This window comes from Gymnoscopelus braueri (assembly GCF_963280865.1).
Source record: "Gymnoscopelus braueri genome assembly, chromosome: 8".
Lineage (NCBI taxonomy): Eukaryota > Metazoa > Chordata > Actinopteri > Myctophiformes > Myctophidae > Gymnoscopelus > Gymnoscopelus braueri.
In genome coordinates this window covers 36,907,272-36,979,360 of record NC_137609.1, presented here as the reverse complement: position 1 = coordinate 36,979,360, position 72,089 = coordinate 36,907,272, and the positions used below count along the sequence as shown (strand labels likewise).

Below are 72,089 nucleotides of genomic sequence, written 5' to 3'. Positions count from 1 at the left end.
TTTCTCAAAGAGAAGTATGCAGCTTGCCACGCCTAGGGATAGATAAGAAAGAGGATGTTAGTTTTGTTCAGTATTTGGAACCACACAAGGCCTAAAAAAAAGTTTTTTGTTTACCTAAAACCGGTCCAAGCCAATAGACAAAACTGTAATCCAGGAACGTGTTGCCACTGCATGGAAACTGGATGGAGAACGCCAAGATTGGGTTGAAAACGGCACCTGAAATATTACCTCCTGCACACAAGAAAAAATACAAAACATTAAAAACATGACAAACATATCAACTACTAGCTTCACCATGTCTAGCACAGCTCCATTTGGGTGAATGTAGCAGAGTAGCTGAGCCTGAAGCCCATAAGCCTAACATCTCCCCCCTGGCCAAAGGGGATTCCCTCTTGTCGTAGCGGTAGATGTTTCCCTTCATGGGAGACCCGGGTTCGAATTTCAGATGTTACAGTACACCTACCTAAGCAAATGCCTGAGCACATACCTAAGCAACATTTTACTTAAGGTCATCTTCTCCCTCTATTATAGTCTAAAAATATAAGCTGGGTACTACTCCTGTTTAAGACTAACAAAGCAAATTCATCCAATTCACCCAAGACCGGAAAACATCTGTCATTTTAGATTTGAACCCCTTTAACCATTATTTTATACTTTGGCTATTCAAAAATAGCAGATATACAAGCTCATAGCGCGGCACTTGAGCACCACTGATATAGAAAGAATACTGTATTCAGAATACTGTTGGGATGTAGAAGACATTCGTAGAATCTGCCTCAGGTCTTAATGGGTTAACAGCAGATCAAGATGAATAAGCCAACCAGTGCAGCCCACGTTCCTATGAATGTCTACTTATTAGCATGCATGTTCAAAATCTACATAACAGTGCAACTTTTCTCACATTTAGAAAATGACCCTTGACATTAATCCATCATCATAATTTGATGGCTAAAACGTAAACATGCCAGAGTAAACTGAATGGCACCCCAATATACAGTGGTGTAAAGTAACTAAGTATGTACTCAAGTACTGTACTTTTCTCAAATTTTGAGGTATTTTTTCTTTACTGGAGTATTTCCAATTTTCAATACTTTTACTTCTACTCCACTACCTCTCAGAGACACATATTGTACTTTTTACTCACTACAATTATTTGAAAACTTGAATTACTAGTTGCTTTGTAGATTTTGATTATTATAACACATACATTAACCACTTCAGCCCTATCTACAGTGACACATTGTGTGCTTGTAGATCTGCCATTTTCAAAATATTTATTTTGTATACATTTGAAAACAGCCAATCACTGAAATTGGACATTCTGCATAATGAGTACTTTCAACTTTTGGTACTTTAAGTACATTTTGACACTGGCCTTTTGCCTGTAACAAATTATTTTTTATATCGTGCTACTTTTAACTCAAGTAAAATATCTGCTACTTCTTCCTTCTTATGCTCTACGACATTGGTTCTCAAAGTGGGGTCCGGGGACCCACAGGGGTCCTTGGGGGGTACCAGGGGGTCCCCAGCAAAATTTGTTAAGATAGAGTCACAATCATTTGAACCACTTTAACCATGGTTCAAATGCAGATCTATATATATATTTTTTTTAGATGGGGGGTCCGCAGCCAAATACATATCATTTTGGGGGTGCTTGACATGAAAAAGTGTGAGAACCACTGCTCCACGACGAACCTAAGTAGACCAGAGAGGTGATCGCAGCAGCCACCGCGTGGACCCTCAACTTCTCGTGCAGCTTGTGGAGGTGCAGCACCGCAGCCTGCATTGCGAAGGAGCAGGCCAGCTCCACGGCCAGGGCCTCCATCACACTGCCCCCGAAGGGGTTGAAGCACCTGAACCCGAAGCGTTCGTGTTTAACGTGCAGGTCGGACATCCCCAGGGTCCAGACGGCGGCGGCGAAGAGCTGCGCCGCGATCGCCCCTACAAACTGACATAATATCAGGAGAAACGCGCGTTTGCCGCTGGATCGCCCGCGGTAAGCGAGTTCCAGAGCTCCGATGGGATTGCACAATGCATCTTGGAAAGTTAGTATGTGAATCACCGTAATTACGTAAGTTAAAGTCAACCCGATGTGAGGCTCGATCCTCGCGACTTCGCCCAGGATCTTGAGCTCGTGGGTGCACGCACACAGTTGGAAGGTTGACGCTATTTCCAGCAAGTAAATCCAGTAATGCTGCTTCTGAGACACGAGTCTGGCTGCTGTCCTACGTGTCGCCTCGCTGAGAAGCACGATCGCACCCAGCAGAGCTATGGAAATGCCCAAGTCTGTCATTGTTGTCCCGTCTAGAGAGAGCCGAGGACCGTCTCCCCTGGTTCACTGTCTCGGTGTGCTTTCTTTGACGCTTCAGCCGGAGTTCACTTTGGTCCCTTTAAAGTCCAACAGCAGTTACACTTCCACACCGCTCACTCACTGCACAAACTACTGACTGCACTGCAGGCGGAAGCTGCTGGAATCTTTAGAATGTAACAGTAGATGGCGCTATATTCACAAACTGAAGTAATGTTTTAGAGCACTGGTTTCTAAACTTTTTTGCTCGAGACTCAATTTTTTATTTTTTTTTAATCATTGAATTTGTATCTAATCCATGAAACATTCTGAAATGATAATAATTAAAAACAAAAGTTAGGAAACACAAAATCAAGGGATATTTAACGACCCAGTGTTTGGGAACCAGTGTTTTAGAGGCTGGCCTGGCAACATTAGTTAGTGTGATATAAATCTGCAAGCTTTACTTTTGTAAGTTTTTCTTTTTTTCCGTTTTAGATGTACCTATACTTATAAAGCACTATGTAAAGCCTCTTTGAGTAGGCTATGCTTAGAAAAGCACTGCAGTATATCCTAAGTAATTTATTATAATGATTAGGCTATTATAACCCCAAATTAAGCAGAGAACATTTTAACTATCACGGAACGGTCATGATACTTCACAACAATCTTCATTATTTGAGTGGCAGGAGTTAGATATAATTAGGTTCAGAGACTTGTATGTTCAGAGCCTGTATGAGAGACTGATTCCCTCATCTTGGTAAATTGTAACGTTTTGATAGCCCATAATGGGGGGGCTCATGCCATTACTTTGTGAATGGGTCCATTTGTGACATTCTGTCATAGTCTGGTCTGTGACAAGTGGCTTTCTGAAGTTTAAGCACCCTAATGAAGGTTGACTCTTGAAGATGTTCTCTGGCTCCACCTTGTGGAGTTGTCCAACTGCTGCCAGTTACTACTTCTACTGGACTTGTGCTTGGTAGATATAGGATAGGCTGCATTTATCAGGAATAATGTTTTTTTTTAAACACATCAGGTTATAGAATGGTTTTCTCATACTTGTAAAGTATTTCAGTATTGCGTGGACCTAGGGCTCACTCCCTCCCACATGAATCCTTTACACAAGAGATATGCTTGGCTAGCAACTCCCCACAGCTGGACTGAATATTCAGCACCACTCCAACAATGTGTTCTGTGGGGACCTTTACAGCAAATAATTCAAATGTTTGTTTTTATCCTCCTGATTTTCATACCAGTCTAAATAAAATAACCTAAACTAACCCTAAAAACAACAAAATACTTAAGTATCATACAAATTCAATGTATTGGTCCAGTAAACAACACCTCGTCTTGCAAAAGTTAGTTCACCTTTAGAAAACCTAGTCTACAGTACAAAATACTGGGTTTACACACACAGAATAATACAAAAATCACCAGGTGTCGCTGTGTTCTCTTAACTTGAACAAAGTTGCTGCTTTTTGCAGATTAGTTGGCACCAACATAGTGGCTGAGGTGCTCAGACCAGTCTCTAAACTACTCAGTTCTCAGCCCTGTTAGAATGTTCTATCTAACTTTATTTGAACCAAGGAGGTTTAAACTCACAGCAGGGGTCTTTAGTCAACCACTCTTCACATGAATGTACTAATTCTAACTCAGCTACAGCTGTCTAACAGCTGAGCTGAATGGTCATTGCCATTTGTATTTGTGTACCTATGTTTGTGTCGCTCTTATCTTTAGTACATACCTTATATGACTATTTAGAATAGCATCTTTGGTAAATGGTCTACTATAAGAACTGTGTTAGATAGGTGTTCAAGAGGCTTCTGCCCCGAGGGGCTGTTCGCCAGGCCAGGAGGCCTGGCTATACTGATCTGTGTATGCTGTTTGCTCTGCTGAAATCTTCCTAATAAATGGTCTAAACTTCACCTGAATGGAATATAATATTTCTATAACAGTTGTTATATTTAGTTACGTTTCCCAAAGGTAAGCATTCAGTTTGGGTGAATAGACAAAACAGGTTGGCTTTCACAAAATGGCAATTTATTCACAGTTCACAGCTAAATAAAAACACTCAAAGCCAAGTGCACTTGGCATTAAACAAACGCCATGAACACCACACAGTACAGGGGCAGCAATCAATTAAGTGCAAATCTGCAGTATAACCATTAACCAAGTATATTTCTGTCTCAGGCTATAGCCTAATTAAACCTCTTGGTTTGGACAGGTTTTGATTTTCTTTTAAAGCCACATAGGCTATAGTACTACTGTATCTAATACAGCACAAAGAAGAATAAAAACATAGCAGCATAAACTATAAAAACAAAATGTATAAAGAACAGCGGTTCGACAGTAAGGCACAATCCTATTAACAGGTGATCAGGGAATGCCCACTACCTGCACCGGTTCCCAGTCCCACGGATTACACATGCAATGTGTATCAAGAATAAGGCTGTTTGAAGTGAAGCAGTCCTTCCTGGTGTCCGTTGTCATGGCTGACAGTGAGGTGAGGTGGGTGCACCCCACCTCATTGGCCTCTGCAGTTCATTGGGGCGACTTGTATCGCAATACACGGCGGCACTTCCGTCTTCCGCAGGGAACCTGTCACTCAAAGTGACTACTGGCCAATCACAGCGCTCACAGTGCGTTGACTACTGGCCAATCACAGTGCGTCTTTTCCGGGACTTGTCAGTGCAATGGTTCTCAAGCAGTGGTCCGGGAACCACCAGTGGTCCTTGGGGGGGTTCCAGGTGGTACCCAGCTAAATGATGGAGTTGATAACCAAATGGACCCTTATAGATCTTGAGTATAACATTTCACACTGTCAAGAGTCAAATTGTTAAACATCTGCATTACTTACTAAACAAGTACACAATTAGAGAACGTAAACAATTGTTATTTTGACAACATCTTATCGAACGATAACATATTCTACGTTTTGGGTGTGAGAGGCTAAAGCTTATCAAACGGTGTTCCGTGACTCAAATGCTGAATAAATAATGGACCTTGATATGAAAAAGGACCATGTCTCTTATTTGAATTTCACAAATAGAGTGTGGAGTTTGCCAAGTTCCAACTAACTAGATGCTGCGCACAGCTGCTGCCTCTTAAAGGGTTAAAAGCTGGGTTACAAAATGACCCGCCCCCACCTGCCTCTGATTGGCCTACCGAACTTCCGCGTGTGTGACGCACACGGCAGCCCTGCGGAAGCAGGAAGCGCGCCCGAGATACAGACGCTTCAGAGCCCAATGAGGCGTCTACCTTTATATGTCTATGGGTGCACCCCAGTCGCTCAGGGTGCAGTCTCTCTTGTGTTGACGCCATCTTCCGGTCCTGGCTGCTTTCTGCTGCTTCAGACGAGTTCAGTTTGTGTGACCCTCTGTATCCGGCAGACGCTCATCCTGTCAAAAAAGACCTCACGCTGAAAAGCAAAAATGAATGAACTAATTAATTACTTGATTAATCAACCGCATAACCAATTTAATATCCAGACACCTCGGCACAGGCACCAAAAGACTACTAAACACACTTACAAGGAGCTGTGGTGCAGTCTATCCATTAGGTGGCTCATGGACACAAATGGATGCTGCCGAACCTGGTCGGGTTCGATCCGTTTGAGGTCCACAAACTGATCTTCTGCTCTCGGGTCTTTGCCCTTCAACTCTGTGGACAGGTGGATCTATAAATAGAAAGAAAACAACATTATCCCATATCACTTTACTGGTCCATAGTTCTACACTGTAAATGTGTTAATTGAACTCTGAAAGTGTACACATATAACCAAGTGGACCCATAAGGTAGATTAGAAATTAAGAGTTAGTTTCAAGACAACCTTGAGAAAAGTACTCATCCAAGTGCTAAATTATGAATATGAATGTAAAGCTAGGGAGCATAAATTGTACACCCTGGTCTCTTCTGGACTGGACCATTGCCGCCACCGGTGTCTAAAAAGAATATTTGAATTATGTTTTATATCACATTTACAGTAAGACTGTATTTTAAGAATATTGTATGAGCGCAGAAGTGTGTACCTTACCTTCAACCTCCAGAGACCCATCCATCCATCTTCAACCGCTTATCCCAACGTAGTGGCACTCAACCGGAGGCTCGTGAGTATCCTCACACCCGCCTGAGACACACCCTGAGCAACTAAATAAAACCACAACAAATGCATGCAAACTATGCAGTGAATAATAATAATAATAATAATGCACCAATCTGGCAGTGCACCCTACCGCGGGTGGAAAGCCCACGTGGCGGTGAAGATATGCACAAGGAACTTCTTCGGGCTGTGCCCGACCGGGCTCTGTGGTTAGCCCGGCCACCAGGTGTTCGCTGTCGAGCCCTTCTTCCGGGCCTGGCAACAGAGGAGGGCCCCAGGCTTCCTTCAGACCGGGTCCATCTCTTCTTTGCAAGTCCATGGGGTGTTGTCTTTGTTTGGCCCCTCCCCCTGAACCAATTTGCAATGGGAGAGCAGGGAGACCCTACCAGGAGCACTAGGCTCCAGACAACACAGCTCCCAGGTTCATTGGGGCACACAAACCTCTCCACCACGATAGTTGATGGTTCCTTGGAGAGTCTTGTCAAATACAAGTGGGTCTTGGATGAAGCACAGCATAGGGTTCTGGTGGCAGTCCAGGAGTCTGTGAAATCTCATCTAGAAACAACACAATGTCAAGTCATTCATAAGGTTTAATCCATGAACTTTCAAATTACATTTGCATAGGAAAGCTCAATAAAATGAATTATACGGAGTAGAATGTATTAACCACTTAAACCCTATATACACTTTGTTGTACATCAAGGTTCAAGGCGTTATATTGTCATTCCAAGTATAGAACAAAATGTGTTACTCAGGTCCTGGTCATGGCAGAATAAATGAAAAAGAATACAACTGAATTACATCACAACCTCTAAATAATACCAAACATATAGTGCAAATAAAAGCAAGTGCACTTACCCACTAACATAGCAAATGATCAAATAATGATAATAACCAATCCACAAGCTCTGCTATTTTCGCCAAATGTTCACCTAATTTCACTGAATTGCAGAATGTTTGCCTAATATGACATTTAAAGAAAGGGAGACTAGGGTTCATGTGGTTAACTCCAGTTGTGAGCTTATGTTTCTGTACTTACCATGTTTTGTATTCACACCATCCAGGATACAGTGCAGTGCCAAGAAAGGGTTCTGCAGCTACACATCCCAGAGACCACATGTCAATGGCCTCAGTGAAGGAGAGCCCCAAAACGATCTCTGGAGACCTGAGAGAAGAGGAACACGTCACACATGAAATATCTAATCTGAAGTCTGTCAATGATCCTAATGCATGTTATTAACCACTTAAACCCTATAAACTTCATTGACCCGGTTCCCCTTTTTTCCCTTTCTACACAAAATCACTTCTCACAATGTGTTGTGTTGCAATGTGTTGTGAGCTTGTAGATCTGCCATTTTTGCTGAATAGTAACCTCCTATAACCTAGGAGGAGTGACAGGATCAGAAATTACTACATTTATTAGAAGATCAGCCCAGGTTAGAAGGTTTGGAGATACAACAAGAGAGGCGAGGTTGAGATGGTTTAACTTTGGACATGTGCAGAGGAGGGATGAGAAACATTGAGAAAAGGATGCTGAATATGGAGCTGCCAGGTAAGAGGCGAAGAGTAAGGCCAAAGGAGGTGAGAGAGGACATGCAGGTGGCTGGAGTGACAGGAAGACGCAGAGAACAGAAGCAGATGGAAACGGATGATCCCGTGGCAACCCAGATGGGAATGGGAAGTAGCCGAAAGAAGAAGTTTGGCTACAACATGCCCAGAATAGGGATGCAAGGATATGGTAGCAGTATTTATAGACTGTCAAATGCATCTATTATTGTGGATTTGTCTGCCTCCCATTCAAGCTCAGTCAATGCTAGTCAGACACTTTTCACATAAATGTGCTAATTCTTACTAGACTACGGAACAGCTGTCCAGCTTAACAGGTGACATCCCCCACAGACTGCTACTCCTACCCTGTCAGCATAATCTGTCTATAGTACATGCCCTCTATGGAAGACTTCTGTAACCATTTGTGTCTTTTATCTTTAGCACATATTCTTGTAAGACCGTAAGAATAGCATCTCTGGTAGAGTGAACACTAGATTGGTGCTCAAGAGGCTTGCCCCCTGCTCCTTATGATCTGTAATGCTGTTGGTCTGCTGAATCATCCTAATAAATGGTCAACATTTCACTCTGACTGGATATTCATATTTTCCATTATAGGATTCATGTGGTTAATAATAAACATGTATGCAGCATCTTTTAAAAAAAAGAAGAGCTGAACAGGAAAATATGATACAATACTGCGATAAAATGAAACATTAACTCACCTGTACCAGCATGTCTACATATAGGTGCCACACTTGACTTCAGAGGTGCTACACGCATAGCACAAGACATGACCTTCACCCTGAAGGGCTAACAATGGTCCACCAACATGATGTTGTCAGGCTTCAGGTCTGTATGGATGATTGCAGCTCTCTTAAGCATCTGGAATGCTGTGGCCACCTGCAACAGAGGGGTTCTCAAACTTTTCCATGCCAAGGACCCCCAATATAGCCATAGCCTCTGGCTACGCACAGATTACAAAATGGCAAAAAAGAAAATAGCAGGTCTCCTTTTTTTATTACCCTGGCAGCCCCCACTTTGAAAACCTGTGACGTAGGAAAACAATTGCAGTATGTGGTTCTCGTTAGTCAGCTCGTGGTTCTCGTTAGTCAGCAAAGACTAAGTTAAGTTCCATCAATATTACAGTACAAACTACAAACAGAGTACTAATAGTAGAACATACCTGCTGAACAATCGGCCATATCTCCACTAGGGACAATGGCTAGGGGTGGGACATGAAGTCACAGAGACTCATACAGCCTTCAGAAAGCCTAACAGTAAAGTCTACTGAAGAGGAAGAAGTGGAAGCAACATGCATATTTGCATTTCTGGATCAAAGCAGCACTGTAGACCTGCAGCTTGAGGCGTTCCACTATGAACACCAGGTTCATTTTCTTAGTTCCCTCTCCAGATGTAAGGACACACCAAAAAGATCACATTAGTTTACATGGCACACCAGTAATTCAAATGTGATTAAATACATAATTATGTCTTATGCCATAGTTGATCTTTAATAATAAGAATCATCATCGCATTATATTCTGATTATTGGAAGAGTGGATAGAGAAACTACTAGCCTGACACTCAGCCTGAATTTTCATTTCGTTTCACTAGGCAAAGGATTCAGGGGGTGGAGCCAGGCTAAGAAACTACAGCTAAATTTGAAATGCATGCATAATGCATAGCAGCCACCTTGTTTGTACACAGATGAAACGGATGAACTTGATGGCACTCTAAATATAAACTGTGCCTGTAACCATTGGTAACCCACTTTCAAAAAGAAAAAGCCTAATTTCATGCTGTTGGTAAAACGCTGGAAATTAAATTAGGCTACTGACATCGATGTTAAGGCATTCACACATTCATGTCGATGAAAAGGTGAACATAAACGTAAACATTGCCATAGCAACCGCCTTATTTATGCATGCTTTTGGCAAATATACTAGGCCTACGATATTGTTTCCATCTTTCGTAACAGTTTAATAAAAGCAATAACGCCATATGGCCACATGATACACCAATATCGCAGCTAAAAGCTTGATTTATGTAGCCATCACCACGAAGGGCGTTTCTCAAAGTAAAAGTATCAATACTGCAATGTAGAAATAATGTTACAAGTAAAAGCCCGGAATTCAAAATTTACTTCAGTAAAAGTACAAAAGTTAGTACAATAGTAGAATAAAAAGTGGAATATTTGGCTCCGAGATGTAGTGGAGTAGAAGTAAAAACACTTGAAAATTGTAGGCCTACATATAAGTACAGTACATAGTATGTAGGCTACTTACGTTACTTTACAGTTTACACCGCTGGTGTTTCAGTGGTGGCTCACACAGCTGCATGCCCTAGAGTCACACGGATATGAGTTTGAATTCAACTTCGCAACTTCAGCAATTCTCGCAAGGCTCGAGCCTCTTCTTCCACCTGCCTAGCCTAACCAATACAAAAACTAAACCATCAACTTGTCTTTAACAGCCACATATCTGCACAAACAAACATAAAACGAAGAGACGAACACTACTGAATTCTGTGTAGAAAAATCTACATTTGAGTCCCTACATTTGAGTTTGACCGACTTGATTATATAGCTGACTGTTGTTAATGAATGATAATGAGATTCAGCTGACTAACTAACTAGTAGCAAATCTTGTAATTTGGGCTGGGATAGGCAGATGGCACTGGGCTAACCTCGCGTCACCAGTCTTTCCACCTCGGAGGAAAAGCACTGGGCTGAGTAGCCTCTTGCCAATCAGCTGTTCTTAACTGATTTCAGCTGGCCTTTTTCACACTAGAATTAATTATAGGCAGTGGTGGAAGAAGTAGCCTACTCAGATATTTTATTTAGAAGTCTGGAATTCCAAATTTACAAGAGAAAAGTTGCCTACAAAAGTATTGGTATCAAAATGTACTTAAAGTACCAAAAGTAGAAAGTACTCATTATGCAGAAGGTCCCATTTCACAAGTTTTCAAATGTATAAAAATCTTTTGAAAATAGCCGATCTACAAGCTCACAATGCATAGCATGACGACGCATTGTGAGCTTAATCGGTTATTTTCAAATGACCTAAATGTAGGCTGATGTGGTTACTGTATGTTTTGTAATAATGATGAAAATCTACAAAGTAACTAGTAACTAAAGTGTTCAAATAATTGTAGGGGACTAAAAGTACAATATTTGCCTAATTGCCTTTGAGATGAAGTAAAAGTACAGAAAATTGGAAATACTTCAGTAAAGTAAAAATCACACCCTTTGTGAAGTGGGCGGTGTCTTGCTAGCACAATACTGAATGGAGTCAACCAATCATGTACAAAAAATAAATACATTTATTGAAACACTCTTTATGATGGAAGAAACCATAACTTTAAAAAAACAAATTTATGTTTTTTTTAAAGTTATGGTTTCTTATATAGGGCTATGCACATGTGTCATGTGACACTGGCCAATCACAGTCCTGAATAGACTGTGATTGGCCAATCACGGTGCAGGGTTAGGCGGGGTACATTTTTGGCCAATCACAGCGCAGGATTTGTTGTACAAATATCCAAACCTCACTTATAGGGGCGGTTTCACCGCCCAAAAAAGACCTCAAAATTGTACTCAAGTACAGTAGGCCTACTTGAGTAAATGTACTTAGTACTTTACACCACTGGTAATGTTTTTTGACAGTGTGCTGAAATTTGTTGACAGTGTGGCGCGCTTGCGATTGTTGAGAGTAGCATGCTTTCCGTTTGTTGACAGTGTGACGTATCAACTTCAAGTTCAATGCCAATGGTTGCTAGGAACTAAGTGACGTTGTTGTTGAGTTGCGTCTCAATCACGTGACGTCAGAGCTCATCACGTCAGAGTGTACGAGTGTACAGTATAAAAGCAGCGGGATTTTCAAATGACAGCAGAAGTTCTCACAGCAGCTGAACGTCAAACTCGGAGCAGAGCAGAGGTTTAATATTAAGCCGTTATTAATAATAATAATAATATCTCTTCCCATAGTGGAAATATTTAGTTAAAAATGTGTGGCTTTTCTGAACGTGACGGTGCCTGGCTAGCTGTGCAGCAGCTCAGCGCAACCTATGGCATTAAAATCAACTGGAAGGAAAGAAAATGGACCAAAAAGTCAACATCTACCAACAACAAGGTGAGTCTGTGGATATTAAACAAACCTAGCACACATTGTTATTTATTGGAATGTGTCATTTTGTCATGAAAAATGATGATCACAAATCAGAATGGTTTATGGCACTGGTTCTCAAACTTTTTAGTTTCAAGGACCCCCCAGTTTGATATGCATTAGGCCACGGACCCCCATTTGATACAACTTTCTAATTCTCAGACTGCAATCTATACTATAAAATCCTAACTCTGAGAGTGAACGAAATGGTTCCATTCGTAAACTTTCAGAGTTTCAGTCCACAAGGAACCCTGGGGCTCCCCGCACCCCAGTTTGAGAACCACTGGTTTATGGAATTCATCTTTTTGAGTTGCTCGGAAACAGCTGTGGAAGCTGTGGAATGTGATGCAATAGTTTACTCAGAATTATTTCGATGCAATAGTCAAATTAACTTGAATGTCATTTGTCTTATGAAATCTGAAATGCAATGTATTTTTTCCTCCCCCAGGTGAAGGTTTTTGGAGTACCACTGGAGAGCGTACCTCAGTGTAATACTAAACATGGGGATGTACCAAAGTAAGTAGAGAAAGCTTGTTTAAAAAGCCAGCAAATAATGTCAGTTAATGTTCCTGTTCAAACAGGTTTTTTGGGGGCTAAATTTCATTTCATGTGTCTGCTTTCTCAGGTTTCTTGTTGATGCATGTACTATGCTGCTGGAGCACGTAGACACAACGGGTCTGTTCAGAATGGCAGGTTCCATTGCTTGTCAGAAAGCACTCAGGGTGAGTGATGGCTTTATTGGCTTATAAATGACCTTGCTTTCATTTGGAGACCTTGACCCCAGGAGAGGTCTAAAGGCAAACATTGTTTCAGTTCAAAACAAGCATTTCTGTGGATTGACACTTAGGCCTGTAACCTAATCGCAAATTATTGAGATGATCACAACTAAGTTATTAAATTGTTATTTGTCATATCTGCCCAGTGGATTGGCTTGTGGATTGGCCTAAAAGCCAAACAGAAATGTAAATGTCTTCAATGCCAAAAACAAACAATTATTTTTATCGAATTAATCGGCAAGTAAAATGTCATTATCGTGAGAGCGCTAGTGACACTGTGGAAGTATAAATGAAGTCTTAACACAACTTGTTTGCATTGTTCCATCAGGCCAAGCTGGATGCGGGCGAGGAGGAGTGTCTGTCCATGGCGGATCCCTTTGACGTGACCGGCCTGGTGAGCCAGTTCTTCAGGGAGCTGCCGAAACCTGTGCTGCCCACAGTGATGCATGAGGCCTTACTCCAGGCCCAGCAGCTGACCAGCGAGGCGGACCGCACCGCCGCCACATTGCTGGTGTCCTGCGTACTGCCTGACAGAAACCTCAGCGTACTGCACTACCTTTTTGACTTCCTCCACCAAGTGTCCAAGAGGTAAGTGTGTTCCGACAGCTTTTATTTTTTAAATGAATGAGCAAAGAGCCAAAACTTGGTGAACTGAAGACAAATGTAGTATATGGAACTGGACTCCTTACATGACTTGTTCACACCTGGTCTGACCCAATTGCCAGAGTTGCATATATTGACTTTTTGTTATACCTTAATATTCTTCCAGATTTTGCAATGTTTTTCTTTTATGTGAGATCAATACACCAAGTCAAATTCCCTGGCCAATAAATGGAGTCCGATTTTAATTGTACTCTGTGATTGCTGTTTGTATCTACCATAGGAGTGCAGATAATAGGATGGACAGCAGAAACCTGTCTGTGGTCTTGACTCCTAGCCTCCTTCCCTCTGGAGAGGGAACTAAGAAGATGAACCTGGCATTCATAGTGCAACGCCTCAAGCTGCAGACAGCAGTCATCCAGTGCTTCATAGAGAACGCTCAGGACTTTGGTACTTTCATGTTTACATGATACATCCCTAACACATTTGATTACTAAAATGTAGTTTGATGTGTTGTGTCAACTAATCAATTGATTTTTTGTACTGCTTTGTGTGATAGGTGTGTCACCCCAGAGAGAGGAGAGAACCCTAGGGCAGAGAAAGAAGAGGCTTGAGAGACTTGCAAGTTGGATTCAAACTCAGATCTGTGTGATTCACAGGGCATGCACGCTGTGTGAGCCACCAGGTACTAACTTAAAAAATCTCAGAATTAACAGGCTATTGCACTTGTTTAACATCTAACTAACTAGCAAAAGTGTATTTTCTGGATCTAATGTAGCCTACTTAGTAGATTCCTTCATCTTGATCTTTCATTTCTATGCCACTCAGGAGAGCACCACCAGTTTCTGCACCTAAGACTTCAGCTAGGCTTTCCTGCATAAGGGAAGCAAATCCAAGAGTGAGTATCCATAAAGAACTCAGTCGGCTTTGATAGAATTAGGCTAGTGGTTCAACATAATGCTGCAAATGATCCTAGACTGATGCTACTGTCCTACTCATCTATGTAGGCTCATAGTACTTCAGTACATCTGAAGAGAACCTGCTGATGCACCAGTGTGACATAAGTGCCCTCCGGACCTCATGGAGCGGCGAGACGCCCGACGGAGCCCAGGAGTTCAACAACAGGGGATCCTCCAGGGCAGCTACTCTTCTGAGCCTGCCATCATGGCATCCAAGCCTCCGCTGGGGGTCAGCCTTCCCAAAAAGCTGTGCTCTGCCTCCAGTGCCTGCAGAGCGAGGCCTCCATCACTGAAGTGTACACCCAGAATGGTCCCGCTCTGCTGAAGATCAAGACGGCCTTGAAAGAACCCGGCGGTGAACTGTGACACAGGACCACAACGACACTGTGGGGGGAAACGTACCGAACCCTCTGAGAAGGTATTAATGCCACCGCCAGAGACGAGTTCAGTCAGTAGACACGGAGACACCCGGAATGGCGTCAATTTGTAGTTATATCACCTCCCTTTCACCTCCCTTTCCGAAGAAGGAAGGAGTATGCATTGTGCTTAGGCCTCATTTATGCTTAGTTAGGGTGCATTTAACTGTTTAAATTGGAGCCATTGATTAGTAACAATATGACAGTCAAATGGATTTGATAACCAGTTATTGGACTATAATTATTATCTACCTCTTATGACCAAATAGCTTTATTAAAATACTACTGTAAAAGCTAAATTTGGAACTTATTGGTTAATTACTGCTAATTAACAGTGTTATCAAACCTCTAACATGTAGATCTGTAATACATTGTATTAAATATATTTGAAAATACTTATGGGCTCTCTGCAAATATATTTCAGACTCAAAATATATTTTCTCCCATCTAATTTTCCCAAATCTATAATTTTTGGCCGTTTTTGTCTGGCTGCTACGCGGCCCTCACACCTACGTTGCACCGCCAATCAGACTGATATGCCCATATATGGAGATCTCTGTGTATGTCAGTCCTTGTCCCCTTTATGCCAATATATGGAGATATCTGTATCTGTCAGTCCATGTCCCTTTTATGCCCATATATGGAGATCCCTGATGTCATCAGTATATGCCCATATATGGGCATGCCCCCTTTTGTGCCCATATATGGAGCTGACTGATTTGTTTGCCCTGATGCCATGACGACACATTGAGGTTAGACAACACACTCCATATTTGGTCGTAGCCTTATATGGTTATGGCTGAGTCATGGTGACATGAGCGTGACATCAGAGGTCTGTCCGTCCGCCCGCCGGCCGGACGGACCTCTGATGTCCTCCCTTAAGCCAATTTTGATATAGGATACATTTTTAAACATAAGGGGAACAGAGGTTCATGTCCTTATCTCCCCTCCGTGGTCAAGGGCAATGTTAGATCAGTCCTTGACCAAAACAGAGCTGACGTTTTGGTGACGACCAACGACCTTTACAACTTAACCTTATCCCTCTTTCGTGTAGCTGTTCAAAGATAGTCTACGTTATGAGAAGTTTGTTTATTTTTCTGTATTATTATTCTAGACTGATGACAATACAAATAACATATAACTGCTGGACAACAATACAGTTTTGAGTCAGTATAAAGTCATGTTGTTGTTTTCTTAAAATTTCTTTCATTCCATTTCCTTCAATAAAAAAATAATTAACAAATAAGTATAGATGATATAAAGTACTCCAAAATAGGGTTGAACGATTGGGGGGAAATATCTAATTATGAAAATGTTTTGATCTTGCTGTCTTTTTAAGTAAGTAAGCACAAGAAACGGGATATGACATCTTCATCTACGTTTTTGGACACACCGACTTATTTGCGTATCCCAAAGGTCAAATTAGCGTTCGTGATTTTGGGGGATAAACAATTACCTCAAGAATATACAATTAGTGTAATATCACTTATATGCCGATATCTCATTTGGCTGACCAGTTGTAACACTTTTAAACCCATTTATCAGTAGTTGTTTTTTTCATAGTCACTGCACTTTGGCTTTGTAGGGCAGTACTGTACCAAAGGTGTGATTATCTCACAGACACTCTCAGCACCAAAAACAGAGGATATGTGCGTTTTTCAGACAAATATTGTGATTGTGATTCAATTCATGATTTAATCTTTTTTAGTCAAGCTTTTGTTTACTGTTACAATTTAGGCATTTAGCAGACGCTCTTATCCAGAGCGACTTACAATAAGCAAGGTAAACACAATGCATCAAATGCAGAGAGACAGTGTAGTGCCTCAGTAAACTAGGATCACAGGTAAACCAAGAACCTAGCATCAGTCTAAATTATTTTTTGATATATACCTTTAGACTCTAAAGTAAATTAACAAGCCTAAGTAAGAAACAAAAACATGAGAACAATAGACCACGGTATGTCTGCATGGTCGTCATATCTAGGTCAAGTGCTAAGGGCTGAGGTTGAGTCTGAAGAGGTGACTCTTCAGATTAAGGCGGAAAATTGGCAGTTCTCATGATTGTTCTTTTAGTATACATTTAAGGGTGAAATTTATAGTATACTGTACAGGCTTCATGGACCAAATATTACCTAAACTGTAATAGCAGCATCTTCAATTTTGAAATTACATCAGTGCATGCAATTTTGATAATTTCTCCATAATTGTTCAGCAATTCTTGGAAACATGATTTAACGAGAGAAAAGGAATTTTAAAGGATTGTCAAAAGCTGACACAGTTTAACCACACTAACATGTAGTGTTCACTCTATTCTTCTGTGGTCTATATGATGTACACACTGCTTGGTTAATGGTCTAAAATCGGTCAATTTGCTTCTATTGCAGTAACTGGGTGTGGATGGGCAGATTGGAGAGAAAAGAGGAAGTAAGATGCACTATGATAGACTGACTGTAGAGTAGGGTAAGGGTCATGACATTTTAGGAGAACTTCTCTTTTTTTGCCACAAATTTTCAAAAGTCGAAAAATGGATTTGATAATAATGAAATTACACAACAGAAAACATATTTTGATTAAAAAAAAAGTGGGACATTCGTGCAAGCGAAGTCACTCATGTGTAATATGTTAAGTTACACATCAAGATTGTATTTTATTTTAAATGTTTCTACTGTTTATCCATTTAAGGTCATATCTGTGTCTTCTTAGAGAAAGCAAGTGATTTTGATATTTGAAATGGGAACCAGTCTGTGAGATTCAACATAACATATAGTATCGGAAAACGATAATGATTGGACAGTGATTTAATTGAATGTGATCAAACTGTTTTCAGAGGCCTGTCGTTTCAGGTATACGTTGTTTTGTTCGTGTACGTGTGAGATTAGGTTCAGATTACACTGTTTAGTGTTTAAAGATGGGGTGCCATGATATTTTTCAACCCTAAAACCTGATCATAAGGTATTATTATTATGTAAGGATTAAAAAAAAAAAAAAAAAAGTGTACAGTAAGTGTTAAAATGTTGTTTTTATGTGGACACGCCTCCAGTTCATTAAGTATACCTGGTTCTCACCTTAGCACCTCCTCCACCACCTTAGCACCACCCACCTATCCTAGTCCCTCCTCCTCCTCATGCCCACACCTGTTGTGTTATGATAATGAGGGGGAGGGTATGGCTTTGTGATGTCACTAAAGCACTGTTTCTCTATTGGCACGTTTGACCCTCAAGGTTTCAGCCTCCAGGAAGAAACTCCAAATAGTCAGAGAAGACATAAAACACCATAAAAACACCACCGGGGGGCTTAATGAAGTTCTATCAACCTCATAGACACATGAAAAACTGAAAAAGTGCAAAAACATGGCACCAGCTCTTTAAGGATTTGGGGCTTGGGGATGTCAATACAATTATGTCAATAAAGTGAGTATTTGAATGAGAACCTACTATATGACATGGCCGTGATTGGATTCAGCCAAAGTGATTTTTAGTTGTGACATTGTAATGTGATTCAAATGTTTGTTATCAGGGCGTCCTTGAAAAAGAGAGCTTGCTCTCAATGGGTTTCCCTGAATAAATAAAGGAAAAAGAAAGAAAGAAAAGAAAAGATTGAGTGTCCTATGTTGTTTTTATCTGTCAGAAATGAGGGACGACACTGTCCTTCTTGCTGTCCAACACCTGCCACTTCCTGCAGTGTCTCAAACAATACAGTGGAGACGATGTGAGACACACACAAATATACTGTACGTATACAACATACTGAACACACACAAAGGCAAGCTGTCACACAGACTCATAGGCTCATTTCTTTCGATCACATTTTCTGGAAGAAGAAATCGAGACAAGACCTGACATAACACGACTTGATCACCATTTCACTCAAACACGAGTTACTCAATGATCATGACATTATTTTCAAGTTCATCTGGAGCTTAAACGAAAACAACGGATGGAACATTTCTCTGATGTCACACTGTTGGAAGAAGGAGTCTGCACCTGCATCTTCACTCTCTTGTGAAGTTTCTGTTCCTGTTGTGGGAGAGGATCTTTTCACTTCTGACCAAAAGGGGGCACCACAAATATATATTTCCTACTTAAAGGTAGGGTAAGTGATATTTTTTGGTTAAAACAAAAGTTTTTTTGTTAAAAGGTTAAAGAACTATATTGTGATAGTAATCATTGCTATAGAGTGTTTGTTCAGTAACAGGAGTGTCCCTGTCTCTCCAGCTCATTAATAAACAGAAAATAAATGTTCAGGTAGGTGACAAACTTTCAGCCAATCAGGAGAGAGTACCCATTTATCAGCTTCATTTTTATAGTGTTCCAGTTCCAATTTTGTCAGCTCATTTCTTTTGTCATCACTTCCAACTTCAGTTATTTAATCTTTATCCTGTCTCAGTTCTCTATCCTAATTGGATACAATTGGTAGCCTGACCTGAAAATGCCTTTTCTATTTTATAAAGAGCTGGAGAGACATGGAGACTCCCTTAGAAAATCCCTTACCCTACCTTTAAGTAGAAGTATCAATACTGCAAGGTAGAAATACTCTGTCACAAGCAAAAGTCCGGAATAAAAAATGTACTTGGCAAAAAGTATGAAAGTATTGCTATCAAAATATGTTTAAAGTACAAAAGTAAAAATACTCATTATGCAGAATATAAAAATGTGAAAATATAAAAATGTATACAAATCTTTTGAAAATAGCAGATCTACAAGCTCACATTTTCAAATGGCAGAAATGTATAGGGCTGAAGTGGAGGGTAATGTATGCAATAATAATCAAATCTACAAAGTAACTATAACTAAAGTTTTCAGATAATTGTAGTGGGGTAGGAAGTATAATATTTGCCTCTGAGATGTAGTGGAGTAGAAGTAAAAGTGTTGAAAATTGGAAATACTCCTGTAAAGTAAACGTAGGACTTCAAAATTGTACTTAAGTACAGTACTTGAGTACATGTACTTAGTTATACACCACTGGGGAAACAGTGGTCTCTACATCATCATGGCAACAGGTGGCACTAGTGGATGTCATAGATAGGGTGTCCCAAACATCCTCTCCGTTACAATACAACCAGAGCAGTATACCGACCAGGAACAGCGCACTGCGGCTTCCCCACATTTGGACCTCTACTCTCCTACAGTGGGAAATGTTACTGGGGATCGAGGTAGGCTATAAAATCAAGACAAGAATGCATCACGAATCGATCATAATGGAATCGCATCATTCGGCCGATGTAGCCTACGCTGTTGCAGCGTTTGATTACAAATAGTTTATAACGGCGGCTTGATGTTATTTTTTAACGCCGCCTGTATCGAGGCTTATAGTCTTGCCAGGCATCACCGCGTCTTATTTTTCCGACCAAATAAAGGATGCATTGATCCAGATTTGATGTAGAATGATACAGGTATGCTATGTGATGACGGCGAGGGCTCAGTGAGCTGACTGCCTCGAGAGGACGAGTTGATAGGATGCTAGACTAACGTTAGAATAGGCAGTGGTGTAAAGTAACTAAGTAGGTACATTTACTCAAGTAGGCTACTGTACTTGAGTAAACTTTTTAGGTATTTGCATGTTACTTGAGTATTTCCAATTTCCAATACTTTTACTTCTACTCCACTACATCTCAGAGGCAAAAAAAAATAACTTTTACTCCACTACAATTATTTGAAAACTTTAGTTACTAGTTACTTTGTAGATTTTGATTCTTATTAGAAAACACATACATTAATCACTTCATTATATACTTCGGCTATTTGAAAAAGAGCAGAGCTCTCTACAAGCTCACAACACTCCATTAGCTTATCTGCTATTTTCTAAAGATTTTGTATACATTTTAGAGAAATATAACTTGTGAAACGGGTCATTCTGCATAATGAGTAGGCCTACTTTTACTTTTGTATTTTGTAACAGAGTATTTTTATTTTTTATTAATTTTTTTATTGTGTAATAAAAGTATTGATACTTTTATATAAGTAAACAATATGTGAGTAGTTTTTCCACCACATTTCCGACTGGAAATTGACTCCTAGCCTCAGTCATTGTTTTAATCATCAACATGTCAAAAGGGATTAGGCCTATTTAGCCTATTATTCTAGCATTCTCCGTTTTATTCTCCCTTGAGGAAAATAAAATCTTTATTTTGTGTTCACATAACGTTTTGAATGATATCATTGTCAAAGACCTAATGTATTTTATTGTCACTGTTCTAACAATGGCATCTTTATTTTTAGTTTTCTGTGTTTCACACTTTACTGTATATTAATGAGATGTGAGCAAGAGTATGACTCACTGAGATCAGTCTGTCACTCTCTCTCTTCCCCCTCTCTCACCTCACTCTCTCCCCTTCTGCCCTATATATGTATATATACTGTATGTGTGTGTGTGTGTGTGTGTGTGTGTGTGTGTGTGTGTGTGTGTGTGTGTGTGTGTGTGTGTGTGTGTGTGTGTGTGTGTGTGTGTGTGTGGGGTGCGTGCGTGCGTGCGTGCGTGCGTGCGTGCGTGCGTGCGTGCGTGCGTGCGTGCGTGCGTGTGTATGTGTGTATGTATGTATGTATGTATGTATGTATGTATGTATGCACGCACACACACACACACACACACACACACACACACACACACACACACACACACACACACACACACACACACACACACACACACACACACACACACACACACACACACAGCAGCAATGTTTGCATTTAAAGGTATGTGTCTGCAATTGATCCATCGGTCAATCAATATGTCTATTCTTGCACCATATTCACCATACTGATCTCAATACAAGCTGTGTTTATAAACAAAAATGTGTATACATGTACATGACCATATCGTTTGTACATATCTGCCAAAAGGATGGAACGCAAAAACTTGACAGCTTGTTTCCATTGCTGTCCTTTGAGTGCAAATGAGTTTTTGGGTAGCACAGACATACAGAAAGATATAATCAATAATACATTCACACATACAATTTCAACCTAGACAAGTAAAATAGCAAAGAACAACATGGGTACTGTAAAAGGAACCTGTTACAATAAAATATGATTTACTGTCTTTATGCTTAAATATATTATGGTCATTGTATATTCACGTTTTGTCTATAAAAAACTTGAATCAATCAGTCAATCAATCAATCAACCAATCAGTCAAAATGGTGGTGCTCTCTCCCCCTCTCTCTCAGTATCTCCCATGCCGTGCTGCCTCTTGTGAATGAGTATGAAAGGTGAATATATCTGTTGTGAGTGAGTGTGCGTGTGCGTGTGCGTGTGCGTGTGCGTGTGCGTGTGCGTGTGCGTGTGCGTGTGCGTGAGGCATGGGCATGGCCACATCCTCGACCACACTGTCCGAGGTGAAGTTCGGCCGGTTCCGTGCGGTCCGTGGGCTGCTGCTTCAGCGCTATGAGCATGGGCCCTTGGTGTCGTGCCTGGCCGGTCTGTACGGCTGCCAGTGGCGGCAGTACCAGAGGAACCGTGCCCGGCCCGGTGGCTGCTGCTGTAACAAGGTAAATGTGAGTGAGTGCCATGTTTAACTCAAGCAGCCTACTTCAGTGGCTCTCAAACTTTTCCATTTCAAGGACCCCCACTTTGTTATGCATTATAGGCCACGGATCCCCCCTTAACTCTGTACAAATGGAACCAAATGGACCCGTAAAATGGGTCCATTTGGTTCCATTTGTACACTGTCCATTTGTACACTGTCAGTACACTGTCAGACACTGTACAAACCTTTATATGTCCATTTGGTTCCTAACAATCAATAATTTTGCTGGGGATCCCCTGGAACCCCTACAAGGACCCCTGGTTGTCCCCGGAACCCACTTTGAGAACCACTGGCCTTCTAGGCTACACAAATCAACACAAAAATAGCAGATCTATACAAGCTCCCATGCGTCGCAATGCGATGTGTTGCGAGCTTGTGGATCAGATGTTGTTGTTTTTTCATGAAATCGTGGCTATAGAGTGTTTGTTCAGTAACAGGACTCTCCCTGTCTCTCCAGCTCTTTAGTAAACAGAAAATAATCCAGGACCAATTTAATCCAATCAGGATTGATGACTCATACAGGAGACAGGCTAAACAAGTGAAATTGGAAGTGATGAGGCAAAGTAGTTTGCAGACAAAATTGAAACTGTAACAGTATCAAATTGAAGCTGATAAATGGGTACTCTCTCCTGATTGGCTGAAATTGACAACCCGCCTGCAAATGTATTTTGCTGGTAACTTATTACTCTGACTGAGTAACCTGCGCCCAACCCTGTCAATAACAGGAAATATCGTTGCTGTCGGGCAGAAACCTTGTCTCTCCATATTTCAACTTTTAGTTTTTTCGTAAATTGCCCTACTTCTTACAACAGTGTCACACAAAAGTATGGAAAATAGCAATGTGAGGCGTTGTGAGCTTGTAGATCGGTTATTTTCACTTAACTTACAAAGTTTCCACCCGTCAGCAACAATATATTATTCTGAAATGGGCATTCTTCATAATGACTACTTTTACTTTAGCTACTTTAAGTATATTTTGATGCCAAGATTTTTGTGCTTTGACTAAAGTAAGCTTGTGAATGCAGGACTTTGACAGTCTTTATACACTGTGGTAAGTGCTACTTTTACTTAACTCTGAGTACTTCTTCCATCACTGTCACTGGTACGAGGCCACACCAGTGTTGAATGCAACACATTGCACAAAATAAACATACACGTGCTGCCGTGGGTGATACACTGACACACACACACACACACACACACACACACACACACACACACACACACACACACACACACACACACACACACACACACACACACACACACACACACACACACACACACACACACACACACAAACCATTGCTAGCATATTTTCCACACAATGCTTCATTGAAAGCAGACAGGGAGATCATATGGTTCTGTCTCCATTCCAGTATTTGGAGTTTTAAGAGTATATGTGTTACAGGGAAAATGGCATTCCAGGGAAATTGAAAGGGGTACGCTTGTTTTCATGCCCCTCATGCAATTCTGTAGAATCAACGCTAGAGGGCAATGCAAGCCAGACATGAGCCCCACACCACACACGCACGCATGCACAAACCAGCACGCACACACGCATGCGCGCGTGTACACACACACACACACACACACACACACACACACACACACACACACACACACTCCAGGGGGCGGGCCTGGCGGGCTATGTTAGTGCAGTGAGTGGCACTTGGGGCAAACGCAGTCCCCACACAACATCATTTACGATTCTGTGCCTATCGGTACATAACTCGGACGGCGCTTAAGTCGACTAGCAGACCATCGGCAGGTCGTCGCGGGCACTCGCGCCTGGAGGCGCTCGGGCGCGACTCCTCTGCCTCAAGGTCTGCTAAGTCGGAGCGCCTACCGTCATGGTACAAAACTATACTTTATCAGCGAAAAAAAAGTAGTCCGCGGTTGTTTGAAAAAGTAATGTCCCAAGCTGGAGTCAAACCCCGGCTCCCAGTGGTAGTGGGTGGGGAGTCCAATGATTATCGAAGTGCGCCACTGAGGCTTGTACTAGTGGTGCAAAGTAACAAAGTAGATTTACTCAAGTACAATTTTGAGGTATTCGTACTTTACTTGAGTATTTCTCTCATATTATCCATTTTATTTTCAGCCTTCCCCTAGCGTAGCTTCCTGGTTAGTATGTTGTTGTTGTTGTGGTCGTCGTCCTCGCATCAAAGCCCCGCCTCGCAGCACCGCCCCGTGCCTATAAAACAAGCGCTCCCCTGTCAATTTCCCTGGAATGCCATTTTCCCTGTGACATATGCATCATACCACTTTCCCGGTTTAGCCATTAAGGAGCTTTTGGTTCTTGGAATTCCTCTCTCTCTCCATACGGTTCAACGGTCATTCCTTTAACACAATGGAATGTTACAGGGCAGTAAAATGTATTTCACACATGTTGCGGATTGACTGACTCTGGGAAAATAACTTGCATGTTTTTTTTGTTTTTTTTACTCTCTCATCTATAGGTGGAAGGAACCAGTTTTGCATTGCTCATCGTGTCCTTCTGTCTCACGCTGGTGTTTCTATACTTCTGGGGCGAAGCACAGAATGACTATAATGATTTTGACTGGTGGGTTGTGTGTCTCACGTAACAGCCTAGTTCATGTATATACATGCATATATATATGTGCATGTGCTTATGAATGCATACACTCAAGCATGCATGCACCCACATTACAGGCCTATACACATGCATACACAGACTTGGGCTTATGTGCATGTGTACTAGGATGATACCCTTTGCGAACGATGCCCACTGTGAACGTATTACCCCCCCACCCACCCCCAATACCCATTGTACCTGCAGTCAAAGTACCCGTTGTACTGATTTCCCACATGGCACAACCCTCCCTCGGGACTTCCGCGGACACCAAAGGAACCAAAACACATCAGAAAACAGTGTACCTTCATCATGGTTCACATAATGACTGCGTACCAACAAAGGTCTTTATCCAACCTTGGCCACACGTATTCCAGCCTGCCCTCGATTGGATAAGCTCAGGCAAATGCTTGGATAATAATCTATATTTATAACACGGTGGAATCGGAACTCCCCATTGTAACGCATTGAAGTTTTCCATTGTGTAATCGCAATAATCCACTGCTAAGCTACACATAAAAGGATTTAAAAAAACAAACAAACATGCATTACACATTACACATTACACATTACACATTACACATTACACATTACATTTTTTTTATAGAATTGTGTGTGAATCTAATTATTGCTTAAACAGATAGTCTACGCACGCACGCACGCACGCACGCACGCACGCACGCACGCACGCACGCACGCACGCACGCACGCACGCACGCACGCACGCACGCACGCACGCACGCACGCACGCACGCACGCACGCACGCACGCACGCACGCACGCACGCACGCACGCACGCACGCACGCACGCACAGTGGCAGGTCTGGCACATGGAGGAGGTATAGCATTGTATTGAAAGTCAGTGTCACCTGTCATCCCAACCTCTTGTTTCTCTATTTAAATAACAGTTGTGTCTTTACGATTTCGCCTCTTACACACAGCCAGTCTTTTCACTCATTTACATGTGTTACCCCCTCTCCTTGTCTCCCTCCCCCTCCTCCTGTGAGTCACAGGTTTAACTTTGGGAACCTGGGTTTCTGGTTTCCTTGGTCTGTGGTGCTGCTGGTCATCGCCGCTGCCTTCTTCACCTACGTCACTGTGCTGACGGTCAGTAACATGTGTCATTAATAGGAGTTTGGAGGGAGCAGAGATTCACAATGCTGATTCCTAACTTTGAACATTGATATACTTGCATATCGTCGCCGTCGGGCCGAAACCTTTTATCTCCATGTTTCAAATTAATGCCCTACTTCATCATACAAAAGTAGTGAAAATAGCAGATGTACAAGTTCTCAATGTGTCACATCGCGATGCGTTGTGAGCTTGTAGATCTGCTATTTTCACCATTTTACTTTCTTTGTTCTTTAATAATAAAAAGGAACATATTTTGGACATAGGAGGTTTCCACCCGACAGCAACGATATGTGATCATAATGAGAGAGTACCTAGAGACAGCAGTCAGTGTCTCTCTGCCTCTGGGCCTGGACACTAGTCCTAGATGTTACTGAGATGTCACTTCACTGTCTGTTTATATAAAACATTAAGAAAACATCCTGTCACCCGTGTGTACTGAGAACAAGTGGTTCATCAAACTGTCACTCAAGTTGTCAAACACTTGCGTCACTTAAGTTGTTGTACTGTAGATAAGCTCTGCAATCTCTGACTGGAGTCATAAAGTACTGTACTGTACTGTACTGTACTGTACCCCCAAATTGACACAACTACTACTACTATCCTCCTACGATACTTTACAAATAGTACATTTTATTTGAAATTAGGTGATGCCCAATGAAGAGTAAAATCTTAAGTGAAAGTGAAAAATTGACTAACAGAGGTCAAAACTCCACAAACACATAGTATAAGTATATGACAACTTGTTAACAAGTTGTTGTTAGATGTGTTTTGGCTTGTGGCCTTTATCAGGTCAGGCACGTGCATACATTGGAGCCGACCAGTGCCCGAGCACCTGCCCCATTGCCTTCAGAGGAGAAACTAGTGCCCTTTTTTTATGCCTACATCATTTCTCTCATTTATATCTCTCTTGCCGAGTCACAGTTGCTCTCCAACCTGCTCCCATTCAGTACAAAGGCTTGGCTTAGTTGTTTTGTTTTCCGCCACCTCTTATGTCTGGTTTTAACAGAAACAAGCTAACTGGTGTGCTAAACGCAAAAGTCTTCGGAGTATGGTGGGTGCCGACAGGCACGGACTGGCATGGAAAATCGGCCCTGGCATTTGTGATCTTCACCGGCCCATAGCGGGGGTCGGCCGCGCGCGGAGCGCACGGGCGCCGAAAAATTGCGGTTAATTGGCGAAAAATAGCTTGAACATTTTTTTTTTGGTGGCTTTATTTCAGTTTTAGGGTTGGCCGCGGCCCCAGACTGCCCGGCCATTCTGGCATCTGCCAGAAGTGCCAGACCGTCCAATCCGGGCCTGGGTGCCGACCCAAAGGCACAAAAATAGCAAATTACGTTGTCAGCACTCGCCAGTAGCCTAACACTTTTGGTAACACACAGCAGCAGAAGGAAACATCCCTACACCCCTTCCTCAGCATTTCTTAGAGGTGGTATGAAGTATGGTTTTAGGACATGGCTTGTATGTCTATGGACGTCACACCCAAAAACCCCTACTGTAGGTTCCATTGATACTATAGGGTTTTTTTATGGGTACATCTGTCAAATTTATAATAATAATACCTCAGTTTTATAGTGCCTTTCTAAGCACTCAAAGTCTCTTTACATGGAAAAAAATATAAATAAACTTTATTAGGTAGAAAATAAATTAATTGTGTCTAAAAGTAAAAACGGTAAAAACAAGGGCTGGTGGGGTTTAGCTGGGGAAAGCTATTTTGAAGAGGTGGGTTTTGAAGGCAGATTTTCTTTTTGTGATTTAAAAATAAATACATTGTAAAGGTAAACGACAAAACAGACAACCAAGCAGACTAATAGTTTTGAAGGATGGGAGGGTGGTGCCTCTTTGGATGTGGTTACTTTGTGAGCTTGTAGATCTGCTATTTTCACCGAAGTGATTTGGTGTAGAAGCTAAAAGGAAAAAAAGGGTGGACAAAGTACAGAACTGAGCCTAATCAAGTAACCAAGTATAGAGGGTTTAAGTGGTTAAAATGGGGCAGGTATGAAGCTATGTTTGTAATGTTTTACATGATGACCCAGATGAAGGACACAAGCCGAAACGTGTTGTTCCAGCAATAAAGTTGTTCTAACAGTAAAAGTTGTTCTATATACTACAGTGTTGCTGGAGTTTTGACCTCTTTAGACTTTTCCCCTTCTCCAATGCACCCTGGAAGTAGATAACGTTGTGCCAGAAACCCCTACTCTGTTTCAACAGTTCAATTAACACTCAGGATTTTACTGGGCACTGACTGTTCACCTACAGTTAATGACAGCTTAGTGATACAATTATTCCTACAAGCTTGAGATGAGTGCATACAGTATAGCAGATGTTTTTTGCTTAGTTTTTTTAAAACATATTTTTGGGGCTGTCTTTATTTCACTGCTTGGCACTCAGCATCAAAAGTCGGATTGGGATAAGTCCCTGTGACATACTAGCGTCATGTCCAGGGGCTGTACTTGTACATCAAGCTGCCTCACGCTACGGAAACAGGAGATAGGCTCCTGTCCTATGGGCCTCAGGGCTCGGCAAGGCTTACTTACATTGAGTATGCACAGGCCTGTGGTACAATTGTTCTGCCAGGAGCACAAGGAATGGTTATACTGTCATGTTACAAGGACAAGCTGCACCATAAACAATAGCTATCAGGCCTAGGAGAGACATCTTGGCTCTACGTCATGTAAAATGTACTGACTGTAAGGTTACACATAACCAATCATGATAACATAATATGATTTCGTCCACAAGACCCACCGTCAATGTCATTGTTAACAGAGAATGAGTACATTCACTCCATTGTTTAGGCCGTACCACATCACAGTTCTTACAAAATGGGATGTTATGAAATTAGTATCCGCTGCTAAAGTGTTGTTTGTTTGTTTGTTTGTTTGATTGATTGATTGATTGATTGAATACTTTATTTACAAGTTTGAAAACAAAATGCTAAAAGGATAACACAAAAAGCCCCTAGGGGCCATTTCCATTGTGGTCCATTGTGCTCAATTCATCATGATGATATACAATACATTACATATCAGCAGCAACAATAAAAGCAATAGCCTAGATTATAGATATACAGAAAAAGTGCAGTGGAGGTGAAATTGTATGATTGCGCAACAATGTGAGTTGCTGTCAGCTGTGTTTTAAAATTATGTAGGGAAGCTCATTGTGTATTGTTTAAATGTGTGTGGATGCTATTTAAACACTCTCGCAGCTGAATTCAATGTGATGTGTAAGGATGGTTTTAGTTTGTGGATGTAACTTAACTTTCTGTGTGTATTCTATGCAGCTGCTTGCTGTGTGTTTGCTGTCAGAGGGCCAGAAGCTCTATTTACACTGGAGTCACAAGGTAACACCCACTTGTATTTGTCTTGTATACAAACGACTGTCATGTTAAAAAAAAGTACGGTTGGGCAATATATCAACATTATATCTACATGGTGATTTGAGATCAGATATCGTCTGGGATTTTGAATATCGTAATATTGTGATATGGAATCAGTGTTGTCTTTTCCTTGTTTTAATCACTCAAGCCCTATTATACTACTAGAGGTTTGGGCCGCTACACAGCCCTCACATCTAGAGTTCCGGGCCGCTACGCTGCCCTCACATCTACGTCGCACCACTGATCCGACCGATATGTCTGAGTCATAGTGTCGGGGGCTCAACCAGAGTACCCGTTTTACCTGTCTGTCTGTTAGTCCTTGTCCCTTTTATGCAGTATGCATCAGTATATTTCCATGTATGGGCATATCCATATATGGGCATATCGGTTGGATTGGTGGTTCTGGAAAACCGCCTATCCGAACGACTCGATGGTGGGAGCCGCACTCCCTCGAGCCCTTGCCAATGCGCTCGCTGAGTTTGAAGTTGGTTGGTCTCATATATTCGCATGACCATATATATGGGCATAGCGGTCGCATCTGTGGCTCTGGACAACCAGATCTCCATATGTGCCTACACTGCCTATATATGGGCATATCGGGTTTGTTTATGGCTATGTCTGAGTCATTGTGACGGACTGCGGTGGTCTTCCGGTAGGAGAATTGCAGGTATGCCGTAAGGTTACTGGTGTGAACCTGAATGATATTTGTCACCTGTACCAAGTCAGAGCCAACATTTAGCCTACATTACCTTATCTTACATCTGATCATCAAACTGAAATGGTGAATAGTTCCCCCCATATGTACAGATGAACAGATCCATGTCAATGGCATGGAGGCAGTAGCAGCAGCATTAACCTCACTAACTGTTCTGTTGTCAGATGGGTATACTGGTGACTTTGACTTTCTCCATCGTAGCCACCGCTGTGCTGTCCGACCTCTGGAGTAAAGAGTGGACAACGCTGCTGCTCTCCTTTCAGGTGACTGCCTTCCCCGTTCTTTCTAAAGCCCTGGTTCCTTTGTGCTCACCATAGGCATAAATAGGTAGACGCCTCATTGGCCAGTGGGGCCGCACGTCAACACCACCTCCATGTTACGTAGGCAAGCTTGCCATAACTCCACTGCATTTCTGAGTTGTATACACGTACTGTACCTGAGACTAAAACTTTTTTGTTCGTTTCTGATTCATAACCATTACTGTTATTATCTCTATGAAAGAAGGTGTTTTGGTATGAAAACCCACATTTTCATTTTACCACGTATCCTATATCATAACATAACTACATGTTTGACATTTTCAACAAAACAAACCGCGAAGAATGAGAATTATTTGCCCCACTTATTTTATAGTGGGGCATTAGCATACATGCATTTCTCCACAAAATATGGCGGCCGCGATGCCGCATCGCTCCAATGAACCGCAGTGGCCAATGAGTTATCTACGTTTATACATGTATGGCAGTGGTGTAAAGTACATTTACTTAAGCACTGTAATTAAGTACAATTTGAGGTATTTTTTACTTTACTGGAGTATTTCCAATTCTCTGTTTCTGTTCTATTCCACTACATCTCAGAGGCAAATATTTACTCCACTACAATTATTTGAAAACTTGAGTTACTAGTTACTTTGTAGATTTAGATTATTATTACAAAACATACATTACCCACTTCAGCCCTATACATATCGGCCATTTGAAAATAGCCAATCTACAAGCTCACAATGCGTTGCATCATTGCGACACATTGTGAGGTTGTCTATTTTCAAAAGATTTCTATACATTTTATACATTAGAAAACTTGTGAAATGGGACATTCTGCATAATGAGTACTTTCTATTTTTGGTACTTTAAGTAGGCTACATTTTGTACTTTTACTCACGTACATTTTTAATTCCGGACTTTTACTTGTAACAGAGTATTTCTACATTGCAATATTGATACCTTCACTTAAGTAAAAAGATTTGAGTACTTTTTCCACCACTGATCTATGGTGCTCACCCCTTCTAACCGGTGGGCATTTCTTTGTGTCCTGCGTAGATTACTGCACCATATCTACATGTGGGGGGAGTCCTGTTGATGCTGCTTGTGACATGGCCGCTAGCGTTGCATTTCTTTCGCATGAACAGCAGAGGTGAGGAGTACAATCTGCCTCAGGTGTTTGAAGGCAAACATTGGTAGAACCTTAACAAACTACGGTTCGGGAACCATTTTTGGGTCATGGACACATTTGTATGGGTCACGAGTTAATGTCCCTTATTACATTTACAAAAAAATTGTTATTTCTAAATATTTTCAAAAATGTAAAAAAAAGAAAAGAAAAACAGAAACAAATGATAATTCAAACATTTCTCAAAAGAATTTCAGAAATGAAATTAAAAAAAGTTCTCTAAAAACAAAAAAGAAACGTCTTACTTGTAACATATTACTGAAGTGAACTGTGTCAGTGTTTGACACTATCAGAATCAATAGGACCCTCTGATTAGGTCAGAGTATTACACTGTGTGTGTGTGTGTGTGTGTGTGTGTGTGTGTGTGTGTGTGTGTGTGTGTGTGTGTGTGTGTGTGTGTGTGTGTGTGTGTGTGTGCGTGCGTGCGTGCGTGCGTGCGTGCGTGCGTGCGTGCGTGCGTGCGTGCGTGCGTGCGTGCGTGCGTGCGTGCGTGCGTGCGTGCGTGCGTGCGTGCGTGCGTGCGTGCGTACCAGTTAGGCGGGGCCTAATCCTAGGGGTCTACCTGGTGGTCCTGTTTGCCCTCTACATGGTGCCCCTGGGTATGTACTCCCCCTGCATCAAGAAAGAGGGCACCCTGGGCTCCGCACCAGCCCTCATTGGGCACAGAGGAGCACCCATGGTGAGGAGGAGGCATCAGTGATTCAAATGTTTAATTTTAGAACTTTTTTGTTTAGATTGAATGCCTTTTTATTTACTGTGTGCTCAATGAGGAGAATGGCTGTGATCATCACCGCTGTGTTGTCCCGCTTACAGCTGGCTCCAGAGAACACCCTCATGTCGTTTGAGAAGGCCGTGGAGGCAGGCAGTGGAGGCCTGGAGACGGATGTCACTATTAGGTCAGTAGCTTATAGATGTAACTTATATTTACATGTTCTCCGTAGTCATTAATCACTTAAACCCTATGTTGTTGAGCGGAGTCGTCCCTCTGGGATACTCGTGACTTTTCTGTTTTCGCTCTGTTTTCGCTGAAAATAGGCGTTCAACAAGCTCACAGAATGTGTCGCAAAACAACGCGTTGTAGGCTTGTCAATCTGCTATTTTCTGCGAAGGTTTTCCCAGAGTATGGATGCTTGGGTTTAAGTGGTTAAAATATCATCGAATTAACCTGTATAATTGAGTCAATTTTGGCTAAACATGAACAGCGCGTGGTCATGAACATGTTGAATTCTATTCATTTTATTCTGGGGGACTATTTTCGTCTAGAATTCTCAGATCAATCTGCACGTTAACACAATGTCGATGTCACTCTGACGAAAAAAGAGCAATAGCACAATGTCATTTATTGTGTTGGATTCACCTGCAGTATCTCAGGCAAGTTTCATATTGTGCTAAAATTAATGGAATCCAGTGTCTTCCTCAGAGCTTCCTATTTCAGCAGCTAGAAGTCAGTCCAATGACAGAATGTATAAGATTGAGATCATAGGTTTCTCTCTCCCCTCCAACAGTAAGAAAGATATAGAATTCTGTACAAAATTGAATCTAACAACAACCATTATTTTATGGGGGTCCCTGCCCCTGGCATATTATCTGTTCAAATAGGGGGTCTGTGGCCTATTACATATACATTTGGGGGTCCTTGACATGTATGTTTGAAAACCACTGCCATACACAATACATATGTTCTGGAGAGAGCTGGAGGACACGGAAATACTTGAAATCTTACTCATAGCTTCCCAGAGATGAATTTTACCACATGAACCCTAGCATTACAACGTTAATCGAAACATTTTGTCAAAAATAGCAGATCTACTGTATAAGCTCACAACGCGTCACAGCGCTATGCGTTGTGAGCTTGTAGATGTGCTGTTTTCTGCCAAAAATATTTGGTGTAGAGAAAAAAAAGGGTGGAACCAAGTACAGACCCCTGGGGGACCCCGGTCAACGAAGTACATATAGGATTCAAGCGGTTAATTGATGTCGACCAAAAATATATTACTTGGTCCCCTATTTTCAAATGAGCAAATGTTTCTTGTCATGTGTTTGTCGTAGCTACGACGGGGTGCCGTTCCTGATGCATGATCGGACCCTGCGGCGGACCACCAACATCCACGACGTGTTTCCTAACCAAACACACACCCCAGCAGCCTGGTTCACCTGGGGCCAGCTGGAGAGACTCAATGCTGGGGCCTGGTTCCTCTCTGTAGGTCGCCTGTGCTCCTTAGCTTTCCTAGAATACCGGCTCAACTTGGCTCAGCTCTACTCCCCTTTCATGGTTTTCCATTGAGCAACAGTACCAATAGCGAGTACCTTTTTGATATCACCTCTGTCGAGGTTCCACACAGCCAGAGGATACCAAAAGGTGACGTGAAAACACTGCACATTACTATTTGGAGAGAGAGAGAATCGTGACTAGCGTCATTGCATCACGGCGGACTGCCTATAGTACTGATTACGGCATGGAAGCTGCCTAATAATGTTAAACCTTTTTTTTTAAACTGTCAGTACTCAAATTTTGTAAGTAAAAGTATCAATACTGCAATGTAGAAATATTCCATTACAAGTAAAAGTCCGGAATTCTAAATTTTCTTGAGTAAAAGTACAAATGTATTGGCAATTTGGCATAAGAATGTACTGAAAGTACCAAAAGTAAAATAACTCATTATGCAGAATGTCCCATTTCAGAAGTTTTCAAAAACAAATCTTTTGAAAATAGCAGATCTACAAGCTCACAATGCGTCGCATCGCGACGCATTGTGAGCTTGTAGATCTGCTATTTTCAAATGGCCAAAATATATATAGGGCTGAAGTGGTTAGTGTATGTTTTGTAATAATAATCAAAATCTACATAGTAACTAGTCACTCAAGTGTTCAAATAATTGTAGTGGAGTAAAAGTACAATATTTGCCTCTGAGATGTAGTGGAGTAGAAGTAAAAGTAAAAGTAAAATTGGAAATACTCCAGTAAAGTAAAAATACCTACTTTACTTTACACTGGAAACTGTTGGACTGTAGAGTTGAAAAATAAAGAGTGTTTCCAGACAGAATCAACATTATCTTTAACCTTAGCAACAATCTCCTACGCAGAGGGTTGATGGAGTCCTATCTGTAATGTAAAACAAAGTAAAGCACCAGAGTCGTGTAGAGTCGAGTTGAGTTAGTACCGTGCAGTGGAAAAGCAACAGACATTCACAGCACATTCACTGGGGTATGTCCTCTTGCTTACATACAGTAGTACTAGCTTTTCAAATGCTGCACCAAATAAATGATAGGTGAAAGCAGACATAAAGCAGAACCTTCATAGAAACTGCCATGATCAATATATCCTTGTCTATTGGTTGTCTTTTGGTGTGCGTGAGCCTTTAGCGGGCATGTATGCTTGTAATGGAAGTCAGACAAGGGAGACACAAGGCAGCTATTTAAAGAGCTGGTGCCATATTTTTGCACTTTTTCTGTTTTTCATGTGTCTATGAGGTTGATAGAACTTCATTAAGCCCCCCGGTTGTGTTTTTATGGTGTTTTATGTCTTCTCTGACTATTTGGAGTTTCTTCCTGGAGGCTGAAACCTTGAGGGTCAAACGTGCCAATAGAGAAACAGCGCTTTAGTGACATCACAAAGCCATACCCTCCCCCTCATTATCATAACACAACAGGTGTGGGCATGAGGAGGAGGAGGGACTAGGACAGGTGGGTGGTGCTAAGGTGGTGGAGGAGGTGCTAAGGTGAGAACCAGGTATACTTAATGAACTGGAGGTGTGTCTACATAAAAACAACATTTTAACACTTACTGTACACTTTTTTTTTTTTTTTTTAAATCCTTACATAATAATAATACCTTATGATCAGGTTTTAGGGTTGAAAAATATCATGGCACCCCATCTTTAACCTATTTTGGGCATGTCATTAGAGGTGAAAATGTAAATGTTCTACAAATTCTCTAAAATAATGAAAATACTGTAACAGATCTAGTTGTGAGATTGTAGATTGACAACTCTCACTCATTTTGACAAAGTATAACAAAGGGCTTAAGTGTATAATTTCAATACAGTAGGTAATAGAGTACAGTACATAAACGTTCCCAAACTTTTTAGCTTGAGACCCAAACTAGTAGTGTAAATAGCCGATCTACAAGCTCTCAACGCGTTGAGAGCTTGTATATTGAAATGATTTGAAATGATTTGATTTGTTTATTTTATTCAAGAATGTTTTTTAAGTCATGAAAATGTGTGATTTATGTGTTTAAAGTTTTTTTTTTAATCTTTTGAAATATAGTATAGTAATAGTATAATTTTTTTTTTTGTAGGAAATGAAAAAAGGTGGGAATTTGTTCGTGACCCATAAAAATGGCTCTGCAACCCCAAAATGGGTCCCGACCCCCCACTTTGGGAAACACTGCGGACTAGACAGGCATACTGCATCAGTGTATTAATTACATATTATCGATGGTTTCCCTCCAGCACGACCCGTTTGGTACAGTCGGGTCAATGAGCACCAGAGAGAAAGCACGGGCACGCAACCAGTCTGTGTGTAGCCTGCAGGCGTTCCTAGAGCTCGCCGCGCAGAGGGACAAACTGGTGATCTTTGACCTCTACCGTCCACCCAGAGGTCATCCGTACAGGGACTCGTGGATCCAACGTACGCTGGAGGTCATCCGCAATGAATCCTCCATTCACTCCAACCAGGTGGGACACACTCACTTTGATATGTAGTTATGATTTATATAATTGGTTTTGGGCAAAAAATTGCAGATCTACAAGCTCAAAACGTGTCACGTTTTGCTACTTTTGTGTGACCACTGTAGTTGGTATGATAAAGTAGGGCATTAAAATGTACATAAAAAGGTGAAATATGGAAATAAGAGGTTTCTGCCATGATATTATATTTCCTGTTATACACATGCAAAGCCTGGGCTGTCCGAGTGCGGAGGGCCAAGTAAGGAGGACCCTGAATCTCCCTGTTGGTTTTTGGTAGACTATTCCTAATCCCCTGTTCTACCTGTTTACTCTTATTTCTTTACAATTCCTTTATTCTTAGTTGTATCTCTTTTCTTTCTTTATGTCCTGTGTTTCTTACTGTGATACTGCCATGACATTTCAGTGCTTTTTAGAGCTCAACACATTCCCCTGACCTTCATTCAAGCTTTTCAGTAACAAAAGTGCATTATGATTTAGGTTCACATGTTATCGCTTTGCTCTCATCCGGAGCGACTTAAAATGATTCAGCAGATGACATAAATTGACACATTGACAGAACACATGCACGGTCAAATCCAGACAGATTTAACCCAGAGAGTCTACAAATATGTACTCGTGGGCAGTGGTGTAAAGTAACTAAGTACATTTACATTTACATTTACTAAGTGCAGTACAATTTTGAGGTATTTTTTACTTTAGTGCAGTATTTCCAATTTTCTGTAACTTCTACTCCACCTCATCTCAGATGCAAATATTGTACTTTTACTCCACTACAATTATTTGGAAACTTTAGTTACTAGTTACTTTGCAGATATAAATGATTACATTATAAAACATACATTAACCACTTTAGCCCCATTGTATACCTAGGCTATTTGAAAATAGCCGATCTACAAGCTCACAACGCGTCGCATCGCAACGCGTTGTGAGCTTGTATTTCTGCTATTTTCAAACATTTTAGTACTTTTACTTTTGGTACTTTAAGTACATTTTGATACCAATACTTTTGTACTTTTACTCAAGTAAATGTTGAATTCCGGACTTTTACTTGTAACAGAGTATTTCTACATTGCAGTATTGATACTTTTACTTAAGTAAAACATGTGAGTACTTTTTCCACCACTGCTCATGGGATTATCCGGCTGTTGACCTCATTAAAGTTGTTAGATTTCAGTTATGACAAAGGCCCTAAGCCCCACTGTGAAGTCATAGGTGACAATTTTAACTCTGAGAGGACCATTATGGGTCCATTTCACTCCATCTGTACTCTCTCAGACTCAAATGAACACTGGAGATTTTACAGTGCATCCTGTGCCACAAAAGGCCTTTATCTGTCAACCTTTATCTGTGCTGAGTGTGTGTGTGTGTGTGTGTGTGTGTGTGTGTGTGTGTGTGTGTGTGTGTGTGTGTGTGTGTGTGTGTGTGTGTGTGTGTGTGTGTGTGTGTGTGTGTGTGTGTGTGTGTGTGTGTGTGTGTGTGTGTGTGTGTGTGCCTGCCTGCCTGCGTGCGTGCGTGCGTGCGTGTGCGTGCGTGCGAATCAAATGTTATCAGCAAGTTGTTCAAGGACCTCATACATCATGTTATCTATGTTCCAATATTATGATGTAATAATGCCACTGTGTCATTCTGCCACCCTGAACCATGATCAACACATTGATTTCATCTGTATGGAAAACCTGTAGAACAACATACAGGCTGATTGATTGATTGATTGATTAATTGATTGATTGATTGATTGATTGATTGATTGATTGATTGATTGATTGAATACTTTATTAGACAGAAATGTACACAGTACGAAGTACAGTCAGACATTATTTGAGCTAAAAGGATAACGCACTTCCAGGTTCTTTGGCTTCCTCCAGACCTGCGCGTTCTGGTCCAGGAGTTGGACCCAGACCTACAACAGACCTCAGGCAGCCGACTCCCCCTGGTGGACCTGCGGCGCAACCACATAGTTAAACTGAACTTGCACTACAGCACCATGTCCAGTGAGCACATTAGGTCAGTGTGTGTGTGTGTGTGTGTGTGTGTGTGTGTGTGTGTGTGTGTGTGTGTGTGTGTGTGTGTGTGTGTGTGTGTGTGTGTGTGTGTGTGTGTGTGTGTGTGTGTGTGTGTGTGTGTGTGTGTGTGTGTGTGTGTGTGTGTGTGTGTGTGTGTGTGTGTGTGTGTGTGTCGCTTTATCGCCACATAATATTGCTGTGGATGTACTTATGACACAAACAGTTTGAACAAAATATATTGTCAGGTGAATAAATTTCACGAACAAATGGCCCCCGTCAAGGAACTGCAGAGTGTAGAAATGTAACCAAATGGACCCGTAACACTTTATAGCAGTGGTTCTCAACCTGTGGTTTCGGGGCCCACTGGTGAGCAGTGAGGATATTGAAAGTGGGCCCCCAAGTAATTGGCAAAACACTACGATTTTTATGATAAGATAACATTAATATTTCAAAGATATATAAATGATATATTAAAACATTTCATGGTATTTTGTCTTTGAAACCTTGAAAATTTGTTTTCATTGTGATATGGATAAATAATTAACTTAAAATTAAATAACCAACCTCGCATCATTTAATTATGCTTATAAGTGGACCCTGGTCCAGAAAAGGGTGAGAACAACCACTGCTTTACGGTGTGTGTTTTCCACGTCTTGCTCTCCGCTTCCCACACAGCTACTACGCGGCGGCAAACATCAGCACCAACCTGTACGTGATCAGCCAGCCGTGGCTCTACTCCCTGGCCTGGTGTGCTGGTGCTCACTCTGTTACCACCAACGCCCCTCAGCTCCTCAGCGCTCTGCACAGGCCGCTCTTCCTCATGGTAACCACCCATAGCAATTCACCTGCATGAACCCTACAGCATCCCTTATTCTGAGCATGACGTAATAGGTGAACATACTGTATGGCGAAAATAGGCGAACATTCGCCCAAAAAAACTGCCGATCTACAAGCTCAGAACGCGTTGCCTTGCCATGCGCTTTGAGCTTGTAGTGTGGACATCTTCGGCGAAGAGATTTGGTGTGGAGGGTAAAAAAGGAGGGGGCAAGTACAGGCAGACCCCTGGGAGACCATGGCTAATTTTTGTTAAAATAGATGTTCCAAAGTTGGACTGAAAGCTAGACTTGGTTAAATGTAAGATCCTTATTTAGAACACAACAATGGAGAAATGGGATACCGGGCTACCGTAACAACTGTTATCAAGGACAGATTGTTACATCAGTGGTTCTCAAAAAATTTTGGCCCCTTTTGTAGATTTTTCAATCCAAGTACCCCCGTTTACCTAACCTCGCGTCACCAGGAATCAAGTATCAAGTAGTATCTAGTCTCGGCAGTTGCGCCACGAGTTGGAATAAAACATGTATATCACAACGATTATTTTACCAAATGAAACGAAACAATTATACCAACCAAACTAAACAAATTATGACTCCTCTGGGGAATCATTTTGGAGGAGCTCATGGTTTCTGCCTCACATTTGTTATTTAATTTTTACAGATCAACTGCTTCACACAAAGTGTGTCTGTGTTTTATCATTAAACGTGACTGAAAAATACATTTGAACATTTTCCACTCTCTCTTACATACCTGTGGTACCTCCTCCGCGTACACATATCCATTTCAGAAACACTGGTTTAGATTGGTATTCTAGAATGTCAAGAGTATTTAATCACCACACCTGATAGTGCTCCAGAGCGATCAAATGACCAAACTGTTGCCTGGAAATCTTTCACCCCACTTTGTCTGTCTGTCTGTCTGTCTGTCTGTCTGTCTGTCTGTCTGTCTGTCTGTCTGTCTGTCTGTCTGTCTGTCTGTCTGTCTGTCTCAGACTCCAGATCAGTACAATCGGATGTGGATCCTCACAGATCTCATGTCTCTCATGCTGGTCCTCGCCATATTCACCTTGCACTGGCAAGTGGCATATACTGTACTCAAAGATACTCGAACATCAACAAACCTACCTGAATAATTGAGTCAAATATTGGCTAAACATGAGTCTCAAATGTTTGAATTTGTAAATCAACCTTCCTACGGAGACAGTTTTTGGCAAGATCTTTCAATTCAATCTGTGTTTTAAAAATATGACATAACTTTGACAAAAGTATAACACACTTTATCGTGTGTTAGATTAACTATCTCAAGGAAAGTTTCAAGTCTCTGGTAGTTCCAATCCAGGTATGTTTTGGAAAATGGTCGGCAGTAATGTCACGTGTACCGTGAGTTGTAGTCAGTGGGCTAAACATGTCAGACATGTATGGACCTTTAAGTCACATGATCGTGTGGAACATTAGTCATTTGACGGTTCTCATGATCAGGGTTTCTTTCGCTTGCCAACAGGTGGCGAGAGCGAGGACTGGCCTTCAGCTCAGGAAACAGGACAACAATGGACAACGGCACTTACAGCCAGTTCAGAACAGGTGAGTTATATGGTGGTAGAACCAGGTTGGTCTCGCAAGCCACACTGTTGCCTCCCACAATTTTCCAATGTTTCCATCATACAGTCTGGAGCATGGAAGCTCTGAAAATGATCCGGGGATAAAGCGGATGTGACACCTCTTCCCCGCTTCAATTTCGTCTTTACAGTCGTGCAAATGTGTGTAATGCGTGTAATATAAATCAAAATAATCGAAGCCTATAGCCTATAGCTGGCTGCTTATCAGAAAATATATATATTTTAAAATATATTTTCGTGAACGGAAATGACAAACAGATGACAGCTTCCTTTCTTGGCATTCGGGAGGTGTAGTTCCAGACTCTATATACTGTAGCATTCGGAGATTGTGGAATAGTTGTAAAACCAGGCTAGGCTAAGATATGGAGAGCTGAAATAGAAAATAAAAAATACAAAAAACTTCCAAATACTTGAAATAAAATAAAAAATCTTTCTGTTAACCTGAACTTCTCCCCCCCCCCCCTCCTATCTTGTGACAGAGATGAGTGACGTATGGTCCGTCTCCAGTATCAACTGCCCCGGAGAAGCTCACAGCACGCTGACAACCACATCCAACCTGGTCACTGTGCACTGACACCTACAGTACAGTACAAGGCCACTGTCGCAGTGCCACCGCAACAGACACCTACAGTACCAGGCCTCAGCCTGGCAAGCTGCCCTATATGCCCCACACTGCCAACATGGTTTTGGTGGACAAAGTGACCAAAAGTGAACCCCCAGTATAGGGAAAAGTCTTTGTTCTTAACACATTTAGTGCCAGAGGTTTTTTAAAACAGGGTACATCTAGTGCTGGCATTCTTACCGTTTACGCTGCGCTGTTTAGGGCTGTAGACGCCACGACGAGGACGTGGATGTAAACAAAGGGTGTGTGCACGATGGTCGAGGGCCCCGACTATCGCCTGGAACAATAATATTTCTAACGCGATCCGCCATTGCAGAGTGATCGCCCATAGAAAATGGCTCGTTTCCACCACGGTAAAAAGAAATGGAGATATGAAGCTTTTTTTCAAGGAGTTATAATGGGAGTGGACGGGAGGTAGGTTTTTTGGCATGGATCCACATCCGTCCTCTCCTTTTTTGAGACTCTGATCTGTGAATCATTCCAAAGTTGCGTTAGAGCGCCCTGTGTGGAAAAATAAATAGATAAATAAATAAATCTCCTCCCGTAGATCTACGGTTATGGCACTCAACGGGTGTATTTGCAAAACCGTAGATCTCCGGTTTTGGCACTCAATGTGTTAAGTCATGTGATACCTTGCTGGAAAATGGCACAGAAAATGCATTTAATTTTTTTATTTTTTTTGTGAAAATGTTCTTTAATTCAGTTCCTGGTGATACTAACAGCTTACTGCACCAGATGGGACAGAGGCTGAGTAGATGAAGTCACCCGGGTCCTGCTTTGTGAAACAGACGAGCATTTCTAGGGGCATGATGTCAGAACAGATACTGTACTTAACCCTAGAACACTGACATTGAAAATTGTCACACCATCACTAACGTTGGGTATATTTTACCCAATATAATAAATTCCATAAAAAATATTTCTCATCAAAATATATTAAAGTACAACAATACATGGCAAATTGAGGTACTCTTCTTTAATATTTCAACATGAAATTTCACAAAAAAACGAAAAACAGATATCATGGGGGGACCCTATAAAAGCAGCAAAATCTGTGAAAAATGTGGGTGTTGTTAAGAAAATATTTCAAAAAAGAAAATAATGGAGCTGGGAACTTTTCCTTTGTCCTGGGACAAGTGAGCCTTGTCCAGTGAAGGCACTGTCTAATTGCATCAGCTGACCATTGTGGGAGTATTGGATTTTTTTTACCCTCTACTACTAACGTTGGGTTAGTAGTAGACCAAAGACCTGCCCGTAGAAAAAAACAGGGATGGGGGCAGGGCAGGGACGCAGGAGGGGGGGGGGGTGGTTTGAACATACTCAGTTATCAGGGACTCTGGGATATTCCCCCACTTTTGGGATGAAGAAAAAAGAAAAAACCTCCGACATCTACACTTCATGGAGTACATTCTTTGTACCGAATTAACCGAATTAACCGAAATAAAGTAACAAAAAACCCTGAAAAAGTTACAAACAGAAAAAAAAACTCACATTTTGTGCGCGCGTACGCCCTGGGGCAGGGAAACAAACCTACCTTCTATGACGTCAGTGAGCATCCTGAAGGTACCCAAGGACCCGCCCACCTCAGACATCAACAACATTATGAAAATCACATAATTACAATTGTTCGGGTGAAATTCACCCAACGTTAGTGTTCTAGGGTTGGGAGCCATGTTTGTTTCAAATCCCAAAGAGTATGACTCAAAGGCTTAGGCCTAATTTACACTGCAACGTGTTGTTAGCTTGCAGATCTGTTCTTTTTGGCAAGCAACACTGCCGTACGATGGGAGTACAAATTAAAGCAGCACACACCCATTTTCAACCTTACCTTCATATAATTGGTCCTCACTAATGCTCGTTAAAAGACGGCACCATTTCTGTGTACTCACTCCGTGTCTCAGAGGTGGGCTGTGGACAGTTCAGAACCGTACTTCAATGACAACAACATCGACGGGGATTGCAAAATACAACCTTTCTCTTCCTGGAAAGTTGGCACACTGAAACAGAAGCCAAAACAAAAAAGTCAATACTTTTTTGTTTGTTTGTTTGTTTGAAATATTGTCTGAAATGACCACTGATGATGTCTTTGGAGGAAACCGGTTTCTGAACTGTCCACGGCCCACCTCTAACACACAGAGCAAATAGACAGAAAATCCACAATTTAACAACGTTAAATGAGCGATGTGAGCTTGTTGTTCTGCAATTTTTGAACAGGGATTAAGTGGTTAAGCTTGTGTGTGAAGCAGCAATTATTTATTTGTGTGCGTGGATATTCCTGCTATTGTTACTGTTAGATCACCTGATAACCATCACATTCAATGTATTCTGATTCAGCCTCAAGTTTAATCAAGAGAACTGCCATTTCTTTCCCCCTTTGAAAATGTTGCAAATAAACAATAACTTTTTTTCTTACAAGTAAATCTCTGCAATTCCTTAAATCAAAGTCTTACAGCCTTACTTTTTGGCATACTTTTACTTTTTTGAGTACATTCATAATCAGTAATTCGACTTTCAGTCCAGTTTTTGATGAAGCATTGCACTCAATTACTTTTGGAAATTTAAGAATTACAAAGTAGCATACACAGTTCTGTTTTATGATCCAGTCAGGAGAAGATTCTATTGAAGTTTGATTTTGTTGTTGTTAGGCAGAAACCTCTTATCTCCATATTTTAACCTCTTTTTTTTTTTCCAGTGGCGGCTGGTAGATTCTTCCCCAGGTAGTGCTACACCAAAAAACAAGCCAACAATAACGTACTATGTTCACACTAGTCACACTAGTTTATTTTGATAGGCCCTGCCCTAGTAGTAGTCATTCATTTGTGAAAGACAGACATAATAATGGCATGAGCAACATTTAGATTAGTACTACACCTTTTTGTACCTTTTGGTTAATAATAAAATACTGCTGTATTATATGATTCATATCCATTCCCTGCAATAATAACACAAAAAGTTGTTTTGTTTTATAAGTTAGGCTATATTATGTTTACAATCTACAGTACTTAAGCATTTTGGTATGAAAGCCAGCATTCTTAATCCTGTATCATACAAACCAAACCGTGTGTAAATCGATCGAGAACTCAGCCAGTTGTGGTGCTTTTCATGCCTCATTAAGCTTTGTTTATACCATGATACTGTAATGATACTGACCATGATACTGACCATGATACTGACCATGATACTGACCATGATACTGACATGATACTGACCATGATACTGACATGATACTGAAATGATATTGACCATGATACTGACCATGATACTGACCATGATACTGACATGATACTGACATGATACTGACCATGATACTGACCATGATACTGACCATGATACTGACCATGATACTGACCATGATACTGACATGATACTGACCATGATACTGACATGATACTGACCATGATACTGACCATGATACTGGCTATGATACAAAAGAAGAAAGGGGGGGGGGGTGATCTCGCCTAGGGTGCCGGGACGGCCAGAAACGCCACTGTTGGTTGGCTAAGCACTTTAAATGAGGGTGTCCAGAGTGCCTTCTGAGCATAAATAAAGATTTGAATGAATTAAAAGATCGAATTGCGGCACCCGAGCCGGGACAGACAGACAGACAGACAGACAGACAGACAGACAGACAGACAGACAGACAGACAGACAGACAGACAGACAGACAGACAGACAGACAGACAGACAGACAGACAGACAGACAGGTTTCATGAATTGATAGAAGATAGATACTCTAGAGGCTGCTGCTACTGTATGTTAATGCAAAACAGATACTTGGGGACTACCACTGTTATTATCTCCACCGGGCCGGGAGGTGGAGAATAGGTTCTCCTCTGTCTATCTGTCTGTGTGTGTCTGTCTATCTGTCTGTCTGTGTGTGTGTCTGTGCACGGGTAGTCTCGCAAACCGCTGGACCAATCGGTGTCACACTTTGCATGCACTCTCAGTAGGCCAAGGAAGACACTCCATCCAATTTTCCAAATCTGACTCATGGTGGGGCTTTTCCAGGCCACTCTACATTTTGTTTTGGCTTACACCCGTATAGGTTGCACAATCACATTCCCCCCTGAATTCCGTAGATCATGACGCAACTCCCAATAAAGGCCATACCCATTTCCACCTAACTAGACTTTCAGGCATTCAGCATTTTCTTCAACAAACCTTTTGCTACTACTCTTTCAAGATTTGGCTTCCAAAGTTTGCAAGAGGGACCTATTTCATAAGAAATGCCAAAAAAACATGAACAATGAACAACAATCGTGCAATTGACCCCAAATTTGAATACCCCATAGTTGAGGGGCCTCAATCACACATTGAGGGGCCATTTTTGGGTTACTTGTATTCCAGTACCCAACCTCAATTTGGAGCATTCATTATTTATTTGTACAGCAAAATGTAAACAGAAATATTTCATTTTTGTACTGTATGCAAGATGTAATGGTTGTAAATATAACACTAAGTTAACATGTAAGTCAATAGATTTCCTTTAAGTTTCATTTCATACAGCAAATTAACAAATCAGTGACACAACTCAACATGAGAGAAAAATAGAAAAATAGAAAAAAAGAAATAATTTGAGTATTTGGGTGTACAGAACATAAACTCACATCTAATTGGCCATGGCACCAGTGAAATGAATAATTAGCAAAACATAACAATTGAACATAAAACTAGAATGAACTGCCAAATGAAAAAAGGAATATCAATATCTTCAAAACTCTTATTTAAATGCCTTTAAAGGCTATGGATTTACATAAACATTAACCACCAAAACACAAGATACTATAATAATAATAATAATAATCATCATATATATATAGCAAATTTCATACATAGAATACAACTACACACAAAAACAGATCATAAAAAAAAAATACATAAAACATCATAGAAGAATATATAAAATGAGTATAAACAAAATGAGCATAAAACGGTAAGAACAGTATAAAATCAAGGAGACAATATAAAATTATAAAAATTAACTATTAGAATAAATATCTAAGATCTCGCTTAAAAGTGTCGGCCATTCGGGGGTTTATTTGACAGGGAATTCCATAGGCAGGGGGCATAAAAACTAAAAGCTTCCGTGGCACCAACGTTGTGTAAAGATAACTCTCGATGCAATGCACCGTCTTACTAAATACAGAAAGAGACTGCTGTTGTTTGTCTGGACTCTCACCTGTGACCAGTACGGCGTGGTTGAACCGGTCAGGGGTTTGTTTGAACACCTACCGGCATCGCTCTCAGGATCACACTGGGTCACCGAAGCCTCTCCACCACAAGGTCACAGCTACAGGAGAGGAAGTGGCCCCGAAAAGGACCATATTTCTTTTTTCAAAATGTTTCATTTATGTATATAGATTTTTTTATGGTTATTCACGACTGTTGTTTTTAGCTGTTGATCTCACTGAAATCTTCATTGGTTTGTCTCCACCTAATCTTCTCCCTCTCCTCCACGGCCCTCTCTCTCTCCTGCACCTCAATCATCCCCTCTGTCACTTTCTTCTCCAACTCCTCCACATGCGTCAGCCACTCGCTTGCCATTGTCTTCCACGCTCCAGAATGCTCCTCCCTGGAGAGAAGCGTCTTCTCCCACAGCTCCAACTGCAGCTTCTTCCTTTTCCTCCTCTCCTCTGAGGCTAACATCCTTTCCCAATCCACCTCCACCACTTTGTACAGCTCCATGCTGGCTTTTGCATCCTCCACAGACGAGTGGCCTTTCTTCCCCTTCTGGATGTCACGGTTGAATATAGCCTTGGTAAGTCTCTTCAGCGAGGCACACTCTGTTTCTTTAAAGCCGGCCTTCTGGTTGAGCAGAGGGATACGGGAGGTGTCTCTGGTAAGCGCCGCGGGGTGACGGTAGCCCAAGGCGTTGAAGTCATTGTGGATGGCATGACCAATCACCACCTTCCTCGTAATGAGCCTCAGTATCTCCTTCCTAGCATACGAGTATGGTGTGGCTTTAGCCAGATCACACGATCGGATTCCACTCCAGCGGGTGCGAAGGTCAGTAACAGGCACAGGTGGTTTGATGTACTTGTCATACACTACATCTCCTCTATAGGACACGATACTGCAGCGTGCCAGTTGACTGATACAACCCTTTGGGCCCGTGCCCACCATCTCACAGTCTATAGCAAATTTTGTTGGCTTTCCAGTTGGTGCTGACCCTCTGAGGGAAGAGGCTGTATTGAACTTCGCCATTTTATTTGTTTGCTCAAGGTTATCAGTGTTAGTTTTGTTAGTAGCACTGGGAGGTGGAGGATGCATGGCCCCATCTTTCCATGGTGGGTGTCCCTGATGGCTGTGTGCTGCTTCTTTGCTGTGACCAGGCAAGGAGGGCCTCACCTTCCTGTCTTTGAGGAAGTCACTTTGTTCCAAGGATCGTCTCCTTTGAAGAATGTCCTTTTTACAGTTTTCTACTTTGACTGTTCCTATGATTGTTCCTATGATCATTTCTCATGATTGGTGTGGTATACTTCCACATGCCTCCAGGTTGAACTTTTTTTGAAACTGTCTACAGGTTGCGTAGGGTCATCATTATCATCAGATAACACCAGATTGATCAATAGCTCATACATAATAATGTATCCTCTGAGCTGAGGTCTCTCTTTTACTTTGGCAGTGACGTAGTTCTGACCTCACACTGTGATTGGCTGAGAGGCATTGTCACTATCTCCAGATATAGAAATGTAGAACTCAGTGCACCTTATTTACCGTACCTGCACATTAACAATGTCCACCACCAAGTGAGGCTAATGTTTGTGTTCTTCACATTCTAACATATTAGAGATTTCAATTGCTAGTCTTCTTCAATAGAACATGCTGTTCATTGTGTTAATAATGGTCCCATTTAGAGTAAAATAGACAAGATAATCCAGGGTATACTTGGGCTTGGCTACGTTGTTACTGACACGTTTCTACAATAGAGTGTAGATACAACTCACATCTTATCTTATCCTTATATGAAAATTAGCTTAACGGCCTGGCCGGTCCTCCCGGCGGACCTCTGGCTCATGTCACCATGACTTAGCCATAACCATATAAGGAGACAATGCAGCTCTATATATGAGCACAAAAGGGGGCATGCCCATACAGTATATGGGCATATACTGAAGACATCAAGGATCTCCATATGGGCATAAAAGGGACAAGGACGGACAGATACAGAGATCTCCACGTAGCCCTTGCTTAAGGGGGGACTGGCCGGCCCGAACCTCGTTGTCACGCTCATGTCACTATGGATCTCCATATAAAAGGGACAAGGACTGACAGATACAGAGATCTCCATATATGGGCATATTGGTCCGATCGGCCCGAGCTATACCTCTATTTGCCAGACCCAGGGGGTCAGGCCTACATGAGGCTTTGTCGGTCCCTCTTTTCCTCCCGGTCAATGTTTTTCCTCCCGGTTCAACGTTTTTGTCCATATATGGTGCTTACATGTCCCTCTTTTTGATTGGCCAAGCTTAGCGTGACGTAGTGCTCTGTCGGCCATTCAGATTTCCGGCCATTCAGATTTCAACCACTAGGGGTCTGGCAGTACCAGGTCCCCTGATTCCCTTGTTAAACTACAAGCACTGCGCAGCCCTCACACCGCCAATCCGACCGATATCTGAGTCATAGTGGGCTTTGACGGAGTACCCGTTGTACCCGTCTGTCTTTGTCCCTTTTGTGTCAGGATCTGTCTCTTTGTGTCTTCTGTTGTATCGTTCCTTTTGTTCCCTGTTCTCCTTGTACTGTTATTTTGTAGTGTTGTCCTAGTGTTTCCTGTTTGCCTTGTTGCCGCTTCCTGTCTTGTCTCACCTGTATAATTGCATTTGTAGTTCACCTGTGTCCTGTTCAGTCTCAACCATTCATGTGTTGATTGTAGTGTTGTATCACCTGTGTCTAGTTAGTCTTTGTGTATTTAAGCCTCCCTGTGTTCAGTGTTAGCTTGTTCGATTATAGTTGTTGTTATGGTGTTCTGTCCACGATCTGTTAATAAATCCTTGTGCATTAGACCTATTCTTCCCCTGCCTATTCTGTTCTGCATCTGGGTCCAACACTCCTGCCTTGCACGTGACATTTTGTGCCCATATATGGAGATCTCTATCTGTCTGTCTACCTGTGTCACTTTTATGCCCATATATGGAGATCTCTGTATCTGTCAGTCCTTGTCCGTTTTATGCTTATATATGGAGATCCCTGATGTCATCAGTATATGCCCATACATGGGCATATCGGTTGGATCGGTGGTTCTGGACAACTGGATATCCATACAGTATGCCTTCATATGAACATATCCATTGGATTGGGGGTTCTGGATAACCGCATATCCGAACAACTCGAAAAGAGTTTGTGGCTTTGCCCCCCCCGCGAACCCTCTTCTACCATGCCATTGAAGGCACAAGGGGGCGGGGCTGGCAGGCTAAGTTAGTGCAGTGAGTGGCAGTTGGGGCAAACGCAGTCCCCACCGATATTATTTACGATTCTGTGCCTATCGGTACATAACTCGGACGGCGCTTAGTCGACTAGCAGACCATCGGCCGGTCGTCGCGGGCACTCGCGCCTGGAGGCGCTCGGGCGCGACTCCTCGGCCTCAAGGTCTGCTGAGTCGGCGCGCCTCCGTCATGGTCCAAAACTATACTTTATCGGCGAAAAAAATAGTCTGCGGTTGTTTGAAAAAGTATTGTCCCAAGCAGAAGTCGAACCCAGACTCCCAGAGCTGGTGGATCGGTAGTTGAAAGATTAGCGAGGTGCGCCACTGAGGCCGGTGCTGAAGTTTGGTATTTGGGTTGTAAAAGAATGTGACGTCCTAAGTCTTCTATTGTAGAGGAAAGAAGTCCCCGCCCGCGTGCCCGCCCAATAGGGGAAGCCTCGCCCCGAAGGGGCGAGGCTTGTAACGGCATGGTAGAAGAGGGTTCGCGCCCCCCCCCCCCCCCCCCCCGGTGGGACTATTATCATGGCAGACCCCTGACAAGTGTCTGTGCCAAGTTTGGATCGGAGCAAAAATGCGCCTCGCAAGTCTGGATGGTGTAATAGCGGATCTCAGATAATTAATTCCCAATATGTGAAACATAGTGGATCTCAGATTATGAGCAATAAATTACCTTTGTCTACACTCAAACAAGACACAAAGACACACAGGCAAAAACGTTATCTCCACCCTGCCTTTGGGCCTGGCAAAGATACAAAAAAACTGTCTGCTTGATGTCTGTTACCATAGCAACCATGACATCATCAAAGTATTCTGCCCAATCAGCGCACACCTGTGACACACCAACTTGGGAGAGTTTGTGGATAAATAAACATCTATTTTGCTCAACATGTCAGAGCTAACAGTTACATACTCCCTGTTGTGATATTTGGTTATTTAACGTTTTTTGTCTAAGGCAAATGGACGGAGAACAGAACTTCAAGTCCAGGAACCAGTCAGATGATGCTGGTGGCAGGCTGGTTCAGGATGAGCACCCAGTATCAGATGGGGAGGCTATGAGCAGTGACAAGCATCATTCAGAGGATGGGGAAGGCAGGGAGGGTCTTCATAGAGACACAAAAGAAGAGCAAAGCCAAGGACAGAAGTGGAAGGCTGTGATGCAGTCAGACAGCGAGGAGGAGGGTGGAGGCAGCATGAATGCTGGCAGTGACGGCGAGCAGGGGGACAAGAAGAAGGGTGCAAATGATGATGCCGTTGATGATAAACCAGTAAAGCGGAAGAAAGCCATTCTGTCAGACAGTGAGGATGATGATGATGATGATGACGACGACGATGAGGGCAAGGCTGTAAAACCATTGGTGAAGAAGACAAGAGTGTTGTCTGACAGTGATGGAGGCTCTGAGGAGCCTGACAGGAACCTGTCTGCCAAGCTGAGGGAGTCAGGCTCAGACAGCGAGAAAGACGAGGATGAGATGAGGATGAATGCTGCTAAGAGCAAAGGCAAGAAGACAGTGTTTGATAGTCACAGTGAGTCTGGAGATGAGAAAACGATCGCAGACATCTTTGGAGAGTCTGGGGACGAAGAGGAAGAGGAGTCTGCCTTCAACCAAGAGATGGATGGAGAAAAGGAGGAGGAGGTGGAGGTGGAGGAGCAGGTGGAGGAAGTTGTGAACAGAGGTAGTAAAGACACCAGTTTCAAGTCAGATTTTGATCTGATGTTGGCTCGTAAGAAGGCCCAGAATGGGAGGAAGAGAAGGAAGAACAGAGATGGAGGAACCTTCATCACCGATGCAGACGACGTTGTCAGTGCCATGATCACCAAGATGAACGAGGCTGCAGAGGAGGACAGAATTCTCAACAGTCAGAGGAAACCAGCAGTAAAGAAGGTAACTCTGCTGCCGATTGTTGTCATGCACCTGAGGAAACAGGATCTGAAGGACACCTTCATAGACAGTGGGGTGATATCAGCCATTAAGGAGTGGATCAGCCCTCTGCCAGACAAGAGCCTCCCAGCACTACGAATCAGAGAACAACTACTCAGGATCCTACAGGAACTCCCCAGTGTCAGTCAAGAGACGTTGAAACACAGCAGGATTGGAAGTGCTGTTATGTTCCTCTATAAACACCCCAAAGAGTCAAGATCGAACAAAGATCTAGCACTGAAACTAATCAATGACTGGTCACGGCACATCTTTGGCGTGTCATCCAACTACACAGCGATGACAAGAGAGGAGAGACATCAGAGAGACCTTGACCAACAGATGCCACAGACTCGAGGATTAAGTTCTGACAGTCAGACTCCTGGTAGAGATCTGGAGAAGCAGCTTAATGGAGAAGAAGACGTGCTGATACAAGGTGATACTGGGTTCTCTGCACGGGCCCGGGTGCCCATGCCGTCTAACAAAGACTACATGGTCCGACCCAAATGGAACGTGGAGGTGGAGTCCCACATGAGTCCAGTAAAGAAACGACTTTCTCGTGTCAACAGACAGACGCGCCGTTTTGCTCACAACCGTCGTTTGGCAACGAAAAGTCATGCGGTGAACATCAGTGTGGACGGAAGCCATATGCCACTCTGAGTAACACTGCCTCAATTCTTTTTTTCCGCAGCAATCCCACAATGCCTTCTTTAGAGGTTGTACAGAAACGTAACGTGTGTAGGAAGCAGGTTTACACTGTTTGTTACACAGCTTCTCTTTTCTGTCCATCTGTCTGTGTCTGAACATAGTGTGTGGGTTTTCGTCAGGTCTGATGAACAGGACAGACCACTGTAGACATGACACAGCTGCCTGCTCACTTACCGGACATTAATCAAGTCTGGATGACAACATTTGATCTAACAGCCATCTTCCCTAGGGACTGACTACTGTATCTCTCTCCGTCTACACAATACCTGTCTGTCTGTCTCTTTCTCAGTGTGCACCCCTCCACTGTTCAGGCAGCTAAATAGATGTTAGACATCTTTACAGGAGGGATATGGAGATATGGAGAACTTGACACAATGACACCAAGAGAAACAACCTGGCCCTCAGCATTCAAGAATTTTAAATCAAACACCAGATTATTTCTGCATTCAGTTAATAAAAACGAGCAACAGACATCATTATCACACCAGGTATGCCAGCCTTTGGTTGTTTAACACTTCCTTTTCCAATAACTAATCTTCTCAAACACACAGTTATCTATCTATAGGTCGAGACAGGTCTAGAAGGGTTCAAGAGTCAAGACTATGTAGGTATGGTATGCTATAGAGCTGGGAATTCTTTGGATCAGAGCCTGGAACAATCTGCGTTGCACATCCGCTAATTATGTTAATATATCTTGCTATGGCATTGGCAACCTGCCAGATCAGGCTGGGAGGGTCTGATAGGCAAATCAGAGAATCAATCAAGCCAAGAGTCTGATCACTGATCGAGGTGGGGTAATATGCCTAAATCATAGCCATAGCTCTGATCAACAGTCTGTGGCGGGTCTTGGAGGCATGTGGAGTGATCCTGTGCTTGCGAATCCCGGACGAGCTTTCTGAGCTTTTGTCAATTATAGTAGTATAAGATAAGATATATCTTATGTTATCGTATTTATTTTGTATTATGTCATATCATGTATTTTCATGTTTTTATATTCTTCAATGGACCCCAGGAAGATTAGTTGTCGGCCTGGGTATCATTTAATGGGGATCCATTAAAAAAACAGTAAACAATGGACAGACCAAAGAGCTGATCGGCGACTACAGGAAGACGGGCTGAGAGCACACCCGCTTCTACAGAGATGGCGCAGCAGTGGAGAGGGTCAGAGACGGATGTTGTGTCAACAAAGCTCACATGCTTATGAAAGACTCTAGCCACCCCAACCAACCATGGACAGTTTCAGATGCTACCAAGGGTATGCTAACCTATACGCTTATTATATTGTACTGTATGGTTAATGCTTTCAAATAACAAAACAGTCCTGCACACTGCTCTAGTCTACACCAAGGTCACAGCAAGAGGTTATTTTTATTTCTTATAATGTTTTATGGTTATAATTAATCATAAATCATTAAGGGGCAAGTGACTTCGTAGCCTCAGAGCCACTGGAAGTAGATTGCAAAATAGCTTCTTCCCCAGATAATCATATATGAATGATCTGGCCTGGCCAGAGAAAAGAAAAACGAATGCTAATCCCCCCTCGCCCCAACTTCCTGTCTGGGGCTGGTACCAAGGGCACTGGCACAGGCCACTTTTCAGCTTTCAATAGATGTTTATAACCTAAGAGTAAGAACCTTGCACACAGCACCTTCAAGGCGTGCTAGGTCAATGGTCAAACTGTTTCCTGATTCCCTTTTAAGGAGCTAAGCATGAAGTGCTTATTATATGCCGCTCCTCATGAGGAACAAATGTGCCTCAAGGACCCATAAGTTGCGCCTGAATATAGTTTGGCAAACACAAGCATCACACCTCAATTTTGAGGAATCTGCACACAACTTTCTATAGACAGTCTTGGGACTATTATCTGAAATCCCAGGTAAACAAAAGTTTGTACATCAATAAATACAGCATCCATGAGCCAATTAATATTGCAGAGGATGTGCCTTTTCACAAAAATACTAATAACACAATTACACAAATGCTTTCACATAACACCACAAAATCTTGCATGCTTATCAGCAGACTAAACAGAGTCTTGACCTCCGTTATTAACCTGTACAAATATAATGGCAGCACTAGATTGATAATTTCATATTTTAGCAATTTCTTCCCTCAAACTTCTTATGGTGGTATTAAGGCACCCTTAATGACCACTGTAGGAATATGAAACCGATTGACCACATACTGTTGCTATTGCTTGGCCCTTATTTTCCCTTGTTATTATATTATATTATATTATATTATATTATATCATATCTTATTATATTATATTATATTATATTATATTATATTATATTATATTATATTATTTAAAGATAAACATATATGCTGATATATGGACATATACTGATGACATCAGTGATCACCATATGGGCATAAAAGGGACAAGGACTAGCAGATACATACTGTATATGGGCATATTGTTATAGTGCCACCTTGAGGCTGATTTGAAAACTTTCAAGTGGTATTTCTTCGTCGACCTAGTGGGAATGTGCGTGCAAAGTTTCACGGAAATAGCATGCTGTGCTCATGATTTGAGGCATTTTGTTCAAAACAGAGCACTCCTGCAAACCTTGGGGTAGAGGTTCTGCTCTGGCATCCAGGGAGAGTGAGTGCACAGTGAGTCTGTCCGTGGTGCTGAAGTGGAAGTGGTCAAACTTTCTCTCTCTCTGTTAATTCTTCACTCCAACCCACAGCAAAGTTTAAGTAAACTGTGTACTGCAATATTTTCATTTGGACCCATTTAAAAAAACAAATGGACAGTGTGTGTTTGAGAGAGAGAGAGAGAGAGAGAGAGAGAGAGAGAGAGAGAGAGAGAGAGAGAGAGAGAGAGAGAGAGAGAGAGAGAGAGAGAGAGAGAGTTTGACTACTTCAGCACCACTGACAGACACACAGTGGGCTGGGTGATCTGCTGTCAGGAGGTAAAGGTTGGAACCATTGCGGATATCTGATGTATCTTGTTATGAAAAGTGTATGTAGTCTACTTTGCTGTATTAGCGATGTTTTTTGTGAGGACCACAATGGAAATAAGTCCTGGACTTACTGGACTGTTGTGTTCTATCCTTGATGGTTTTAACCTATACGCTTATTATATTGTACTGTATGGTTAATGCTTTCAAATAACAAAACAGTCCTGCACACTGCTCTACTCTACACCAAGGTCACAGCAAGAGGTTATTTTTATTTCTTATAATGTTTTATGGTTATAATTAATTATAAATCATTAATAATAGTGGTAAGGTGGTTGAAGACAAAGACTGTTGACTCTAGCTTCAACAGGTCCTTGAGCTCCACTTCGGTCCTGGAGTCCACATCATCTTTTTCCTTCCTGTAGTGGCCAAGGAACTCTTTGAAGAGTTGTGGGAGCCTGGTTGCTTTTTGATTACAGATCTCTTCCAGTGTCCCTCACCTCAGTGATGGGAAGACAAATCTGCTGTTTAAGACAGCAGTCCTGATCCGTTTCCCCACCCATTGCTACAGTAGATGAAAGGTTAACGCACACCCGCAGTTGGGTCCAGTTTGACGACAAGCTGGGTGTACAAGGTTTGGTACATTAGGTGTAGGGTGGGTTGGATAAAGGTTCGAGACTTAGTTGGCTCTGCAATCTATTAAGCAACTAAGGCTTCGTCCTATTTTGCTCCTTCTTTTTCCCTCCTCCTCATGGCTTCGATTAAAGCCATTTCCTTAGCTTCTTTCTTCTGGTTCCTCACCTCATACTGCAGCCTATTTTCAATGATCCTCTGGACAATGTCATCAGTAGTGATGGCGTTCCCACTGTCTATCGTGCGGAATATTCCCCTCTTTTTGGTCTCATCATAAGGGTCTGAGCCGTCCTTGTCGGTGAGCACCTTTGACTTTCCGTGACACACCAGGTCCACCTTGAAATGATCCAGGAGATCTTTGCCCACTGCATAGGGAGCTCCAATCACTACCTCTGATACATACTTGCAAGCCAGGACACTTAGTGTTCTCTCACGGATATTCATGATTGGGTAGTTCTTCCCTTTGTAGCGATTCACTTCCTGATCAAGGTGCAGGCCTACGATGACATAGGGCCTCTCTGCCAGTTTATAGACAGCTTCTAGAAAATCAACATGGCCGGTGTGGAACAGATCAAAGGCCCCGGTCACATAGATGATTGTGTCTCCCGGCTGGGGCTCCTTTCCAGAGGCAATCCGGATGATCTTCTGTGTTGTCTGGAGGAACTGAGACGCTCCTGTCCATGGGCTGTGCCCTTTAGGACCCTTCCCAAAGTTATTTATGTGTTGCTGGAAGTCTGAGTTATCAATATTGCTGTGATGGGCTTTTGTCATGAGCAGCATGCGACCCACCAGGTCAGTGGTGGAGACTCCCTGCGTCCGTTTACACTCCCGGTACCGGCCCTCATGTTTCACCTCTGCATATGTATCCTTTCCGTCCACCGTCAAGGTGATGTCATCTCCATGCACACAGAAATCACTGTTGTATTTGTTCAGAGTCTCTAGGGTGGTGACATAAGGTGCTCCCTCCACTATCTCATCAACCCACTTGATGGCCCGCACCATCTTATAGCGTTCCGTCTGGGTGAACACTGGAGGACCTTTATGTTTGGCGATCTCTGCATCTGTATGCAATCCTACTAAGAGGTAGTCTCCCATAGCCTTGGCTTGCCTCAACTGGTTAGAGTGGCCATAGTGCACCATGTCAAAACAGCCATCAGACCACACCCGGACGATGGGCTTACTTCTGTCATGGCTACGAAAGGAATCCCCAGGCTTAGAACCATTGTCTCTCTCCTGTCCATTCGTGGCATGGTTGCCAGTTTTGATCATTTCGACGGATTTGGCTAATGATCAAAGCAAAGACGGAAAAAGGATTCAAATATTTAACTTAAATTAGCCTGACATTTCTCGGAGGGATATTTCATATTCTGCTTCTTAACTTACACGTCAGACTAACTACCTTGGAAAGCCAATTATTACTCACAATGGGGAGAGGGGAAGAGACCTGTATACAGTACAGTTTAAGTACCAAGTTTGTCCGCAGAAGCGTGACGTTATGATTTTCAGACGTGAGGTCAGAATATAATAACCATATATGGGCAAAACATTTATAAAGTTGGAATACATTGTCAGAGTACCCGTTGTGTGTGTGTGTGTGTGTGTGTGTGTGTGTGTATATATGTATATATACAGGCTAGTCCATGTTGTGAACTCCGCAGAAACGCCCAGACAGGCCCTCATGCCCAGACAGGCCCTCATGACATAGAGGGCTCTGTCCCTTATATTATATTTTCATTATTGTCTCCGCCAGGCCGAAAGGCATGGTGAGAGAGTATGTTCTACCCCCTGTCCGTCCATCCGTCCGTCCGTCCGTCCGTCCGTCCGTCCGTCCGTCCGTCCGTCCGTCCGTCCGTCCGTCCGTCCGTCCGTCCGTCCGTCCGTCCGTTAGCAGCTAATCTCAGGCACCGTTGGCCCGGTCGCTGCGAAACTGTGCACACAATCTCCCTGGATGCCAATTCAGAACCTCTGCCCCAATTTTTTCACATGGGCCTGTTCTAGCCCCACCAGGAGGCAGATTTGTGCAAAACCCTTTTTTTTTATATTACTCCTACAGATTTAATCCAAACGTCATGCAAATCGGTACACAGTATCTCTATAGTCATGTCATCAACACGGATCTGTCCGATTTTCCATTTTTCTCATTGCCTAAGGTTGCCTTCCAAAGTTTGCAGGATTGGTCCGTTTTGAACAAAATGCTTCAAATCATAAACGCAGCTTGCGATTTCCGTGAAATTTCACACGCACATTCCCACTAGGCCGAGGAAGAAATGCCACCCTTTTCACATTGGCCTGTTATAGCGCCACCAGCAGGTCTAGTTTAGCAAAACACATTTTTGGAACAAAATGCCTCAAATCATGAATGCAGTGTCTGATTCCCGTGAAAGGCCTAACAACAAATGGCACCCTTTTCACATTGGCCTATTATAGCGCCACCAGGAGGCCACAATAACGTACCTGACCTGGCGGAGACCTGTGCTCCGAGGACCACTTTTTCTAGTTATATTATATTTTAACTCTATGCTCTGTCCCCATAATATGCTCTAAAAACGGATAAATTCAGATTTTGAATATACGTGAAGTCGTTATGGACATATTAAAAATGTAATAAAATGTGTGTTCCAATGCTCAATTATAATGTCATTTTCCATTATTAACTTGGTTGATGGGGTATGATTTGGGAATCATGACATTTTGCTAAACATTCATGCTAAACACACTATATAGTCTATAGTGGTCAAATATATAACTTGTAACGGCCTGTTACAATGTTGAGCAGAAACAGGAGCACATCTAGCATAAGACTGAATAATACCTGTGTTTGTGCTGGAATTGTATGGGTTTCATATAACAGTAACAGTGCACTTTCAAACATGTAAAGCATGTATTTTCTTTAATGAAGAAAATACACAAATACACATCCACATGACGTTGTCAGGGAGAGGGGAGGGGGAGGGTGGTGGGATGGTCGGGGGAGAAGCAAACCACGCCTACTTAGGAGACCATTTGTAGGATTTGTGTACTATTTCGCCTCTAGTGGCTCCAATTGAGATTGTGTATCTTCGTACAGTATATTAACAATCTTTGACGTTAGGTAACCAGGTTATCCCTCTCCCGACACCGCTACTGTACCCAGGTAGGGAGGCTCGCCCGTGACAAGAGTTGAAATGTGTTGAACTTGATGACACGTTAACGCGTCTGTTCACATGAGGAGCGCTGTGCGACCTCGCAGATCCAAGCGAGAAGGCAAGCGTCGTCTCACTCCCCGTGTGAAAACCTTAAGACACCAAACAAAAAAGCTTGCGATCGCAGGTACATTTGGAATCGTGGCTACATGCTGTGATTGTTTTTATGTTTTTTTGTTTCTGTTTAGCACAACTGCATAGCTGACGTCTGATCCATTTTTAATTTTAAATGGCAGCAGCGATGGGAACAGTGTCAATGTGGACTTAAAAATAAGTCTTAAAATATGACAAATATTTTAAAAGCCCATTTGTCTTAATCATTTGGTTGGCTTTAATGGAAAAGAAATCCAGCCCTGTGACTTAGAAAAATTAACGGTTTTGCTTGGGTGGGGTTGGTTTAGGGGGCATTATGGTAGGCTAAAACAAAGCCAACTGTATTAAAAGAAAGTAACATTGAGTTAAACCATAAAAAGGTTAATCAAAAAGTGCCTAATAACATTATGAGAAATACATTCTGCAGGAGCGCCACCAAGCTGGAAGTTCCACAATTTAATACACTTAATGGCGGACTTGCCTTACCAAAGTTGCTGTTCTACTATGCATCATTGAAATTATTCATTGGCTTCAATCTCCAAGGACCTTGTGGTGTTGGTTGGAGGCACAATCATGTTCTTCATCCTCCCTAATGGCCCAACCCGCTTTTTAATATACTTTATTGAAATGATTATGTTAATAAACATTTCAATACATGGTAATAGACATTTCAATACAGGTTAATAAATATTTCAATACAAAAATATAGTGGTGTGTTGGACTCCTGGTGTATCACCATGGCACATCGCGTTTTTCATAGTTGGTTGACCACAGTGCACACCACATACCAATGGAAATCTTGATCCATTAAATACTCCATACATTACAGCATTATAAGTGACATTTACATTAAAACCAATTTGTGCCATTTTCCCCCAAACATATTGTGACCTCTGACAATCTAAAAGCAGGTGTTCAACAGATTCGTCCTCATTACAATTATCGATAGCTCCTCCCGACCAATTAATCCTCCCAAGCTTACAGTCACTCTTGTGGTGCGGTCTATCCTCAGGATTTGGTTTAAATTCAGGCATCATTTTATGTTCATGTCAGCATCCAAACTGATGCCGTACATGAGGAGCCACCTGTTTCCCCCATCACTACAAGATACCTTACATGTGGCAGAATTGAGATTCTGAGCTTTTTAGAGACCATTACAAAGATGGCACCTTCTCTATAGCATCTCAGATCTATCCTAAGATGAATCCGACATTACTTTCAAGTTAGACACTGTGCCTCCTCTATTTATTTATTGTTGCTATTCTGCCAACCAGCATAGGGATGATCTTTTGACCTAATGTGTGTTTGATGTGTGTGCACTAGTATTCAGATGGTACTACTCTATTTAATGTGCGGGTGCTGATATTCAAATGGTACTACTCTATTTGATGTGTGTGCCCTGGTACTACTCTATTAGATGTGTGGGCGCTGGCATTCAGACGGTACTACTCCATTTGATGTGTGGGCGCTGGTATTCGGTACCTCTATTTATAGTGTGTGTTGCAATCTGCTGCAGCTGTTTATGCCGTGCTCATACCAATGAAATAGCTGAGCATAGTTAAGGACACTGTTGGATAGTATGACCCTGTGTGTTGTTTTCATTATAGGACAGTCTAATGTTTCATATTTATGATTAGAATGCAAAGAACATGAATACTGGCCTCATTAGCAGTTGGCAATGGCCAATTGACATGGGTATGGTAAATAGGGTGTTCTCTGAGTTCTATATTTTTATATTTGGAGACATTGGGAATTACTTTCAGCCAATCGCAATGCAAGGAACTTACGTCATCAATAATTCCATCAATAAAGGGAGATATAAGGGAGAAATATGCAGAGTGACTGCAGACTTTGCATACACGGTTTACACTGTAATTAAGACATGTCTGATGATGAGATCTGTCTGGGTTCTCCTGTAAGTCAGCTTATTACCCTTTATAGTGATGAGCTGGATGACGCGATAGAGCCGAGGAAAAGGTCCATGGCGCACTCTTCTGGAGACTTCAGCTCAAGGACTTCAAGACCTCCTCTCCTGAAAACATTGAGGGAGGCCGATGCAGCTGCCAGCTCTGCAGCTGATCATCTTGTGTCCTTTAGGGATGCCATGCAAGATGAATTTGGTGACATCCACCAAGACAGAAGACAGCAAGCCCTTTTGCTGGAGAAGTTGGATGATTTTAAACGAACAAACAAAAATGTTCGACAGCAATTGAAGGAGGCACAGACAACAGAGTCTGATCGAATTAAAAGAGATGGACACATTGTCTTACCAAAGAATAGTGAAAACCTGCATGTAAAAAGGAGTTATAGCAATATATCAGACAGAAGGATGGAAGATTTGCGAAGGCAACCAAAGCAGAATCCATGCTGCCAAGAAGTATGCAAACAGGACATGCGTGCTCACCTGCAATGGCACCTACGCAAAAAGGAAGCTGACAATGATCGTCAGACCGTGCAGCTCCGCAACTTGGAAACTGATAACGGTCGTCTGACAATGCAGCTTCGGAGTCTAAAGAGTACACTTGTTGACAGAAAGACGAACATTGTTGACTTGAAGAGGTCTATCGACGTTCTGTCTGATAAGGCCCAGGAGGACAAAGAAATACTCCAGAGCACCGCCAGAGCCCATAAACAGAGATCTGATAGACTCCAAGCTGCTCTTGATAGACTTAACACTCAATTGAGAGAGAGAGACGCTCAGTTGGACAATGCTTGTGTCGATAGGGAGTCCTTTAGAAACCAGAAGCTGATATTGGAGCAGAAACTAGGTGAATCTCAAGGTGCCCTGATAGAGGAGAGGAAGAAAAACCAAGCTGAGAAGTACCTAAGTCAGCTGGCACAGCTTAGAGATGAAGTAGATGTTTTCAGGACAAAGTACGAGCGCCTTTTAAGGCAGATGGAGGATGAGAGGTGTATAAAAGATGGAGAGGTTGAAAAGCTCAGGCAGGAGCTGCAGGGGCGTGGGGACGAACTGCAAGCCTATCGTGATTTACTGAAGGAAGCCGAGCAGAGGTTCTGTGAGACCCAGGGGAACCTGCAATGCTCTCAGAGGAAGTTTTTAGAAAAATCAGATGCTTTAAGGAAAATGCAGGTTGAGCTGGACGGTGAAACAAAGAAGGCCAGATCGTCTCAGAAGATGAAAGACTCTATTCATGATGAATACTCTCGCATGCAAGAAAGAGTGTCTTCTATACAAAATAGGACAGAGGAGCTCCAGCAGGAGAACCGGGAGCTGGTGCAAAGGCTGACAGATCAGGAGGAGGCTCTGACCTACAGCCACAAGCAGGTGGAACATCGCACTGCAGAGTCTCAAGCCCTCAAACAGCAGTTGGATACAACTTTGTCAGATGCTATTTCTAGAGAGACAACTCTAAAGAACAAGATCCTGGAGTTGGAGGCAGAGAAAGGAAAAAAGGAGGCTGAGCTGAAGAGAGAGTTTCATTCACGTCTCAAAAACCTCAATACCAACTTGGAAAAATCAGAAAGCACCAAGAGAAACACTTTGAGTGAGATCGAGTTCTACCAGAGAATGTATGATAAGACGTTTGCTGGTGATTCACTTCGAGACCAAAGGGCTGCATCCTCATATCACAACTCATTGACTTGAGAATTTCTGAGTCTGTCTTTGGCACTGTATATTGCATGTCGGCTCCAGGCTGAGCAGGTGAACTTGTAGTAGTGAAACCATCCTGTTATCTGTATGGACAACCAGATGACACAGCAGCACCACACAGTCTTCTGTTCGCAGTTCCAGAATAGCATTGCCATTTGTCAACGTTTATGTAATCTTAATTTATCCACTCATTTAGCCTATGCAGTTTTACTATAGGCTAAATGCTGACTAATAGGGGTTAGTCAGCATTACGTGTTTCTACATCAAGGACATAAGAGGTTTTTTTTGGCCAATCCCCACTGTTGACCTAGGGAGGGTATAGACTGCCATGTACAGTACATCCTCGGATTCACATGGACTTAAAATCTCCTGCCCATTTGGACAGCTATTTTTTTGTTGTTTTTGTTGGATACTTATTGCCGATTTACCAGAGTTCGGGGACTAGAGTCACATGACTTGACTCGAGTCAGACTTAAGTTGAATATTTGAGGCCCTGAGAGCACTTGCCCAACATTGATAAAAGACTCGACTTGACTTTGACTTGGTAATGGTGACTTAGACTACTTGAGACAAATTACTTAAAAGGACCGACTTTTGTTATAAAATATTTGCGTTTCTCAAGTTATGTTTTGTTTTTTAAACATGCTTGTGTGAGTTAGAACCTAGAGTGCAATACACGCAAACCTGGCAACAAACTAGGACACGGCTGAACAGCAGAGGCCAACGCACGAGGCAGGTATCATGTAGGGGGCAAGTTAGTTCTAGGATTAGGATTACAAGGATTATGATGGTAGTAAGAAGAGAACAGCTGTATGCAAGATCTGCAGCTAAAAAAATCTGTGACACAAACGCCACGATTTATAACAGACTGGAGCTTAATTATGCATATTATGTGATTGAAGTTAGTAACAGACTAACATTAGCTAGACTGTTATAATCAGGCATCCGCTGCCAGCCCAAAGTGCCTCATAAAATCCAGCGGCTGTCAACATGGGCTCACATGACAAGATGGTCTCTACTTGATCCAATGCTCTAGCACAATCAGCAGTACAGACACACCTACAGTAACACCTTTTGGCAACAGGTTAGTCGGACGTGCGGTAATGGCTGTGAAATTTCCTATAAAACTCTCACATTACAAGCACCCGCAGATCTGAAATGGCCTGCACTTTAGCAGCTTGAGGGAACACAGAACCACAACCACACTAAGTGGCCTGCAGGTCACTTGTCCCTTGCCAAACCCACTTCAGCAGGTTGATCAAAAGGCCAGCGTGGTCCAACCTCTCAAACAGAGCACCTGAATGTGCTGGAGGTACTGTATCCCTGCGATGTATTGGGGGGTGGCCCGATTCTTTTCAAGGTCCTTTTAAGTTGCTACATGTAAAAGTATGGACGGTATTCAGACTTATTTCTAAAATATGGTGCCTTTTTCTCTAAAGAAAATAAAATATTAATTCTAATACTTATTCTGCATCCTACTTGAGTGTAGGTGCGCTATAAGCTCAATACGATATTACAGATACAGAAATGTGGCCTTGTCCTCTTGTCCTCTGTCCTCTTTCATCATTCGATCTCGTTCAGTGCTGCTGCCTATCTGTTGTTCAATGGTCTGATTAAATCAGTACTTCCTCCATCATGTTGTTGAGTCCACTATGGCATGTGTTTGGGACGGCACATATTAATCTTGCCATCCCAGACATCTCTTAGATACATTGCTGTCACTATAAATGCATTGAGGCTACATTATTTTAGTTGAATTCATTAATTGAACAAAATTAAAATTTACAATTTTGCCCTGCACAGTATTATTATTATATTATTATTTTAAGTAATTTTTGTAAAGTATACATGCCCTAACTTAAATGACATGTATTGTACATACGATGTACATCTTTTTTTATATTTGTTTTTATAGCTTTGAAGCAGCAATCCATAACTTTCAAATCCTACCTGGGATTACAGGGTTAAGGGTTAATTATTTCCATTTGAGTTTCATGCAGTACCTCATGTCAACAAGTATTGGTCGTATCCGACGACATGATCTAAATGTCTCACTAGAAGAGCAGGGAGTACACCTACAACCAACACGCAATTGTGTTAGTTATATTGTATTAACATACTCTACCGTACAAATTGATCAAAACGACATTTTATTCACTTGCACTAGGTGCATACAGTACATTCTAGTGAATGGCTCAATTGGTCTCATTCAGTGAGCCTGCCTATCAGTCTATCGTTCAAAGTCTGACTCATGTCATATGTGCAGTCCTACAAAGGTTTGAACTGAAGACTTAGCAATCCAGTCTGGTACATCACAATTGCACACCATGATCAGTTCTGTAATGTTGAATATAAGTAAGTAAGTAAGTAGGTCGGGAGTTGAATATAGTAGCCTATTAAACTATATACTTCGCCAATTTACATCAGGCTGACTATTTCTTGCCGCAGTTTGTGAGTAACCTAATCTTAGGGTTAACGTTAGGTTTAAGGTTGGCCATAGTTTTTTTTGTGAGGTTAAGGTTAGGGTACGGGATAGGTTTAGGGCAGGCCAGGCATAGTTTTTGTGAGGTGTTAAAATCAAACTCACAATTAGTAGTCTTTAGTCTTCAATGCAGCAGCAGTCGCAAACTCGAACAAGTTTCGGCCTATTGGCCTTCGTCAACGTATTAACCGCCTCAGCGGAAGTGACCTATATAAAGTTTCCAAAAAGTCATCAATTATGTAAATAGAATGGGGGGGTGGGGGTATCTTACAGCTAAACAATTATATAAGGTTTAGAAATATACAATACACAGTACACAAATGTGGCGTGTATTCAGTAATAATATAATTCGAGCTAAAAAAAATTATAGCTTCTTTGGGAGGGACTTTTGGACACCTTTTCAAAATGTTTTATATTTCTTGAAATATAACGTCATTTTGACGTCCAAATATAGAGTTTTATACTGGAAGTCAAACGGAAGGCAAATATGGTGCCATGAAACTCTATTTTTGGACGTCAAAATTACGTCAGTACTTGGAGGTCAATATGACATCATAGTAAGCCCACACTGTTTCTTCAGGAACAGTAATTTCTAGTTTAGCCATTTTTGTCCCCAACCCCCAAGAAGTTATCCCAGCGGCTGTGCCAGAAGAGGATGAACTGGCTTTCCCCCTTAGCGTCCAAAGGCTCCGGACCTCTCCCACCACCTCTCAGCAGCCTCCAGCAACTACGACAGCGGCAGATCGACTCTCTCAAAGCCGCTCACCCCAGCCTGGCAGAGATCCAGAAGGATGTGGAGTACAAGATACCATTCACAGTCGGGAACTCGACCATAAGCCTCAGCGTTCAGCTCCCTCCTCAGTTCCCCCAGGAGAAGCCAGTCGTCAGCGTCCACCCGCCTGTTGGCCATCATCTAGTGGACAACAACAATGGCACCATGATCACAAGCCCTCTCATCACAAACTTTGGGATGCACTCTGACTTGGGCAAAGTCATTCAGAGTCTGTTGGATGAGTTCTGGACAAGCCCTCCTGCCCTGACATCTAATGGCCACTCTGGCTTCCCATACAGTATGTACAAACCATCCGGCATGGCACCGTACCCAATCAAAAAAGGCAATATCCGCACTCATGCAATAAGTTTCAATGATTCTTTTAATGCATCACCTCAGCAGTCAAACAAACGAACGTGTTTCGGCCCTGCTGACCTTTGTCAGCGTTTACCAACACCGTACCCAACACAAGGATTCCACTACGGGTCTGGCCCTGTATGGCCCAATCAGGCACCGGTGCCAGTCTCAGCTCTGATGCCTCATCCCGGTGTGGATACCATGCATGGCCCCCCTAGAGCAGCGCCAGCGCCATATGGTTTGATAACTAACCTACCACCATCTGTGCCCACTGTAAACCCACAGGCTGGGCTAAATGGCCAGTTGTACAAGATGCCAGAGATTCCAGAGTATTTTCCTGATCTCTCTGAATTAAGTGTGTCCCAACTGAAGGACATGTATGAGCAGGAGGATGTGTTGCTGGACTTCTTTGTGAGCCTGCCACAGCTCAAACAGGTGACCAGTGACAAAGAAGAGCTGGTTACCAATAATTGGGACTTGGCCCAGAAGAACTTTCAGATGGAACCACTGTTGGAGCGGAAGAGGCAGGAACTCCATGACAAGTACCAGCTGCTGGCCCAGAGGAAGTCAGCCTTTGAGACCAAGATGCAGAGGCAGCATGAGTTGAGTGAAAGTTGCAGTCTGAGTGCTCTGCGGGCCCGTTTACAGGTGGCAGCCCACCAGGCAGAGGAAGAAGCAGAGGAGACGGCTGAGATCTTCCTAGAGGGACGTACAGAAATAGAAGACTTCCTGACCAGCTTCATGGAGAAGAGAACACTTTGCCACAGCAGAAAGACCAAAGAGGAAAAGCTTCAACAGGCCATTAGCAACACAAATGGACATTTCCCCACCAGCGACTAGAACTCAAGGGCTGGAGTTCTGGCATCCAAAAGATGATGAGAACAAGACGGTGATGATGATGATTAGACCCTAAAGAAACGATCGAATGCCGTGGCCACATTTAGGTCAAGGAACCTTCCACAATTCCCATCTTCACAGACATAGGAAAACCATAAAAATGAGTCAAGCTAATTTCTGGATTCCAACTGATTCAGTTGCAATTAGATGTATCAATCTGACCTTTTGGAATGGACAAATACCCTCTTACTGCGCCTTTATAGTTTCCATTTAACCCCTATTCTGAGGGGGAACATAAGCCAGAAATACTGTAGGCGATTTACAAGCTCACAATGTATTGCAACGTGACACGCTGTGAGCTTGTAGAAGGAAACAAGAGCAGACCATGTCTCAGATTGTCTCACAGACATGAGCAGACAACTCAGAGCAGTGGAGTTTTACCACCTCCAATCCAAGGAATCCAGGAACCATGAGGACAGTGTTGTCACAAGTGAGCCCAGAATAGGGATGCTAGGGTTCAAGTGGTTAAACAGCTGTTTAGCATTTTTGACATCTGGGCCACACTGGGCACACTAGGTCTCCATTCAATTTGTGAAAAATAGAGGATGCTTTTTTGCAGTCAACACACTAGCAAACATACAAACAAGCTTGGCATCTGCTGGGTTTTTTACAACGATGGGTAAGTAACAGATATAAAACACTTTGTAATGTTTTTTTGTTAGTTTTTTTGTTTATATATTTTTTGTTTGTTTGGCTGGTTTAACTACAATTCAAAGTAGTCCTAAATAAAAGGAACTCCAGCAAGATATTTTCATAGTATTTTTATCATACTGAGAACAATGCCCATATGGAATGCATGCCCCCCTCTGGTTATGCAATACCTGCTGTACCCCTTGTACCTGTTGTCAGAGTACTTAGTAATACTTATACTGCACTCATTATCATAATACTTGGAGACCAGTCTATGATAGTACTCTGATGTCATGTTGATGACATCAGGGATCTACATATACTTGCACACAGACATGTACACATATACGCAGACAGAGATGTCCATGCTGGATTTATAGATTCATCCTGACATTGGTTTAATTGTCTGCACAGTGCCTGCTAGTAAATAGGAATAATAATACACTGGCTCTGTTCCTCTTACTCGGGAGACGACATGGTATTTTATTCTGCAGAGAGCTACAGTTGGATAGCAAACTTCATCACAGATACTTCAAGATGAGTCTGCAGCAAATGGATCTCAATAATATTCTAACAAAATACCAACTTCAGGGCATCAATTGATAACCTGACTCTGCCAGATGGAAGAAGCTTGCTTCACACACACATTTGTTTCAATACCGTCCCCATCTGGCGGAGTCAGGTTAATCAATTGAGCCCAAACAAAAATAAAGGCTTTGTAACTTAAAAAGAGGAAAAACATTCCTCAGGTAAATTATTTCCGCTTTTACCCCCTTTCTTGCGATGAGTTTATTGTATCCTTGAGTTTCAGTAATATAAAGTAACTCTAAATCGTTGTATACTCACCGCATAGGGAAATCCAAAAAACAAGCCACATTCAAACGGCCATAGCTCTGGAATGGAGGATTGCGGCTGGCCAATATTTTTCCCCCTAACGGACGATGTCCATGAGGAAGGAGGTCACAGAGAATATTCCATGATTTTTCAAAGGTACAGTAAAATCGCCATTTTCGCTGGCAAGGGGACAATGGTAGACGGATGGATTAATTAATTAATTAATTAATATGAGTTTATTATATCCTTGAGTTTCAGTATTATAATGAAACTCTAAATTGTTGTATACTCACCGCATAAGGCAATCCAAAGCCCAAATATATACATTTAAATAACCATTAACTTTTAAACTAAAAATAGAGTATTCTATGTGTTAACGTTATATTACACACCACACAGGGCAATCCAAAACACATACAATTAATACACCACGCAGGCCAATCAAACAGTACATTCTGCACCATAACACTGAATATGTAAGATTAATTAATTAATTAATTAATATGAGTTTATTATATCCTTGAGTTTCAGTATTATAATGAAACTCTAAATTGTTGTATACTCACCGCATAAGGCAATCCAAAGCCCAAATATATACATTTAAATAACCATTAACTTTTAAACTAAAAATAGAGTATTCTATGTGTTAACGTTATATTACACACCACACAGAGCAATCCAAAACACATACAATTAATACACCACGCAGGCCAATCAAACAGTACATTCTGCACCATAACACTGAATATGTAACCATAAACAACTAAAACCTTTCAACAACAAAAAAACTGTTCCTCACTGTGAAGTGAGAAACCGCTGAGGATCAACTGCCTTCTCAGTGCCCCCTTATTTACATTGTTTTGAGACAAAGATGTTCAACAGTATAAACAACACATAAATTGCAGTAAAATAGTAATGGAGAGACTTACATCTCCAAGTCAAAGGAGACATGAAAAGAGATGCCATTTTCAGGACAAGGGGAATTTCCCAAACTGCATCTGCGACACCACACATTCCACACTACAAGACGCCAGTTCACTCAGGAAGCTAGTTACGGGGCCAGGCTCTGCAGAGCAAGGCTCCGTTTTGTTATTGGCATTATTACAGGGCCAGGCTCTGCAGAGAAAGGCTTCGTTTTGTTATTGGCATTATTCTGTTTCTTCTTCTTCTGCCGTTTTTGGCAGTTCTAGCTTAACCGTGCATACCTTTTTAACTCAGCCATATGGTAGATGGTCATGAAAAACGATCAAGAAATAATTCTCACACTCATTTGTCAAAGGGTGGCGCTATAGCACTCAATTGAAAATGCCAACTTTGAACAGGTACAACTCATGCCCTGTTTGACCTACAGCCATGAAACTTCAATACACACATGCGTCTCTTCATGCCTGACAACTTTCGTGGTCTGACTTTTGACCTCTGACCTTTAGATCTCCCACCATTTTGAATTATATGAAAAACATTCATTGGCTTTCACTTACGGAAGATCCGCCACTAACATTTTGTCGGCAGAGGTACAAAGTTCATGTGTAAAACGTTTCATACAGATTACTCAAAAATCCCAGGAGGATAATACATACATGCAGACTCACATTTGTTTGAAACTTTGCAGTAATATAGAGGGTCATTCCAAATATCACTGAAACCAATCTTACTCCAATTGGCCAAAGGGGGGCGCTATAGCAATTTCTGGAAAATGCAGACTTTAAACAGGCATAAGTCATGCCTCGTTTGGCCGAAAGTCGTGAAACTTGCTTACACTTGTGCCTTGACTCATGAGGAACACATCTATCACTTTGACCAGTAAGCTCCGCCCTTAGATTGTCCGCAATTTTGAGCAGTTTGATAAACACTTAAACCCAGGATTTTCAGCTATTTGCGTGAAACGGTATCATCTGTGTGAGCTCCTTTTTCACCAGTTCAGGTTGGTCCAATGGCTTCTCTCTACAGCATCTGCCTGGCAACCGCAAGGTTCAAGGCTCACTTCATGCAGACTTCATTTAAAGTGCATTGCAAACAATATGACTGAATCAATGAATACATGTGCAATTGTTAAAGATAACATGAAATGCTTATTTGAGAGTATGTGGTAGCACTTGCTATGCATCCTATGTGTATAACGCATCATGAACATACTTATAATGCATTATAATCTGCTCATAACCCTGTATAATCAGATTTATAAGAGCTCATAAATACTCATAATGCTTTATAACCATAACACATTATAAAGCTTGTTAGAATGACTTATAAGTTCAAGTATAAATACATTGTATTATGCTTATAACACTTGATGATTAGTTATAAATATTCATAACAACGTATAATGCAATCATAACACATTATACAGCATGTTATAATGACTTATAATGTCAAGTATTATAATACTTCATAATTGCTACCCACTTGGTAACACTAGCTATGCAACCCAAAATGTATTCTCATAGTTATAATCCATTATAATCAATCCTTTATTATCACTGTTATAATGCGTTATAATCACAGTTATAATGCATTATAAGTGATAATAAGGCATTATATAAAAATGCGTTATGACAGTGAATATAAGGCATTTTAGACATTATAATACAGCATTATTAAATGATCAGAAAGTAACAAATGGCCACTTATAATAACTTATGATCATAGTTTAATGCATTATAACAGTAATTATAATGCATTATAACAGTGATTTAAAGGCAATAAAAATGTAATAATACCACCTTATAAAATGATCATAATGTCACAAATGTAACTTATAATCACAGTATAACGCCTTATAAGTGATAATAAGGCATTATAAACTTGTTAATAAAGCCTTATAAAATGATCATAAAGTAACAAATGACCACTTATAATAACTTATAATCGTAGTATAATGCATTATAATAATGCATTATAATGGTTATGACACATTATAACAGTGATAATAAAGCATTATCAATTGATTATAATGGATTATAACTATGAGAATTCATTTGGGATGCATAGCAACTGTTACCAATTTGGCAGCAATTCTAAAGTATTAGAACACTTGATACTTATAAGTCATTATAAAAGGCCTTATAATGTCTTATGGTTATGGTTATAAAGCATTATGAGTATTTATGAGCTCTTATAGATATGATTATACAGGGTTATGAGCAGATTATAATGCCTTATAAGTATGTTCATGATGCGTTATACACATAGGATGCATAGCAAGTGCTACCGAGTATGTTTTTTCAATGTAT

The 72,089-nt window shown here is 41.8% G+C and overlaps 6 protein-coding genes across 6 annotated transcripts in view; 3 read left to right on the top strand and 3 right to left on the bottom strand.

Annotated features, from left to right (window-relative positions):
- The window catches only part of LOC308089808 (aquaporin-11-like), a 4,165-nt gene extending 1,748 nt beyond the window's left edge, over positions 1-2,417 (bottom strand). The window contains exons 1-3 of the mRNA XM_080434735.1: positions 1,696-2,417; positions 115-231; positions 1-32 (exon numbers count right to left, since the gene is read on the bottom strand). The exon at positions 1-32 is cut by the window's left edge and continues 1,748 nt beyond it. Of these exons, the coding sequence (XP_080290861.1) occupies positions 1-32; positions 115-231; positions 1,696-2,293 (747 nt within the window). The 5' untranslated portion in view covers positions 2,294-2,417. The remainder of the gene's footprint in view (positions 33-114; positions 232-1,695) is intronic.
- Positions 2,418-19,917: 17,500 nt separating this feature from the next.
- Positions 19,918-41,771, top strand: LOC308090538 (glycerophosphodiester phosphodiesterase domain-containing protein 5-like). Its single transcript, XM_080435753.1, has 15 exons — positions 19,918-19,999; positions 22,016-22,336; positions 24,834-24,937; positions 25,981-26,074; positions 29,382-29,441; positions 30,357-30,455; positions 31,512-31,605; positions 32,175-32,320; positions 32,455-32,537; positions 33,691-33,841; positions 36,095-36,319; positions 38,178-38,335; positions 39,010-39,157; positions 40,672-40,751; positions 41,266-41,771. Exons 2-15 carry the CDS (start codon positions 22,148-22,150, stop codon positions 41,273-41,275), a joined length of 1,641 nt encoding a protein of 546 aa, XP_080291879.1. The 5' UTR covers positions 19,918-19,999; positions 22,016-22,147; the 3' UTR covers positions 41,276-41,771.
- Positions 41,772-46,799: 5,028 nt separating this feature from the next.
- Positions 46,800-47,864, bottom strand: LOC308090826 (interferon-stimulated 20 kDa exonuclease-like 2; the record flags this gene model as incomplete). Its single annotated transcript, XM_080436099.1, has 1 exon — positions 46,800-47,864. The coding sequence occupies one exon, from the start codon at positions 47,862-47,864 to the stop codon at positions 46,800-46,802; it is 1,065 nt and encodes a 354-aa protein (XP_080292225.1).
- Positions 47,865-50,786: 2,922 nt separating this feature from the next.
- LOC308090825 (protein IWS1 homolog) lies at positions 50,787-52,406 on the top strand (the record flags this gene model as incomplete). The annotated part of the gene is made up of 1 exon (XM_080436098.1): positions 50,787-52,406. The coding sequence occupies one exon, from the start codon at positions 50,787-50,789 to the stop codon at positions 52,404-52,406; it is 1,620 nt and encodes a 539-aa protein (XP_080292224.1).
- A 3,677-nt stretch (positions 52,407-56,083) lies between these two features.
- LOC308090348 (ethanolamine-phosphate cytidylyltransferase-like) lies at positions 56,084-57,163 on the bottom strand (the record flags this gene model as incomplete). The annotated part of the gene is made up of 1 exon (XM_080435481.1): positions 56,084-57,163. The coding sequence occupies exon 1, from the start codon at positions 57,134-57,136 to the stop codon at positions 56,084-56,086; it is 1,053 nt and encodes a 350-aa protein (XP_080291607.1). The 5' UTR covers positions 57,137-57,163.
- Positions 57,164-66,021: 8,858 nt separating this feature from the next.
- Positions 66,022-67,335, top strand: LOC308090824 (vacuolar protein sorting-associated protein 37A-like; the record flags this gene model as incomplete). Its single annotated transcript, XM_080436097.1, has 1 exon — positions 66,022-67,335. The coding sequence occupies one exon, from the start codon at positions 66,022-66,024 to the stop codon at positions 67,333-67,335; it is 1,314 nt and encodes a 437-aa protein (XP_080292223.1).
- Between the last annotated feature and the right edge of the window lie 4,754 nt (positions 67,336-72,089).

Coding starts and splice junctions, on each gene's coding strand:
- LOC308090538 (XM_080435753.1), top strand. CDS start 22,148: ATGGGCATGGCCACATCCTCGACCACACTGTCCGAGGTGAAGTTCGGC. Junction 31,606..32,174: donor CTTTCGCATGAACAGCAGAG/GTGAGGAGTACA, acceptor CGTGCGTACCAG/TTAGGCGGGGCCTAATCCTA. Junction 39,158..40,671: donor ACAGGCCGCTCTTCCTCATG/GTAACCACCCAT, acceptor GCTTGCCAACAG/GTGGCGAGAGCGAGGACTGG.